Genomic DNA, 70838 nt, shown 5'->3' on the forward strand with positions numbered 1-70838 from the left:
ATTCGTTGGTACTGCCAGGAGAAGAAGCCAGCCCGGCTAAAATAAGCTATCACCATAGACAGGAGGTACTGGTGGAGAGAGAGGAAAAATAGAGAGAGGTCACATCCTGGATGAGTAGAAAGGAGGGGACGAGGACTGGGAGTCTGGGGTAGAGAGTGTCACTAAGAGAAGGTAGCCAACTAAGGAGACCTGCTGTTTGGGGGAAGGATATGAGGGATCATGGTCAATGGGAAGAGTCAAGGTGAGAGGAGACGTAGATGTGCATTGGAGGGCAAGGTCTGAGGGGACCTTTGGAGGGAGGGCATATATGTCAACTGGCTGAGGAGGGTCTTTGATAAACTGGAGAACAGTGGCTCAGGGAGAGCAGAGAGGAGAATATCCCGAAACCTCAACTGACAAGAAAAGTGTGTTTATCCATGTCAGAATGCATTCTTGGGTTTGGAGCTCAGAGCACCCAAGCAGAAGCAATGTCTACCTGTCCTCTCTGCAAGAAGCTGCTAGACCTGAGAGAGATGTTTACAAGTCACAAATGGGCCAAGACCTGGCACATATTTGTGGCTCTATGTGGAGGCAGAAAGAAGGACCATAGCATTAGAAAGCCCTCCCCATCCAGGCTGTGCTGGATCAGGACCCCTGCCCAGTGGAGAGTAACCTCACCTTGTCAGACACCCTCAGGTTCTTGTCCCAGGCCAGGAATTCTTTGACAACAGGATCCTCTGTGAACAGAACACTGGTGTTAGTTTGGAAACAAGAAGGGGCTGCAATGGGAGAGAGAGAGCAGAGAAGAGAACAAGAACTCCCTTGGAGAAGGTGCAGGATTGGAGCCCAGCAGAGGTGGATAGGAAGAGGACAGTAACATACCTTGGAGAAGTTGTATGTACTGAGACTCCCCAGAAAAGCAACCAAGTGAGGGTTTGGGTAAGAGCTAGATACGTGTATGATCAAGAACTTTGTGTAAACTATGAGGGCCCATCATCACCCAGGAATGCCCCATGTCAGAATTAGTGGGTTCCTAGGTCATTTTCTCATTTGGCAGTCACATCAGCATGAACATGACCCCATTACCACCCCTCAGAATGTAGGACATCTATTAGAGCCAGAGAGTCTCCGATCAGAGAGGACTGTTGGAATCAAGCTCTGTGGTCCCAAGCAGGGACCTTTTTCTAGTGTAGGGTAAGCATCCATCATCTAAGAGTCTCTGAGGGGAGATGGGTCCTGAGTCTTCCAGGCATGGGGTACTCAGAGGTAACAAGGCACTCTAGAAAAGGGCAGTGGCTATAAGGTTCATCTTTGTATGGAGAGAGGATTGAGGGCACGTCGGGGAGTGTCTCCCTACCTAGTAGCTTCTTAAAAACTTCATGGTGTTCTGGTTGCACCAAGTTTATTCGCAGTCTTTTGAATTTCATTTTAAGGCCATACAGTGAATCAGCATCCCAGGCATGATTTGGCTCACTGTCCAGCTCCTGCAGCTCCTCGACAGCCTCAGAGGAGGATTCCCTCTTTCTCTTTTTGCCAGTGGTCTCAGTCATAAGGCCAGATTCTGCCCTGGGTACTGAATCAGTAACCCCTGGATGATTATCATCTGCATCATCCTGTGATTCGGAGGTCCGCTCTCTCTTCCTTGAGACCCGACATGGGTGGCAGTGTTCTACCCACGGGGCTGAGTAAAGAAAGCTGAGTAAAGCTCCTGTATTTGGTATTCAGCCTTTTATCATCTCATTCTAGTACCCCACTCACATGTGAGACCTTAAGCTCTTGCTGCCTTCTTAGCTATTGTACCATGTTTCCCCTTTGCTGATAACCATCTGCCCCTGATTCTCCTCAGCATTGTCCCATCTCCCTTTTCCTCAAAGCTCTAGTCCATTATGGACAACTTTCTCCCAGGGTCGAGTGACCCTTTTTCATACCTTCTAACCCCTTACTACCCTTGGATCTCGTCTTCTAGCTCAGTTCCTTTCCCTTCATATTTTCCATCCATGTGGACTTCTTGTCCCCTGACCTGTTCTCTCCTTCCAAATTGGGCTCCCTGCTCCACCGTTTCTGGCTTCTCTACCCCTTCCTCCTTACCACTCATCATGTCAACTCGGTTCTGTCTTTAGCTCCCTCACCTGATGGACCTGAGACCTCATCATCTACCACCACCTGCATGAGGTGGCATGAGTTGCTCGGCTGGGAAGGCGGTTGCTCAGACTGGGAGATTTTGCGATCCCACAACATAACTTCTGCAATTCTCTTCCTTCCTTTCTATGAAAACTAGTTTCTTTTTATGGCAAAGCCTGGTTGAGAATTTGGTTGAATAGGAGTCTGTTCTCTCTTCGCCAAGGAGGGAGAAATCAGGTGAAGAACAGCCCTGAGGACAAACTGTTGCCCACTGGACTGCCAGTGACCCACAGAGTCTGGCCCTTCCAATCAGGAAGGGTGGAAGCCTCTGATGTCATCGCCCATTCCAACCTGGCAACCAGTTTGAAGGAAAACACATGTAACTGCCACACTGGTCTGTGCATGTGTCCTAGGGTTCTAGAGGAGTTGGTCTCTCCTGCTTCTGATCCAAACTCCATCCACCATGCCAAACTATCAAAAGGCCTCTGACTCCATCTTTCACTTCTCTCCAAAACATGAATTTGTGTCTCCATTCTCTACACAAAACATGTTAGATACCCTATCTCAGAGCAGTCCCATTTCAGAGTTTAGTATATTAATAGAGGAAGGAGAGGAAGAAGAGGGAGAGCAGAATTGGCCTGATGTCCCTAGGGGGAGCAACATATGTACAAAAGAACCCAAATACACTGAGTTATCAGTTCAACAACTTATATGAAAACACTCAATATAGCAAATCGTTTCTCCTCTATGCCCCTGTGTTCAGAAATCTATCTAGAGGACACACAGTCTGCAGTTAGGCATCCTTGACATAAAATCATAGAAAATTCTGTACTTGCTCACACTCTTCACAGAGTGTCTGTCTATACTTTCTGGGAGTCTATGGATCACTTGAGATAGCCTCTCAATTCCAATCACTCTCTCTATTTTACATAGCATATTTGGGAGCACAGATATTGCTCTTGACCTGGATATTTTATTGTGACCCATGTACCAGATGGAAAATCTCACATGTAGAAAAAGAAGCATATGGAAACATTTCCCATTCAAGCCAGAATATAGTGTTTGCTGAGAAGATGGGAGTGCATGGGATGTGACACAGCACCCAGTGGAACTGGGGAGCTGCTTCCAAACCTCCTAACTCAGCCTTCTGCTTTCCAGCTGGACTTTCAATCCATTATTTTTCTCTCTGTCCACAGAATATGGTGCAATATATAGAAAGCTTACCATTGAGCCATTGTAATGTGTAGAGGTGAGTGGTGTCAGTTATATTCATATATCAGTTAATAGTGGAGGTAATCTCCTGTAAATGTGTTACAGGTGATTCATCATAGGAGGACCATCCTAGAGTGCTCTTACACCAACTGAGATGGCTCCAGTCTCACTATGCTAGGTCATATTGTGGATAAATTCATGTGTGTGGGGCTTTGTTCCATCACTGGCCCTAATGCCACCATGTGGGGCATAACTGTAAATTTGTGCTACCACCTCCATCATCCATCTCCAGCACTTTTTCTTCACCATAAACAGTTGCTCTTCTCCCATGAAACACTAACTCCCACTTCTCCTACAGGTCCTACTGACCACCATTCTACTTTCTGTCTCAAAGAAATTGACAAACTCAATACCTCATCTGTGTTGCAGACTATGACCTTATGCAGCATTTGTCCCTGTGTGTCTGCCTTGTTCCACTTTGTGAACTTTTCTGGAGATCCTATATTGTTGGAGGATGGGTCAAAATTTCCCTCTATCTAATGAAATGGACGAGAGTATCTTATGTTCATCTTTTATCCTTTGTTGGGCATTGTGTTGATTCCACATGTAAGGTCCAGGCCTTTCTATTTTCCACAATTGGAGCTTATTGACAAGATGCACACTTGTTATTCATGCTGTGCTTGAGGTTTTATTTTGCATTTTAATGTCTTACAGGAATCCAGTGATCAGATGCCAATGAGATGTAAACACATGTGGATTCAGGTTCTCTGCTGAGAGTGAGTGTCCACCTTGTTTGGCAGCCATGGATGTTCAGATTGGAATGAGGATCCAGAAACCTTCCATTTCTTGGCATTTCCCTCACAGCCTTGACTGACCTCCAAGTGTCTCCCTGATGGGAAAGTCCCTTCCTGTCAGGAATCAGGTACTGATGCTGTGGAAGACTAATTTCCTGAATTCTCTGCTTCTCCTCTGTTGCCTGTAAGCATCAGAGCTGCTTGGGTCCTCCCATGGCAAAGCAGATGTTCACCCTCTCCCTTGTAGTGGACAGCTTATTAGTACACTCACATGCCACATGATAGTGTGTCAGTCAATAATGATTCCTATGTATGATGGTGGTCCTACAGGATAGTATTGCCTAGTGATGAACCATCTTAGGTTCTGTAAGTACACTCTGTGAGTAGAGTCATCACCTGGAATGAGTCTACTTCCAGATGGATACACGAAGAGAGGGACGTGGTTGAGTGAGTGGGACAACTAAAGAGGGAAAAGTTCCATGAATGGAGAAGCCACCGAAATTCAGCACAGTTGCAGGGTGCAGATTGCATGCCTGTAATGCCAGCAGCCTGGGAGGTGAGGCAGGAGGATGTGAGTTCAAAGCCATGCTCAGCAAAAGTGAGGTGCTAAGCAGTTCAGTGAGACTCTGTCTCTAAATAAAATTAATGAAATAGGGCTGGGGTGTGGCTCATTGGCCAAGTACCACTGAGTTCAAACTCTGATACCAATAGAAATAATAATAAAAAAAACTTTTTAAAATACCAGATGAAAATATTTTTTAAAAACGGGGTACTGTTGTTGGGCATGGTGGCTTATACCTGTTATCACAGTGGCTTGGGAGGCTGAGGCAGGAGGATCATAATTTCAAGCACAGCCTCAGCAACTTAGTGAGACTGTGTCTAAAAAATATAAAGAAGTGGGTATGGTCAGTGATTGAGCACCCCTGGGTTCAATATGCAGTATCAACAAACAACAACAACTACCAAAAAAGAGGGAGGGAGGGAGGGAGAGAGGGAGGGAGAGAGAGAGAGAGAGAGAGATAGGAGGGGGGGAGGCACTGTATAAAGGCAATTATAATGCTGATCACCTTCATTGAGATGAAATGCTACCATTTGAGGGCACAGGCCTCATTACACTGCCCACCCTTCAGACACCAGGTGCCACCTCTGGGTTTCCCAGGCCACTCACACCAGTCTCAGAACAATCCTCACGTCTAGAAACATATGTTCCAGATCTTAACCTCCACGTGCCTGAGCCAGCACACGCAGTGCCACACCCCATGCACCTGTCAGTCAATTTGGCTGTGGAGTCCAGAGGTCTCTGAGTTTCCAGACATGCAGCGAGGTCTGAGACTTACAAGGTTGGTTGTCTTGGCCAGCCAGAGCCCGCTATGACCTGGTCTTCCCTGCTTTCTTCAAGCTGTTCCTGAGAGTGCTGTCCTCCAACGGGACAAGGAACAGAGAGGCGAGCTGTCACCTGAGATCCTGACAAGAGTCGCCAATCTGCCAGGTGCTGATGCCATCACGGCACTGGCCTTGCATTTTCTTACCTCGTCCTCCCCACCACAAGCAGGTAGGTGCTGTGGCTGTCCCCATTTTACAGACATAAGCGAGGCCAGGAGAGGGGAGGTGGTGTCCAGGGTCACATCTGAGGCCCAGACATTGGCACTGCAGGGCAGGCACACCACCCATCTCTGTTCAGTTCCTTTGCTCTTGGTTCAGATTCAGTGAGTGTTGATCTTATTAATCCACATTGTACAAATTCTCTTATTAGTAACTTAGCAGACATGTAGTTTATTTTACTGGTTGCATATTTCTGAGTCACAATGGTTTGCATTATATTTGCTTATGGCTTGAAATGCTTTTAAGTGGAATATAGAGGCATAGAATAAGAACAATGGTAGAAGCATAAAAAGTGACATGAAAGAAAGGCATTCTCTTTCACTGACTTAGTAAATCTTTAGTGATTAAAATTATATTCCAGGGTCAACCTCACTTGTTTGGGAAAATATTAACTCCCTTTACTTCTTTGTATCATGTTTTACAAAGCAGCTCCTTGGTTTCTATTTCTGACCGTCCCTGTTCCTGGACAGGTGGATTGGCATTTGATTTTGAATGTCATGCACAGAGGGAAGTTAGGCTGGGCTGTGCAGGTGGAGTCTGGCTCAGCAGTTACTTGAGCATCTTCAGGGTCCTCCTGGCAGTTGTTTATAGGGCCTGTGTCAGTCATGGTGTGTGTCAGCATGAAAGGTAAAGAGAAGTCTTTTCTATCTGGCACCTATTCCTTTTTACTTTAATAGCCTTATTGAGAAGTAATTTGCATGCCCTGCAATCCACCCATTTCAAGTGCACAATTCAGGGGTTTGTTGTCATATGTCATAGTTCTGCAACTAACTACAATTGACTTCAGAACAGTTCATCACCTCCAAAAGAAATCCTGTCTGTTCCCATTAGCAGTCACTCCTCACTCCTCCCATTCACCCAGCCCTAAGCATCCCCTCATCTGCACTCTGCCTCCCTAGATTTGCCTAATCTGGGCATCACAGAAGTGTTCTTATGCACTATGTGGCCTTTTGGTCTGGCTTCTTAGCATGTTTCAAGGTTCATCCATGTTACTCAGTACTTCATCCCTTCTTTTTTTTTTTTTGGGTGATGAGGATCAAACCCAGGGCCTTATGCTTACAAGGCAAGACTCTACTGACTGAGCTATCTCCCCAGCCCCTTCATCCCTTCTTATGACTGATTAAGGTTACATTGAAAGAACAGACCACATTTACTTACTCACCAATTGGTGAACATAGAGTTTTTCCTTTGAACTATTACCAATAATGCTGCTATGAACATTTTCACACAGTGTTTGTATAGATGTAGTTTTCATTTTTCTCAGGTATGCATCTGGGAGTGGAGTTGCTGGGTCATGTGGTAACTGTACATTTAACCTCCTAAGTAACAACCAGACTTCTGAGCAGCTGCACCTTTTACTTTCCTACCAGCCGTGTAGAAGTGTTCTGATTTCCATTGTCACCAACACATTATTCTCAGTCTTTGTGATTATAGGTATCCTAGTGAGCAGGAAGTGGTATCTCATGGTTTTGATTTGTATTTCTTTGATGACTAATGGTGTTGACCATCCTTTCTTGTGCTAATAGGCTATTTTTATGTCAGTTTCAGAGAATTAGAAGTATAAACAAGTTTATTTGTCCTTTTATTAATGAGTTAGAGGTATACCAGTTGTGTGCTACCCCCTTTATTTTCCCTTTTGGTTCTGGAGATTCAACTTTTTTTTCAGTGCCAGGGATGGAAACCAGGTTGCCAGGAAAGTATCTGCCATGAGCACGTTCCCAGCCCTCAAGTAGCTCATTTTGTTGGTAAGAAAGTAAATTAATTGAGTCCTTCGAATTATATGTACCCTTTTTTCCCTGTACATCTAACTTCTGCAAAGGAGCAGTTGTAGGGATCTTTGTGATGGTGCTGTTCCTAGACATGAAACCTCAGAAAACTCTATGTGTGTCCAGAGGTCACTGATGAGGTGAACTGTACTTCATTTCATGCCTACTGTTCATCTTTACATGAAAGAGTGATTCCTGGAGTTGATTTGTGGCAGGTTCATCCCCCTGGGCCTCTGATAGTGCCCAGGCCAGAGAAAACTGGCCCAGACCCCTTCCTTACCTCTGCCCTTAGACTGCTGCCTTAGATTGCGCAGTGGTGGGAAAAAAGAGAGAGAGGGAAAATAAGTTGTGAACAGTAAAGGGTGGTTTCCTGTGTGCTAAGGTGCAGGACATTGTATGGCATTTGCTGATCTTTTCCCCAGAATATAATGTGTTGTTTATGTACAGACTCTCCCTAGAAGGAGACTCGGCTACTGGTTTACTTCTAGCAAAGGCATGGCAGACTAGAGGGAGGCTGCGTTCCTTGTTGCTCCATAACTCCGGTTTCAAGGAGAGGATATCTATTTCTTGGTGAGGCAGTTTTTGCTGCTTATCAATCCCCTGCTGATTACCCCATTTGTCTGCTGTGATCACCTGCAGTCTGCCAGCATATTGATGTCTTTATTGAGTGCAGATTGCTCACTGTCAGGCACCTATCATCTGCCATTTGCCTGCCTCTCACCTGTCCATTGCCTGCCTTACACCTATCCATCACCCAACGCATGAGGTTCACCTCCCGATCATCCGACAACAGTCGGCAAACTGATCGCCGACTGCCAGTGGAGCACCAGCTGCCTGCTGTTGCCTGGAACTTCACTGTTACAGTACCTGCAGGTTTGATTACACGTGGCTGCTTTGAGACAACAGCCACGCCCCGTAGGACCCCTGGCCAGACTGACTGAGCCCCATCTCCAGGATTCCTCAGCCCGACCGATCACTCCCTGCCTCTGGGGCCCTCACATTGACTGACTGCTCCCTGCTGCCAGGACACCCAGACCAACTAACTGCGCCCTATAACCGGGACCCCAGACCGACTGCTTGCACCCAGCCTCCAGGATCCAGCAACCACACCAAACACACCGGACTTCCAGGACCCCAGCCTGACCAACCACATCCCGCCTCCAGGACCTCCAGCTGACCACAGCCACACCCTGAGCTGCAGTTCCCCATTTGCCAACACATTTGGAAGCCAGAGCGGCCATCTTGGATAATCCTGGGAGCCTTAGCTCCAATTTTTAGGTGGGGCAAATCCCATCCTGAGACGCCTGCTGGAGGCTTGAAGCTCATTTTCAGGTACCTCTCATGCATCAGGCTACTGAACACTGGGAGATTTCATTACTATATAACTGTTATACTGTAGATTTTCTTTTTTCTCCTTATTGAAAAACTTTAAGTTTTTATTTCTTTACTTTTCTTGCTCTCTTTTCCTTTTGTTTATCTGTTCCCTCAAAGTCTTTTTCTTCCTTTTTTGCATGCTAACGTCCAATTTCTTTTGATTACACTCTCACCCTTTCTGTTATCTAGAACTTCTGTATATTCTTTTCTTATCCCATTAACAGCCACGTTCTAGATTCCTCTGCATCCTCTTTGTCCTCCATTAGAAACTGCAGACCTTATTGCAAATCTGTTTGTTTTACTGAAGATAATATTTGAACTCATTCTGTTTATTATGACAATTTTGTTATTGTCCTCATAGGGGCTGTTTGGTCTAGGATTGTATAGTGTCTGAATTGGGCACTGCTAATATTGATCTCCCCTTAAAGAAAGGGTTTTGGAAACCTATAGGGCCACTATAAACCTATAGGGGGAAATCTGTAATACCCCAGATCTGCACTGCTAGAGGGGAAGATACATGAACAACATGAAAAAACAAGGGAAGAAAATGATCCAAACTAATCTAGATTCTATATTAATAGAATCCAATGACACTATGTTAGAAGAAATGTCAGAAAAGGACTTCAGATTATACATGATTAAGATGATTCACGAAGCAAAGGATGAGATAAGAGAGCAAATGCAGGCAATGAATGATAATACCAATAAGCTGAAAGAGCACCTGCAGGAAGCAAAAAATCAATTCAACAAAGAGATAAGAGATTCTCAAAAAAAAAACAAACGGAAATCCTTGAAATGAAGGAAACAACAAACCAAATAAAAAACTCAATGGAAAGCATCACCAAAAGACTAGACCACTTGGAAGATAGAACCGCAGACAATGAAGACAAAATATTTAATCTTGAAAATAAAGTTGCCCAAACAGAGAAGATGGTGAGAAATCATGAAAAGAACTTCCAAGAACTATGGGACATCATGAAAAGACCAAATTTAAGAATAATTGGGATTGAGGAAGGCACAGAGATTCTTCTAGCAAAGGTAACTGGGGACTAGGGGTTCAGGGGAGGGAGGAAGTCCTAAAATTTAATATATTCTTATCATTACCCTCAGCATTGTTGTGTGGTACTTTAGATGGACCCCAGGGCATTTTTCATGCTAGGCAATTGTTCTACCACTGAGCTCCACCTCAGCCCTCAAAGTGGGTTTTTACCTACTTGACCTATTTGCATTTTTTCACTTTGATTTGCATTACCTGCACTGAATCAGTGATGGTTTTTCCACAGCTTTAATTTCACACCTACTTTTTAAATAATTAACACATTGGTCAATCTTATTCTTGGACCATGTACAACTTCCATTGCCCATTTGTTTCATTGGACACATCTCAATAATTCATCCTTTATTTGAGATTAAAGACAATGTAATTAACTTTGTATTGATATTCCTCTATAAATAAAGTGTCACAAATTGTAGAGGATGTATTTGGAACAAATATAAATCTGTCAACTGTATTCAAAAGAGTGATACTCTTTTTATTGGTTATAAGTATATATGAGCAAGTGTTTGTTGGGAACACCTTTGATAGTATTATAGTCACTTTTTTTATTATTTTGAGTGCTTGTGTGTGTGCCTATGCATTAAGCTTCCAGGAAGGAACCCAGGGGTGCTCTATCACTGAGTCATATGCCCGATGCTTTTATTTTTATTTTGAGATAGGTCTCTCTTAAGATACTGAGACTGGCCTTGAACCTGCACTAACAGGCAAGTGCCACTTTGCCTGGCTCTTTGTAATTTGAGAACCTCCCAAATGAAATCCTGTAGTTGTCACTGTGTGAGAGGTTTAACTGGGGACAGTCCACTCTCATTACTACCATGTTTTGACAGAGAAGGCCCTTGAGAGCTGAGGTCTGCCACTGGCCATGTTTGGCTTTGGTGATGAGATGACTCCTTCTTCTCCTCTGCCTTTGCGCCTCAGGAGCTCTTGCTTTTCTCCAGCCACAGATGATGGCTGCAATAAAGAGAAGCATCCCTAACTCTGTGACACAGGTCTCTTTGTTGCTGTCCTCTTTGTGGTTATGCCTGATGCAGGGCCATAGGTCACTGGAGGAAGACAGTGAGGACGTTGCACCACAGCTGTGCTCCCTGGGAGTGGGGTCATTGTGTCAGGGCACCTACTGCAGGGCCAGGTCCACTCCAGCTTCTTTATCTCCAGAGGAAGGGGAATGTGTCAATGAAGATGCCTTTCCAGGCACGCAGATCTGGGGAAGGAGACTTTCTTCAGTATCTCCCTTCTTTTCTGGAACCTTGATCTGAAGCAGGCCACTTTTATTTTTTGTCTATGTGTGTATTTTATTTTATTTTATTTTTATTTTTATTTTTTTATTATTGTAAACAAATGGGATACATGTTGTTTCTCTGTTTGTACATGGCGTAAAGGCATACCATTTGTGTAATCATAAATTTACATAGGGTAATGTTGTTTGATTCATTCTGTTATTTTTTCCCTTCCCCCCCACCCCTCCCAACCCTCTTTTCTCTCTATACAGTCCTTCCTTCCTCCATTCTTGCCCCCCTCCCTAACCCTAACTCTAACCCTAACACTAACCCCTCCCACCCCCCATTATGTGTCGTCATCCACTTATTAGCTATATCATTCGTCCTTTGGTTTTTTGAGATTGGCTTATCTCACTTAGCATGATATTCTCCAGTTTCATCCATTTGCCTGCAAATGCCATAATTTTGTCATTCTTTATGGCTGAGTAATATTCCATTGTATATATATACCACTGTTTCTTTGTCCATTCATCAATTGAAGGACATCTAGGTTGGTTCCACAATCTGGCTATTGTGAACTGAGCAGCTATGAACATTGATGTGGCTGTATCTCTGTAATATGCTGATTTTAAGTCCTTTGGGTATAGACCAAGGAGTGGGATAGCTGGGTCAAATGGTGGTTCCATTCCAAGTTTTCTAAGGAGTCTCCACACTGCTTTCCAGAGTGGCTGCACTAGTTTGCAGCCCATCAGCAATGTATGAGTGTACCTTTCTCCCCACATCCTCGCCAACACCTGTTGTTGCTTGTATTCTTGATAATCGCCATTCTAATTGGGGTGAGATGGAATCTTAGGGTGGTTTTGATTTGCATTTCTCTTATTCCTAGAGATGTTGAACATTTTTCCATATGTTTGTTGATTGCTTGTAGATCTTCTTCTGTGAAGTGTCTATTCATTTCCTTAGACCATTTGTCGATTGGATTACTTGCATTCTTGGTGTAGAGTTTTTTGAGTTCTTTATAGATTCTGGAGATTAGTGCTCTATCTGAAGTATGATTGGCAAAGATTTTCTCCCACTCTGTAGGCTCTTTCTTCGCATTGCTGATAGTTTCCTTTGCTGAGAGAAAGCTTTTTAGTTTGAATCTATCCCAGTTATTAATTCTTGCTTTTATTTCTTGTGCTATAGGAGTCCTGTTGAGAAAGTCTGGTCCTAAGCCGACATGTTGAAGCTCTGGACCTACTTTTTCTTCTATAAGATGCAAGGTCTCTGGTCTGATTCCGAGATCCTTAATCCATTTTGAGTTTAGTTTCGTGCATGGTGAGATATATGGGTTTAGTTTCATTCTGTTGCATATGGATTTCCAATTCTCCCAGCACCATTTGTTGAAGAGGTTATCTTTTCTCCATTGCATATTTTTGGCCCCTTTGTCTAGTATGAGAAAATTGTATTTATTTGGGTTTGTGTCCGTGTCCTCTATTCTGTACCATTGATCCACCTTTCTATTTTGGTACCAATACCGTGCCGTTTTTGTTACTATTGCTTTGTAGTAGAGTTGAAGATCTGGTATTGCGATACCCCCTGCTTCACTCTTTCTGCCAAGGATTGCTTTAGCTATTCTGGGTTTTTTATTCTTCCAGATGAATTTCATAATTTCTTGCTCTATTTCTGCAAGGTACATCATTGGGATTTTAATTGGAATTGCACTGAATCTGTATAGAACTTTTAGTAGTATGGCCATTTTGACAATATTAATTCTGCCTATCCAAGAACATGGGAGATCTTTCCATCTTCTAAGGTTTTCTTTAATTTCTTTCTTTAGTGTTCTGTAGTTCTCATTGTAGAGGTCTTTAACCTCTTTTGTGAGATTGATTCCCAAGTATTTTATTTTTTTTCGCGCTATCGTGAATGGGGTAGTTTTCCTGATTTCTCTTTCTGAAGATTCATCGCTTATGTATAAAAATGCCTTAGATTTATGTTCATTGATCTTATATCCCGCTATTTTACTGAATTCACTTATGAGATCTAAAAGTTTTCTGGTGGAATTTCCTGGTTCCTCTAAGTATACCATCATATCATCAGCAAATAGGGATAGTTTGAGTTCTTCTTTTCCTATTCGTATCCCTTTAATTTCTTTGGTCTGTCTAATTGTTCTGGCTAGAGTTTCAAGGACAATATTGAAAAGAAGTGGTGAAAGAGGGCATCCCTGCCTTGTTCCAGTTTTTAGGGGGAATGCTTTCAGTTTTTCACCATTTAGAATGATATTAGCCATGGGCTTAGCATATATGGCCTTTACAATGTTAAGGAATGTTCCCACTATCCCTATTTTTTCTAGTGTTTTGAGCATGAAGGGATGCTGTATTTTATCAAATGCTTTCTCTGCATCTATCGAAGTAATCATGTGATTCTTGACTTTAAGTCTGTTGATATGGTGAATGACATTTATTGATTTCCTGATGTTGAACCAACCTTGCATCCCTGGGATGAAGCCCACTTGATCATGGTGCACTATCTTTTTAATATGTTTTTGTATGCGATTTGCTAAAATTTTGTTGAGAATTTTTGCGTCGATGTTCATTAAGGATATTGGTCTGAAATTTCCTTTCCTCGATGTGTCTCTGTCTGGTTTAGGTATCAGGGTAATATTGGCTTCATAGAATGAGTTTGGGAGGGTTCCCTCCTCTTCTATTTTCTGGAATACTTTGAGAAGTATTGGAATGAGCTCTTCTTTAAAGGTTTTGTAGAACTCGGCTGAGAACCCATCTGGTCCTGGACTTTTCTTTGTTGGTAGGCTTTTGATGACTTCTTCTATTTCATTACTTGAAATTGGTCTATTTAAATTGTGTATGTCCTCCTGGTTCAGTTTAGGCAATTCATATGTCTCTAGAAACCTGTTGATGTCTTCGAAATTTTCTATTTTGTTGGAGTATAGCTTTTCAAAATAGCTTCTAATTATGTTTTGTATTTCAGTCGTGTCTGTTGTGATATATCCTTGTTCATTCCGAATTTTAGTGATTTGGGTTTTCTCTCGTCTTCTCTTTGTTAGTGTGGCTAATGGTTTATCAATTTTGTTTATTTTTTCGAAGAACCAACTATTTATTTTGTCAATTTTTTGTATTGTTTCTTTTGTTTCAATTTCATTGATTTCAGCTCTGAGTTTCACTATTTCCTGTCTTCTACTACTTTTGGTGTTGGTCTGTTCTTCTTTTTCTAGGGCTTTGAGCTGTAGTGTTAGGTTGTTTATTTGTTGAGTTTTACTTCTTTTATTAAATGCGCTCCATGAAATAAATTTTCCTCTAAGTACTGCTTCATAGTGTCCCAGAGATTTTGATATGATGTTTCTTTGTTCTCATTGACCTCTAAGAATTTTTTAATTTCCTTCCTAATATCTTCTGTTATCCATTCATCATATAATAGCATATTGTTTAATCTCCAGGTGTTGGAGTAGTTTCTGTTTTTTACTCTTTCATTTATTTCTAACTTCAATCCATTATGATCTGATAGAATACAAGGTAGTGTCTCTATCTTCTTGTATTTGCTGACATTAGCTTTGTGGCATAATATATGGTCGATTTTAGAGAAGGATCCATGTACTGCTGTGAAGAAAGTGTATTCGCTCTTGGTTGGATGGTATATTCTATAAATGTCTGTTAAGTCTAAATTATTGATTGTGTTATTGAGATCTATGGTTTCTTTGTTCAATTTTTCTTTGGAAGATCTGTCCAGTGGTGAGAGAGGCGTGTTAAAATCACCTAGTATTATTGTGTTATGGTCTATTTGGTTTCTAAAATTGAGAAGGATTTGTTTAACATACATGGATGAGCCACTGTTTGGGGCATTGATGTTTATGATTGTTATATCTTGCTGGTTTATACTTCCCTTAAGCAGTATGAAATGTCCTTCTTTATCCCTTCTGACTAACATTGGCTTGAAGTCCACATTATCTGAAATGAGGATGGATACTCCAGCTTTTTTGCTGAGTCCATGTGCATGGTATGTTTTTCCCCATCCTTTCACCTTTAGTCTATGGGTATCTCTTTCTATGAGGTGAGTCTCTTGCAGGCAACATATTGTTGGATCTTTCTTTTTAATCCAATCTGCCAGTCTATGTCTTTTGATTGATGAATTCAGGCCATTAACATTCAGGGTTATTATTGAGATATAATTTGTAATCCCGGTCATTTGGTTCATAGTTAAAATTTTATTTATTTATTTATTTATTTATTGACACATCTTGGTTCCTCCTTTATTTGACAGTTCCTTTATGATAATTCCTCCCTTTGCTGATTTGCTTCTTTGTTTTTTATCTCTTCCTCATGAAATATTTTGCTGAGAATGTTCTGTAATGCTGGCTTTCTTTTTGTAAATTCTTTTAGCTTTTGTTTATCATGGAGTGATTTTATTTCATCGTCAAATTTGAAGGTAAGTTTTGCTGGGTATAAGATTCTTGGTTGGCATCCATTTTCTTTCAGAGCTTGAAAAATGTTGTTCCAGGCCCTTCTAGCTTTTAGGGTCTGGATTGAAAAATCTGCTGATATCCGTATTGGTTTCCCCCTGAATGTAATTTGGTTCTTTTCTCTCACAGCCTTTAAAATTCTGTCTTTATTTTGTATGTTAGGTATTTTCATTATAATGTGCCTTGGTGTGGGTCTGTTGTAATTTTGTGTATTTGGAGTCCTATAAGCCTCTTGGACTTGATTTTCCATTTCATTCTTCAGATTTGGGAAATTTTCTGATATTATTTCATTGAATAGATTGTTCATTCCTTTGGTTTGTTTCTCTAAGCCTTCCTCAATCCCAATAATTCTCAAATTTGGCCTTTTCATGATATCCCATAGTTCTTGCAGATTCTGTTCATGATTTCTTACCATCTTCTCTGTTTGTTCAACTTTGTTTTCGAGGTTAAATATTTTGTCTTCAATATCTGAAGTTCTGTCTTCCAGGTGTTCTATCCTATTGATTATGCTTTCAATGGAGTTCTTAATTTGGTTTATTGTTTCCTTCATTTCAAGGATTTCTGTTTGGTTTTTTTTCAATATCTCTAACTCTTTATTGAAATGATCTTTTGCTTCCTGAATTTGCTGTGTTAACTGTCGATTGGTGTGATCATTCAATGCCTGCATTTGCTCTTTCATCTCATCGTTTGCTTCCCTAATCATTTTAATTATGTACATCCTGAACTCCCTTTCTGTCATTTCTTCTGCCATGCTGTCATTGGATTTTATTGATGTAACATCTAGATTTGTTTGGGGCATTTTCTTCCCTTGTTTTCTCATATTGTTCAGGAATCAGTGGGTCTTTAAGATATTGCGATTTCCTCTATCGACTTATAATGTCCCTGAAGATTGCTAGTATATCTCCTCTTATCCTTCAGTAGCCTGAAGTCTTGGAGGAAGTTGATAATGCGGAGCTCCACGAAGAAGCTGCCTCTTTAGGGGTGGTGACCCTCAGGTGGGGTATATTCCCTGCTAGTGGGCAGAGGTGCCTCCACTTGTTGACCAATGTTCATCCAACGGGGAACTAGGTTGCGAGCTGAGGCAAGTCCTGTTTGTGCCTGTGTCTCTGGTTTTACCATCCCTGTGGGAAAACCTCACCCGGCAGGGAAGACTCACTTGGTGGGGACGTCTCGCTGGTCAGTTCCCCTCCTAGAGGTTCCCCTCAATCTACAACTACCGCCTGGGCTGGGCTGTCTTCCTCTGCAACGTTCCCAGGGGCCCGAACCTACCTCCTGGGCCTGGGAGCCTCACCCTTCGCAGGCGAGTCTCCTTAGGTTGCCTCTCCCAGAGAATCTGCCCGCAGTCCTGGAAACTTTGCTCCGCCTCTAGGCATGTCTCTGTGGGGCTCTTCCAGCAAGAAGCCACCTAGCTCCTGGGACCCTGCTCTGCACCTAATCGCCTGGCTATGCAGCCCCTCCTCTGAGCCGCCACCTGGAGCCCCGTACAATAGCTCCGATACCCAGAGACCCGCCACACACCTCGTCCTCCGGACAGTGGCCTGGTTTCCGATGCAGTCACTAGGAGTCCAAGCAACTCACTTTGCGTCTCCTCCTCCCGCCAACCGCCCGTAGCCCTAGGCAGTCACTCCAAGTCCAAGTGACCCGCCCTGTTCCTCCTCCTCCTCCTCGGGGTAGCCCCCCCGGTGTTCAGGAGCGGTGGCTCCGAGACCAAGTGACCCACCACGCTCCTCCTCCAGGCAGGCCACCGGTGTTCAGGAGCGGTTGCTTTTAGTCCAATCAACTCACCACTCGCCTCCTCCTCTGGCAACCACCTGTGGCTCTGATGCAGTCACTCCTAGACCAAGCGACCCGCCACACTTCTCCTCTTCCTCTGGGCAACCCCCCGGTGTTCAGAAGCGGTCGTTCTGAGTCCAAACAGCTTGGCATGCAGCTCCTCCTCAGGCAGCCGCCTGGAGCCCCAGTGGTTGCTCTGAGTCCAAGCGCTGTGCTGAGCCGCCGCCTCTACGATGATCCCAGTTGTCCGTGTTTACCGCTCCAGCGGGGGGAGGGGCGTCTCGCCGGCAACTCTACTTCACAAAGTTCCCTGCGTTCTGGGGCTACCGCCCCATCTGGGATGCCTCCCCAATAGGAGAGACTCACCCGGCGGCTTTGAGTTCGTCCCAAGTATCTCACTATCTCCTCTTTTGAATCTTGCGTCCTGGAGCAACGTGAAATGCAGCCGCCCTCTAGTTTGCCATCTTGAAAAAAAACCTGTGTATTTTATTAATGCAGCATCTGTAGCAGTCGTCACTGTGGGTGTTTCAAGCCCAGGTGCTTCAGATGGTGTTAGGATGGACGGTGTTAGTACATGTTCTTGTTGAGGGTCCCGGCTTTCCAGGAGGCAGTGTGGGGGTACTGGTTTCTGTTTCTCTTGGAGGACAGGCTATGTCGGATATTTTTACAGATCTGCACCATTTCTCTGTCCCAGAGAGAGAGAGAGAGAGAGAGAGAGAATTACTACAATTAATTCCTTTTTAATACTCATATTTGAGCCAAAAATAAGGCTACAGATTGCCTAATATTTTACAACGAGACACTAGGGAACTATTTCTAACAGAGGATAATGCTTGGAATTTAAAGACTCTCATTCTTTACCATGTCATTCTTTATATCATAGATTTTTTTCTCTGCTTTTGATTTTGTTTTAATCATATAGCATTTTTATTTAACTTATATTAGTAAGTAAAAGGAAGTTTTTTTCCAAATGGAGAGTTGTGTTATCCATCATATTTAAGCACCCAGACCTCACCAGTCTGACTGTGTCTTGGGAGGAACCAGGGAAGGTGAATCTGTGGGTGTCGAGGGGACACTGGTGAGGCAGCATGAGGCCCAGCACACACAGTGTGTCACCCAACTTGTTATTGAAGAAGGACAGGATGCCATCTGGGGAGATAGGGCTGAGGATCAGGTGTGGCTGAGACCCATCTGCAGCACCAGCTCAGGGCATGTGAACTCAGCCCTCTCCTGCCAGGAACCAGCACACCCCAAAGCCAGTTGTGAGCTAGCAACATCTGGTGTGAGGCTGAGAACTCAAAACAGCCACATGACATGGTCTGAGGGCTGTGACTGAGCCTATGAGTCAGGGTAGTGTGCACCCCTGGGACAATAACTTCTCAGTTTTCTGTTTCTTCTAGGGTCATCAGAGCTGATATGGTCAGCAGAACTGAGACCTGTCCATAGCTAAGCAGGGACACTGACAAGGCTGCTGGGCTAAAAAAATGGGTGTTGGGAAAGTGCCATCATAGCCTCTGGAAGGTAGGCAACTGAAACAGCTCCAAAATGTTCCAAGGTCCTGTGAACATAGCACCTCATGTAGGGAAGAGACTCTGCATGGGCAATTGCAGAAGTTGAGATGAGGAGATTATTCTGCATTATCCAGAGGGTAGAGTGAAAGATTTGAGCTGATTGCCATCTTGGAGAAGAGAGGAAGGATCCACAAGCCAGTGAGTGCAGGGTCCCTCAAAAGATGGAGAAGGCAGGAGAGATATTCTCTGCAGAAGCTGCAGGAAGAACACAGCCAACCCACATCTCATCCCCTCAGCCCAGGGAGATTCCTGTCCCACAGAACTATAGGACCAGATGTCTGGTCACCCATTACAGCTGGGATAACATTGAAACTTCCCCAGAGTGTGGGCATGGACAAAGCTGAGGAAACCAGGACACAGCCAGTGTGGAGCCCAAGTGAGAGAGAAAGAGTGGCCAGGAAAGCCAGGAGGGGTCTCACTGTGACCGATGGATGGGATGGTGCTCAGAGTGACCAAACAGGAAGGCGGAAACATGGAAGGCGTCTGCCACCAGGGGACAGCACCCTGCTCCTGACCTAGGGAGTTAAGCCAACCCTCCCCTCAGCAGATACAAAGAAGCTGAGTGAGATGAAAGTGACTATGGGAGACATCCAGAGGGGGAGCTGCCTGCAGTGCAACAAGCAGGGGCCCCGCTGATCCTGCTGTGACCACTGATGACTGTGCCAGACACACTCCTGCAGACTCAGATGATACACTAATGAGGAAGGACGCCCTGTCTCAACTGTACCCCAGTAAACTTTACATTCATGAGACCTACTGAGCAAACAGGCACAGGGGAGGACTAGGGACCCTGAATGTCACCCTAAAGTGCCACACTCGGAGGGATGAAGGCTGCACCTCTGAGGGTCCTAGAACTGCCCAGAGAAATGTCACATCTGTCACAGAAGGGTTTGGCGAAGGGAAAAGAAATTCCAGTCTGCAGAAAACTATCATCCAAGGGCATAGATACTGTAAAGACTGAGCTAAGCTGGTGTGGTGGCACACTCCTGTAGTCCCACCTGCTTGGGAAGCTGAGGAAGGAGGATCAGAAGTTCTAGCCCAGCCAGGGCAATTTATCAGACCCTGTCTCAATATTAAAAATGAAAATGCTGAGGATGTAGCTCAGTAGTAGAGCAACTCTGGATACAATTCCCAAAACACACACACAAAAAAGGACAGAAATCGCTGTCACATGTGAAACTCAGAAGAGAATTCTGCAGAAAATTCTCCACTGGCAAGGGTGAAGAGCATGTTTCTCTGCTGCAAAAAGTCAGCCTGACTGAGCCAGGGTGTAGGCTCATGCTGTGGAGAGGGGCTTGGTAGGGCAGGGAGGGATCCTGGAGGATGGGAGATGACCAGATGGCATCCTAGGAGGACTGATGGACACAGAATAAGAATGGAGGCTGTGGGGTTGGTCGCAAGATAGCCAGACCAACTGCCTCGGCCTTACCAGGGAGTGTGACGAACGCAGGTCCCAGGCCCACCTAGACGTCCTGTCCAGCAAGATGCTGTGTGTCCACAGGTCAGGGAGGGGCACTCCTGAAGCTATCACAGGATAAATGAAGAGGGGCTGACCCCAGAGGATTCGAGTCAGAGCCTCAGGTGTGAGGTGATGTGGAGCAGGATCCGTGATGCCTGCAGTACTTTGGTCCTGAGCAGCAAGGAGGGGCTGTGGGACTGCAGGGGTGCTAACCAGCCTGCTGGTGGGTGGGCCTTGAAATGCTGAAAGCACACTGGCCAGCTCACTGCTGATCCTCCTCATTACCTGGCTAAGTCATTTTTGTGTTCCTCGCATGGCCACGTGTCCCTGAATGTCTGGCAAATGAAGAGCCCTGGAGGACAGCAGCCATGCTGGAGGTCCCCACATCCTGCCCACCCCCATATCCAATCCAGTGTCTTGCAGTAGAGCATCAGGGTAGGTGACCCTGCACTCAATTTCTGCCTCTACCAGTGCCCAGCTCTGACACCTGGGCAGGCCAAGTGACTTCTCCCAGCCTCCATTCCTCATCTGTGAATGGATTGATACTAACCTCACCATTCCACAGAGAAAGTGATCTTTGAGAAGCTCACTGCCCAGGAGGACATCATTAGCCTTCCTTTCTAGGATCAGTTCACAGATGACTGACCAGACAGTGACTCCTCTAAGAATGCTGTGTGTCCACATTCATCTTCCTGTGTCATTAGGGGACGCCTCTTAGCCCACCCTCAGCCTCCACCTAAGTCCTTCTATCCTGCCAGATCATTTCTGCACAAGACTCACTTCTTACATAGAGCCCAGAGCTGAAGGTGAAGCTGTGCCCTAGCAGCCAGGGGTGCCAATGAGGAGGGTGCTGTCCACTTCTCTCTGCCACCTACAAACCCATCATCTTGGCCATGGTCATAGCTCAGAAAGAAAATACTTCAAAACAGAACCTAGCTATGATCTGGGTTCTCCCCTGTTAATTATTTTAGCAACAGCAGCTGTTCTGTACCAAGGTCTACCACTCCCTGCTGCTCTGCCTGTGTCACTCAAGCCACATGATCTAGCAGAGGTACAGGTGCCACTGCATACTAGTCCCAGAACAAAAGAGCAGTGTCCAGGGTGGGCTTGAGTGCACCAGGGCCCAGCCACATTGCCAACCATCTAGTGCTGCCCCTAGCCAAGTGCAGGCAGATGTCCCAGAGACTGTGCACCCACACAGACCACAGGTCTCCACGACCTCCCATGTCAGCATGGGCCTGAGGCAGAGAGAGGCAACACTGAGGCAAGCCAGAACATGCCATCCTGTCACCCACTGCAGCCTGTCCCTGGCCCAGTACAGGTACCCTCTCACACAGTGCTGCAGCTCTGAACACCTGAGCATGCAGGATCTGCTAACTTCAACCTCCTGGGAAGCTGGGATTGAAGTCAGCATGAGAAAATAGAAGTAGGGCAGACTGAATGGAAGTTCGGCCTCAAGGTTTAACTGATAGCCTTAGTACGTTACCAAAACTGATTTGCATAAATTTGACCCCGTGGTGTTGACCAAGTGCTGCTGAAGCCCCTAGACTAGCACACTCAAGCAGCAACCCTACCGGATCTCTTCTTGGCCTGTGAGAATTCTGGTGGGGAGTGCTGCTGAGCCCCTTCCCTTCTGAAACTTGCCTCTCTAGTTCTCTGCACTGTGACATCTATTTGCCATGTCTCCTTAGATACTCTGTTTTTCTGCTCAGGACACTGCTGACGCCATGTCCCCCCTTGCTGTATAAATTGGACACTCCCTATCTGGCCAGGGAACTGGGTTCTCTCTGGGTTCCTGGCTTCTGTCTCAGGTATCTTAATTCCTAATGACTGACATTCCATATATTTGGCTCTTCTTTTAAATTTGTTGCAGCTGGGACAGTCAATTGGACTCTTGAATCCATGTTGGACAAAGTCCACCACTGACACTCATTCACTCATTCTGGGTTTCCTAAGCATTTCACTAGTTGCATAGGTGACAGAGGGGAAAAACTCTTAGAGGTCCAGAGACCTTGACTCACCATAAGACAAAGGAAGTTGAGAAGAGCAGACTCAGCAAGGTGTGGAGATCCTGACAGGGAAGAGGTGGGTGGGCTTTCCTTGGAAGCACCCTATTCACGTGGACACCAAGGTTAGGACACAAATTGGGAGCGGCTCAAAAAAGAGACACATGGCATGAGGTCTGGGAGGGACTCAATGAAAGCATTTGTGTCCTCAGGATGCTTCATCTTTCCAGGACTTGATGTGCATCAGAACCTCACCAACCAGGGAATCTCACCTTGGCTTCAGTGTCCTGAAATTGTATTGGAATTCATTAGGGAGGCATGATTGTTTCAGTTGTCTTGCTGTGGATCCCATCTCTAGCCTTCCTCTACATCCTGGAGCACTGGCTGATATGTAGCTCAAAGTTTCACACACACACACACCCCCGCAATGGGTGGTGACATTTCCAATGTGGCTGGCTGTCCCCAGCTCTACCTTGTAATGCAGATAGCAAAACCATCAAAGCCAAGGAGTCACAGGGAGCAGAACAGTCATGTTAGACAACTGGTTGAGGCTGAATATGTGCCTCCCAAGGCTTCAAGTACCCAAAGCTTGGTTAGCAGTGTGGCAGCATTGAGGCGGTAGAACCTTTAATATGTGGGACCAAATTGAAGGTAAAATAGATCATGGGGACATTTTCCTCAGAGGTATTATTGTTGGTCTCACACACTGAGTTATGAGAACAGGTTGTTATTTAGGGTATCTGCCCCATGTGTTTGGCCCCTTTTGCACTTGTCCTATTCCCTTAATACCTCTGCACCACAGTGGGATGAATCTGCAGAGTGGGGGGCCTGCCACTGTTCCAGCTCTGTGCTCTTGCACTTCAGGACTATGAGCTCAGTGTTCTTCTTTATGGAGACTAGGGTACACCTCAGTAGTACAAAACTTGCTAGCAGTCATGTAACCCTGATTCAAACCCTGGCCCTTCAACAGTAAGTAAATAATACTGAATAAAATATCAAACCTCATGTATTTCATTATTACACAACATAATGAACTAAGACAGAGCTCCAGGAAATGGACAGCCATCAGAAGCAGGATGAAGGTGATCACTGAAAAACAGCATGAAGTATAGGCTCTGTAGACACTGAAATATCTAGAAAATGAAGAGGATAAATGGTCTAATGAGGACAGCTTGGAAGCAGATCTTCTTTCTGAGACACATAGGAGTCAAGGTACTGAAGGAGCTCTGACTATTCACAGAATGGCAGACATAGGCCGAAGAGGGTATGAGCACCTGAAAGAATAGCCTAGTGAAAAAGTGTAACCCAGGAAACCAATAGTGTATGTGAAGCATCTGTGAGTCACAGAACAGGCAAGAACGTCAGGTGGCCAGCCTACACAAGTCAGGTGGGAAATCCCGGAGCAGAAGCCTGTGGTTATTTATATGCCCAGAGGTAGAGAGAAGCCTGCAGTGAATCCAGCTGAAGATATGGGAGGGTCACTGAGAAGGGGAAGCCCACACGACTCCCAGGATGAGGAGAGTGGACCAGCTGAGAAGGTGAGAGGGGCTGGAGGCCACGGAAAGCTGAGAAGGGACAAATCAAGGGAGTCGCTTAGGAAATGCATTGTGATGACAGAAGCACTGTCACTCTCAAGAGGGGACGTCAGGCGCAATCAGGACAAGAATATGGCAGAGTGGGAGCATCCAGGCTTCTGGAACCAAAGAACATGCAGAGCTGCATGTGGCGGCTGAGCAGAGCTGAGGGGTGACAGCAGCGAAGCTGTAATTGCAGGTCAGAGGAGCAGCTGGCTTGCTTAGGGAAGAAGGGGGAGAATCCAAAAGTGTTCAGAGTGATTACAGCAGAACAGCAGGAGGGCAGAGGAATCAGGGTTTGATGTGATGATAACTTACACAGAGTGGATCAGATGAGAACATTGAAATGACAGCATAGAATAATAGGCAACCACAAGTTGGAGGAAAAAATGACGCTACAGGACATCAGAAGACAACTATGTACACAGTTGTGACTTTAACCAACGAGCCTTTACTGAGGGAAGCAGGAAGGAGGAAAGGGAGTCTGGGATCATTTAAGAGGAAGGATGAAAACAAGTAGAAGCAGCTTTATCACGACAAAATGTTTAGAGATCCAGAAAGATGCAATGGGAGTGACACAAGAGAGTCCAGCAGGCCACCCAACGACACCTGTCACCTCAGCTAATCCCATACCCTCAGTATCTCTCCTATGATTACTCACATTCTTTCCTTTCATGTAACTTTTGCCTAAACTAGTCATATGGCACCTGAACTACAAAGCTGAAAAAATAAAATAGTGTGGTAGAACCAAAAGGGAGAAGAGGGAATGAATAAGAGAGAACTTACCAGCCACTGCTACCTGCCAAGCTCTGCATAAACATTCAGAATCGGGCTGGGGAGATAGCTCAGTTGGTAGAGTGCTTGCCATACAAGCATAAGGCTCTGGGTTTGATCCCCAGCACTGCAAAAAAAAAAAAAACTTCAAAATCAGGAAATGTAATATTTGTCTTGTTTTCAAATCAACTTGTCACCTTTGATCTTTATAATCATAGCATTCATTTTATGTGAATATTTTGATAATTCGGGGTAAATTTAATGGACCAACATATGCAATGGGAATTAATTATCACCAAAATAATGACAGATATTGCTGTTACTTTTTCCAAAAGGACAAATCTGGCCCCTACCTCTAGGAATCCAACATTCTGCTATAGATTAGACCAGTCTTTCCCAAAGTTTTATGAAATTAGAATTATACTATGCTCTCCAGGCTGTGGAATTTTCAGTCAATGTGAGTGCTTGGTAGGAATTTTTTGCTTTTATTTCCAAATACAGATTCAAAGAAACTTGTGAAGTTGGCACAAAACAAGTTCAATGTACCACTCATCCAATATCCACCTCTGCTGACACACCACAAGACTCTAGGATGATATTTACATTCGGGAAATGTCCTCTGTGCCAGGAGTCTACAGGTCTCTACCATTTTACCCCATGTGTAGATTTTTGTAACCTTCACTGAATCAAGAGGCAATCCGAGAAAAGACCAGGTGAAAGAAATGCATTCTGGACATTCCCTTAAAGACTCCCTTGAACTAAGGAGAAACTGCTCTGGAGGGTGGGAGGGCTGTGGGCAGCCAATGCTCACAGCCTGTCTCCTCTGAGCTGTCAGGGAAGGCAGGCATGTTTCACAGACTCTTGGGAAATTGAGTCCCAGTACTGGGTCCTGCATAGATTTCCAATGAGCTTTGCATGTGGACTTCCAGACTTCCTGTGTGGCCAGGAATTAGGTCTTGTAATGGGATAGGAAGGCTAACTTCGTAGGCCCAGAAAAACACATCTCCCGTGGGCCCAGCCATCAGAGATCGGTGTCTTTCTGCCCACCATTGCCCAGGGCAGGCCCTCCCTCAAGAGGGCTTTGCTGGTCAGGAAATTCTGAAGGGCACCTCTGGCACAGTGATCAGGAAGACAGAACCAGTCTGGAGACCTGACGAAGCCTGGTGCCACCCAACACTGTGTGGTCGACGTCATGATGTCCCAACCCTGTCCAAACCCCCTTTCTTTTTCTTCTTCCCTGGACACACAGCTGTCTCCTGCACTCTATGGTAAGGACCCAGAGGGCAGCACATGAGCCAGCTGTGTTGCTCTACTCATCCCACTCCTACAAATGCTTTGTGAAATTCCAGTAAAACTCAGGAGGCTGACACCAAGGTGGGCTTCCCTGGTTGGTCCTGTACATCCATGTCCTCTGAAGATGTTGCATCCTGACAGCTTTCATTGGGACATTCCTAGACCTTCAGCCATGTTCCTCCTCTTTTAGGCCGATTTTGACAAAACTTTCATTATAGGATTTATGGTCTCCTAACCTCAGTGACAAGTTATAAAGAATTATACAACATGATAATAGGAATCCCCAAATTTGAAGCCAGTGGTGAGAAGTGGGAGTGCCCTGGGAAACGTGGAGTTTACAGCCGATGTCTGAAAATAGGGCAGTGCAGAGGAGGCCTGTGGCCTCAACCTGTAGCCTGGGACCTCCATGCAGTTGATCAGCATCAGAATTGCATTGCACAGTGCCCAAATTAATGACTTCCCCTTAATGACTTCTGCCTTCATGAAACTTTGACCTCTTCAGTTGCTCCACTCACCCAACCACCATCCCTCTTCTAAGCCTTCCACCCAACCTTAAGCCCATTCCATGCTGGTCCTTTCTAGCACCTTCACCTCCTCTCCACTTGCCTCTCTAACCACATATCGCATCTCATCACTGGCTGTTCCACCTCTCTTAGCTTTGTCTTACATCTGACTAATAATTTGACTCAACTGTTCCATTCCACTAGTGCCCCCCTATTCGCTGCTGCTCCCTTGTCCCAAGATGCTTGTCTGCAGTCACTCAGTGCCCACACTATTAGCTCCTCCTCTCTGTGCCTGTCTGTTTACCAGCTTCAGCTCTTCCTCTCACCTAATCCTTCTCACAACCTGCTCTAGTACCTTCATGTCCCTTCATGATTTTCTGTTTCAATGAGACCCTTTGGATTTCCTTCTGTTATATAAAATTAGAAACAGAGTTGTGGAAAAGACTGCCATTGTGACTCAAGTAGCAAAGTCTGCCATTCCATGTGTGTCCCCATCCTTGGACCATCACCAGGAAGGCATCTCTTGTTGAGAAGCCTCTCCTGGATTTTGGATTTTCAATTGTTGTACACCTCCCCCAAATTTTCTTTCACTCTTCCTGTGTCGTGTCTCTCAATATCCTCCCTGTGTTTCCTACTTCCAGTCTCTAGTTTCAGTTCTACAAACTTCTCTGTTGTTTTCCTAAATGAAAAATAATTAATTGAAGAGTTTTCCCTCCACAGGTAAGAAATTTGGTCAGTTAACAACAGTCTGTTAAACTGCAGCATGATTTGACAGAATACAACCAAAAAGGACATGATCACATGCATCATTAAGGTAAGAAGATTTTCAACTTTATTCACTTTTCCCACAAATGTGCTGTGCTGTGCTCTTCAAAAGCACACAGCACCCATGCTATCTTACAATAAATACTTCAAAGTGACAGAAAATCAAGACAAGGCAAGTTAAATGACAGCTACTCCATATTCACAATAATGATTGAACATCAAATAAAAAACTAATAAGGAAGAGCAGTTTACAAAACAACATATATCTCGATTAAACTATTTAACATAAATATAATTCAATATAAATAACATTTATTTTTATCTACTAAAACTGACAATTCTATAAATAAATCATCTCCATGCTTGGTATCCTTAAGGGATGCCTGGCCCCAGATGAATTAACAGGAGAGGGTCAAAAGACAGTTTCCAGGGGGAGAGAGAGATGCGCGGCTCCAGGATATTCACTTTAGACAGACAGCAGCCTTTCATCACTGCTGACACTGGGCCCAGTTGCTCTGGGTGAAGGATTTCTAGCTCATCCTGTGTGACAAACTGTTCTCTCTCAGGTCTGGCTGAGCAGCCTTGGAGCACCAGCACATCTCTGGGAGGTCACCTGTGTGGTTGTGGTTTGGAGGCCGTGAGGCTGACTGGGGATGGCTGTCTCACCATTCACAGAGGGTGGCTGTGGGTGGGAGGCAGACAGGAGTGGGTCAAGTAGTTAGGTCCTTGGACATCCTAAACGGACAGTAGATGACCCTGCCGTCAGGCACGGGATACAGAATATGGTCCCTCCCCTCAGGCCTCCATGGTTCCAGGACTTCTAGGGAATGAGGGTGCGATCTCGGCCCCACACCCAGAGCTGCGGATCATAAGCTTGAATCTGGAAAGAGAAAGAGCCCCCACAAAAGCTGATGACTTGACAGGATATTGAGGTTTGGAACTTATGTTGAATTTATTTCCCCATTCCTTAAAATTACCTCACTTTGATGTGGACTTTCTAGTCATCATGATTCAACGGTCTACAAATACCTTACAAATAAAATGTTGAGAGGCTTGATTCTGTTAATTAAGTTCTTTTGACTACAAAGGAGATGACATATCAAGGTGCTCTTATGAGATTTATTTTACCTGGTAACAAATGAAGTAGCTATATGTGTGTATCACAACATTATTTCACCTATTACTGACATCCATGTTATATAAGGTGTAGTTTCAGCTTTCTTTTAAATAAAAATAGTGTGTATGTTCCTATTTTATATCAGATATATTATGTCAGCTGTGTGGAAAGTTTTGTAATGATGCTTTGACATATACAATCCTTTCGGTGTCCCATCTATTCAAATTTGAGGAGTTGATTTTATCAAGAGTCAAACTTTATCCTTGTCTCTTATTTGAGTAGAATGATGGAGTAGTGTTAGTGATGTTTGTGCTTGGGTACATCAAAAAAACTTGTTTTACATGGTTAAGGGCATCTTTAATATTTGAAACCCTATAATAATTTCTACATAATTATACCCCTGTCAGAGTTTGGTATGATTTTTGTTTAAAATTAATGAGTACATGTCAGTGCTGTAGACAAACAATTTAACTGTAATTCTAGTTAGATCTAATGTAGAAATTCATTGTGCAAATATGCTCTGGTTGAAAACTAGTTTGCCATAACATGTTCTGCATTGGGAATAATTTTAGTACACTATAAAGATTCATTTAATCCTATTTATCTACTTCCTTTCAAATAAACATAGTTTACAATTGGTAGATGTACACATAAATACAAAACACCAAAGATATATATCTGAAAAAAATCACTTAAATCTACTCTTTAATGTAGTTCCATTATTGCATAGAAACTGGACTTGGCTTTATATTTCTAATGTACTTTTCCTAAATATAGGAACTAAAACTTCATTTTCTTGAAATGGAACTTTCTTTTATTACTTGAATCACTTATGTGTACCTGGTAAATTTCCAACAAATTTTTATTAGATTGCATAGAGTACTTTGAGATACACATTTGGTTCACTAACCAAAAAACCAAAAATAACCAAAAAATCCAAACCTGAAGACTGCCAAGGAAGTCCTTCCCTCCATGCAGCCTCCAGGGCTTTCTCCTCCCCACATCCCACCTGCAACCACCCACCTCCCTGAGTCTCCAATCAGCCCCTCCCTCTCCCTCCACAAGACACACAGCACCACCCACCTCCTCACACTCCTCCAAGGAAACCCAAGTGTTCCAGCCCATGGAGCAGATGAATTGATAGCGCAGTTTGTGGAACAAGGGACGCAGGGCATAGCTCTGCCCATAGAGGAAATAAAAGATGTCTTGTTTAGGAACCTGGTTGTCCTCCTCCATGTCATTGGCCAGGTATCTGGGGAAAGAAATCAGGTTGCTTCTCAGGGACAGAACCTGGAAGGACCTCCCCTTGGGGTCAGCTTCCCAGAAAACAAGCCAGGTGGACAATCATCAGACAGGACTGCACTAGCCCTTTTCAGCATTATGGGGGACCATCCATTGGCCTTCCCAGACCGTCTTCAGAAGTACCCCAGCCTTTGTCAATAAAGCAAAGAGAAAACATTTGAGATGGAGGCATAAGGGAAGTTTGTACCCATGTTGGAAGGATTTTCAGTGACTGTGTAGAAAGCCACAGATGAGAGAAGACATCTGTATGAAGGAGCAGAAGGGAGCACCTTACACTGGCCCTATGTGGATGGGAATGGGCATCTGTCCTAGAAATCCAGAGGCAGAAGTGAAAACAATGTTGGATAAATACAGGAAGAAATAGAGCAGTTAGATGTGGATGCATATGCAGTCCCTCTGCCAGGGACAGCAAGTGCCCATGCTTTCCTGCACTCCTCTCAGGTGGGCTTTATGTTTCCTTTGGTGTTCCTTGATTTTTTAAAACTAATCTTAAGGGATATTTTGTGCTTGCTTTGACTAGGGACGTGTGAATAAAAAACCTATATATTAATGCTTTAATACCTTCAACCCAGAGCAAACAGGACAAAGAGGTTAAAGGTAGAGGACAGATTAGTGCCCTCTGCTCCCCTCCTGGCCTCCCAGGTAGTGAATTCTGATTGATGAAGGAGGCCAAATACTCACAGGGCCAGGAAGAAGTGGATTCGTTGGTACTGCCAGGAGAAGAGGCCAGCCCGGCTAAAATAAGCTATCACCATAGACAGGAGGTACTGGTGGAGAGAGAGGAAAAATAGAGAGAGGTCACATCCTAGAAGAGGGGAAAAGAGGGGAAAGAGAGCTCAGAGTCTGGGGTAGAGAGTGAACTAAGAGAAGGTAGCCATGGAGGAGACCTGACTTTTGGGGGAAGTATATGAGGGATCAAGGTCAATGAGAACAGTCAGAGAGGAGACGTAGATGTGCACTGGGGGCCAGCTCTGAGGGGACCTTTGGAGGGAGGGCATATAGGTGTGCTGGGTGAGGAGGGTCTTTTATAAGCTGGAGAGGAGGGGTTCCCAGGGAGAGTAGAGAGGAGAATATCCCAAAACATCAAGGGACAGCAAGAAGAGAGTGTGTATATCCATGCCAGAATGCGTTCGTGGGCTTGGAGCTCAGAGCACCCAAAGCAGAAGCAAGGTCCATCTGTCCTTCTGCAAGAAGCTACTCGACCTAGAGAGATGTTTACAAGTCACAAATGGGCCAAGACCTGGCACATATTTGTGGCTCTATGTGGAGGCAGAAAGAAGGACCATGGCATTAGAAAGCCCTCCCCATCCAGGCTGTGCTGGAGCAGGACCCCTGCCCAGTGGAGAGCAACCTCACCTTGTCAGACACCCTCAGGTTCTTGTCCCAGGCCAGGAATCCTTTGACAACAGGATCCTCTGTGAACAGAACACTGGTGTTAGTTTGGGAACCAGAGGGGCTTCAATGGGACAGAGAGAGCAGAGAGGAGAAGAACTCCCTTGGAGAAGGTGCGGGTTTGGAGCCCAGCAGAGGTGGATAGGAAGAGGACAGTAACATACCTTGGACAAGTTGCTTTGTCCTGAGACTCCCCAGAAAAGCAACCAAGTGAGGGTTTGGGTAAGAGCTAGATACGTGTATGATCAAGAACTTTGTGTAAACTCTGAGGGCCCATCATCATCCAGGAATGCCCCATGTCAGAATTAGAGAGTTCCTAGGTCATTTTCTCATTTGACAGTCACATCAGCATGAACATGGCCCCATTACCCACCCCTCAGAATGTAGGACATCTATTAGAGCCAGAGTGTCTGCAGTCAGAGAGGACTTTTGGAATCAAGCTCTGTGACCCCAAGCAGGGATCCTGTTGAAGTGTACTGAAGCATCCAGAATCTAAGAGTCATGAGGGGAGATGAGTCCTGAGTCCTCCCCGCATGGGGAGCTCAGAGGTAGCCTGGCACTTTGGAAAAGGTCAGTGGCTATAAGGTTCATCTCTGTGTGGAGAGAGAATTAGAGGGCGCTACCTGGGGTGTCTCCCTACCTAGTAGCCTCTTAAAAACTTCATGGTGTTCTGGTAGCACCAAGTCCATTCGCCGTTTTTTGAGCTTCATTTTGAGGCCACACAGTGAATCGACATCCCAGGGGTGATTTAGCTCACTATCCAGCTCCTCCAGCTCCTCGTCAGACTCAGTGGAGGATTCCCTCTTTCTCTTTTGGTCAGCGGTCTCAGTCATGAGGCCAGATGATGTCCTGGGCACTGAATCAAAAGCCCCTGGAAGATCACCATCCACATCCTCCTCTGATTCGGAGGTCCACTCCCTCTTCTTCAAGACCCGACATAGGAGGCAGGGTTCTAACCACGGGGCTGAGTAAAGAAAGCTGAGTAAAGCCACTGTATTTGGAATTCAGCCTTTTATCTCCTGATCCCAAGTCCCTAACCCACACCCTAGACCTTCAGCTCTTGCTGCCTTCTCAGGCCTTGCTCCACTTTTCCTCTTTGCTAATAACCATCTGCCCCTAATTCTCCTTACCATTGTCCTATCTCCCATTTTCTCCAAGCTCTTGCCCTTTATGGACACTTTCTCCCATGGGTAGTGTGACCCATTTTCATCCTTTCTACCCCCTTTCAACGTTTGGATCTCACCTTCTACCACAGTTCCTTTCTCTGCAGATTTTCCATCCATGTGGAACTTCCTTGTCCCATGACCTATTCTCTCCTTCCAAATTGGGCTCCCTGCTCCACCGTTTCTGACTTCTCTACCCCTTCCTCCTTACCACTCATCATGTCAACTCAGTTCTGTCTCTAGCTCCCTCACCTGATGGGCCTGCGACCTCATCATCTACCACCACCTGCAGGTGGCCTGAGGTGCTGGGCTGGGGAGGTGGTTGCTCAGACTGGGAGATTTCCTGATCCGACATCACTTCTCCAGTGCTTTCTTCCCTTCTACAGTGCCTAGATTCTTATTATGGCAAATCCTTCTTCCAGAATTTGGTTGAATAGAAGTGTGTTTGCTCTTCTCCAGCAAGGGAGAAATCAGATGAAGAACAATCCTGAGGACAAACTGTTGCCCACTGGACTGCCAGTGACCCAGAGTCTGGCCCTTCCAATCAGGAAGGGTGGAAGCCTCTGATGTCATCGCCCATTCCAACCTGGCAACCAGTTTGAAGGAAAACACATGTAACTGCCACACTGGTCTGTGCATGTGTCCTAGGGTTCTAGAGGAGTTGGTCTCTCCTGCTACTGACCCAAACTCTGTCCACCATGCCAAACTATCCAACAGGTCTCTGACTCCCTCTTTCACTTCTCTCCAAAACATAGTTTCTTGTTTCCATTCTCTACACAAAAGATTTTAGATCCCTATCTCTGGGCATTCCCAGTTCAGAGTTCAGTGTGGTAGGAGAAGGAGAATAGGAAGGAAGAACAGGGAGAGCAGCAATGACATAACCTCCCAAGGGGGAGAGACATATGTCCAAAAGAACCCACATACACTGAATTATCAGTTGAAAAAAGTATATGGAAACAATGTAACAAATCTATCCTGCTAGGTGCCACTGACCTTCACTGTTTTCAGAAATCTGTCCAGAGGACACACAGTTTGCAGTTAGGCATCCTTGACATAAAATCATAGAAAATTCTGTACATGCTCACACTCTTCACAGAGTGTGTCTACACTTTCTGGGAGCCTATGGATCTCTTGAGTTAGCCTCTCAATTCCAATCACTCTGTCTCCAGTTTACATAGCATATTTTTTTTATTTAACCCTATTGGTTAAATAAAAAATAATAGACAAGATGCACACTTGATATTCATGCTGTGCTTGAGGTTGTATTTTGCATTTTAGTGTCTTACATGAATCTGATGATTGCATGCCAATCACAAGTAAACACATGTGGATTCATGTTATCTGCTGAGAGTGAGTGTTCACCTTGTTTGGCAGCCATGGATGTTCAGATTGGAATGGGGACCCAGCAACCTTCCATTCCTTGGCATTTCCCTCCCAGCCTGGGCTGCCCTCTGAGTGTCTCCAGATAGGAAAGTTCCTTCCTGTCAGGATTCAGATACCAACGCTTTGGAGACTAATTGCCTTGAAGCTCTGCTTATCCTGTGTCCATTCATGATGCCTTTAAGCATCAGAGCTGCCTGGATCCTCCCACAGCAAAGCAGAAGTTCACCCTCTCCTTTATAATAGAGAGCTTTTTAGTACACTGCCATGCCACATGGTAATGTTTCAGTCAGTGATGGTTCACATATATACTGGTTTTCCTACACGATAGTATTGCCTATTGTTGTAGGAGCCATCTTAGCTTCTGTAAGTGCACTCTGTGACTAGAGTCGTCATCTGGAATGAGCCTACTACTAGATGGATATGTTAAGAGAGGGGCAGTGGTTGAGTGAGCAGAACAACTGAAGAGGGAAAAGTTCCATGAATGGAGAAGCCACCGAAATCAGGCATGGTTGCAGGGTGCAGATTGCACGCCTGTAATGCCAGCAGCCTGGGAGGTGAGTGAGGAGGATGTGAGTTCAAAGTCAACCTCAGTAAAAGTGAGGTGCTAAGCAACTCAGTGAGGCCCTATCTCTAAATAAAATACAAAAAAAAAAATAGGGCTGGGGATGTGGCTCAGTGGTCAAGTATCCCTGAGTTTAATCCCTGTACAAATAGTAATAATAATAATAAATTTGGATGCTGGCACAGGGGAGCTGGGCCATCATTGCTCACAGAAAAGCATGACCTGAACCCTTTCTTGGGCCAGGTGCACTTGTGTGGTTCCCACTCTGTGCAGGACAGCAAACCTCCTGCCCTACAAGATGAAAGTTGGAAAATAGTGTCCTCGTTACCATTCTTGAGCAAGGGTGGCAGATTTCTCAAGAAGTGGGAAGGCTCCGCCTGTATGTGTTGCCTTTATGAGTGCAACGAGTGGAAAGCGGCGTTGGTGCATGAAGTCCATTGGCAAAGGGTGTGGGCAAGGAGTAATAGCATGGTCCTGAAGAAGTAGATTCTCAGGGAAAGGGATTTGAAAACTGGAAGCATTCATAGCTGCTTTCCAGGAACTTTCTAGTTTTCGGGACCAGGTTTTTCAGAGATCAGTTTCCTCTTATTTTGTGTAGACATGGAGACCTGATATCACAAAACTGATGAAAAACACAAGCCCTCAGCCACTGCACTAAATTCAAAGTCCCCCAGTTCCACTGCTTACAGGTTCTGGGCTTGAATCTTTAATAGGGCAATCCTGCCAAGTGGTGCACTGCCTTCTGTAAAATACCTCTAGGGATGGGTCAGGGTCATTATCACTTCCTGTTGTTCAGTGCTGTCTTTCATTGTTCTGCAGTAGGTTACAGAATCTTAGTTAGAAGGCCATAGGACTTCTCCTTTTGATTTTTTTCAGTGCTCACCATGAACATCCTTGCATCTCTGTTCAGTTCCTTTACTCTTGTTTCAGATTGTGTGTGTTGATCTTGTTAATCCACATTGTAGAAATTATCTTATTAGTAACTCAGCAGACATGTAGTTTGTTGTTTTACTGGTTGCATATTTCTGAGTCATGATGGTTCACATTATATTTGCTTATGGCTTGAAATGCATTAAACTGCAATATAGCAGGCATAGAATAAGAACAATGGTAGAAGCATAAAAAGTGACTAAAAAGAAAGGCATTCTCTTTCACTGACTTAGTAGATCTTTTTGTGATTAAAATTGTATCTCACCGTCAGTCTTACTTGTTTGGGAAAATATTAACTCCCTTTACTTCTTTGTATCATGTTATACAAAGCAACTCCTTGGATTCCATTTCTGACCCTCCCTATTCCTGGACAGGTGGATTTGCAGTCTGATTTGAATGTCATGCACAGAGGGAAGTTAGGCTGTGCAGGTGGAGTCTGGTTCACAGTTACTTGAGTGTCCTCAGGGTCCTTCTGGCAATTGTTTATAGGTCCTGTGTCAGTCATGGTGTGTGTCAGCATGAAAGGTAAAGAGCAGCCTTTTCTATTTGGCACCTCTTCCTCTTTAGTTTAATAACCTTATTAAGATGTAATTAGCATGCCATGAAATCCACCCTTTTCAAGTGCACAATTCAGGGGTTTGTTGTCATATGTCATAGTTCTGCAACTAACTACAATCGACTTCACAACAGTTCATCACCTCCAAAAGAAGTCCTGTCTATTTTCCTTAGCAGTCACTCCTCACTCCTCCCAGGCACCCAGCCCTAGCCATCCCCTCATCTGCACTCTGCCTTCATAGATTTGTCTATTCTGGGCCTCACAGAAGTGTTCTTATGCACTATGTGGCCTGTTGTTCTGGCTTCTTAGCATAATGTTTCAAGGTCCATCCATGTTATTCAGTACTTCATCCCTTCTTATGACTGAATAAGGTTACATTGAAGGAACAGACCCCATTTATTTTCTCACCTATTGGTGAACATGTGAATTTTTCTGTTGAACTATTACTAATAATGCTGCCTTGAACATTTGCACACAGTGTTTGTATAGATGTGTGTTTTCATTTCTCCCAGGTATGCATCTGGGAGTGGAGTTGCTGGGTCATGTGGTAACTGTACATTTAACCTTTTAAGGAACCACCAGACTTCTGAGCAGCTGCTCCTTGTGCTTTTTTATCAGCACTGTAGATGGGTTCTAATTTCTCATCACCAACACATTATTCTCAGATTTTGTGATTATAGGCATCCTAGTGAGCAGGAAGTGGTATCTCATGGTTTTGATTTGTATTTCTTTGATGACTAATGGTGTTGACCATCCTTTCATGTGCTAATTGCTTTTTAAATTTTTTTTATTCTTTTTTTTTTTTGCAGTGCCCGAGATTGAATCCAAGATCTTGTGCTTGCAAGGCAAGAACTCTACCAACTGAGCTATACCACCAGCCCCATCATTGGACATTTTCATATCAGTTTCAGAGATCTGTCTACTTCTTTCAAAGTATAAACATGTTTAGTTGTTCTTTTATTAATGAGTTATAGTTATACCAGTTGTGTGTTACCCCCTTTATTTTGTTGAACTTGTTTTTCAGTGCCAGGGACAGAACCCAGGGCCTCAGGGTGCCAGGAAAGCCCTCTGCCATGAGCATGCCCCAACCCTCAAGCAGCTCATTTTGTTGGTGAGAAAGTAAATTAATTGAACCCTTGGGACTGCACGTACCTTTTTTTCCCCCTATATATTTACCTTGTGCAAAGGAGCAGTTGTAGAGGTCTTCATCATTGTTTTGTTCTTAGAAATAAAGCATTAGGAAACTATGTGTGTCTAAAGGTCACTCATTAGGTGAACTGCACCTCATCCATGTCATGGCCTACTGTGCACCTTCACATGAGAAAGTGATTCCTGGATATGGATTGGTGACAGGCTCATCCCCCTGGGCCTCTGATAGTGCCCAGGACAGAGAAAACTGGCCCAGAATCCATGGAGACCTCTGCCCTTAGGTTGCTGACCATGAAGCAGGTTGCACAGTGGTGGGGGAAAAGAGAGAGAGAGAAAATAAGTAGTGAACAGTAAAGGGTGGTTTCCTGTGATCTAAGGTACCAACATTGTATGTCATTTGCTGCTCTTCACCCAGAATATAATATGTATTCTTTGTGTACAGACTCTCCCTGGAAGGAGACCCAGCAAATGGTTTACTTCTAGAAAGGTAACTGAGGACTAGGAGTTCAAGGGAGGGAGGAGGTCCTATAATTTAATTTATTTTTATCATTATCATCACCATTTTTGTATAGTACTTTAGATGGAACCCAGGGCATTTTTCATGCTAGGCAAGTGTTCTACCACTGAGCTACCCCTCAGTCCTCAAATAGGTTTTTACCTACTTGACCGATTTGCACTGTTTAACTTTGACTTGCATTACCTGCACTGAATCAGTGCATGTTTTTTCCACAAATTTTAATCTGAGGTCTACTTTTTAAATAATTAACACATTGGTAAATCTTATTCTTGGACTATGTACAACTTCCATTGCCCATGTGTTTCATTAGTCACGTCTCAATAATTAATTCATTATTTGAGCATAAAGACAATGTAATTAGCTTTGCATTGATATTCCTCTATAAACGAAGTATCAACAATTTGTAGAGGAAGCGTGTGGAACAAATATAAATCTGTCAGCTGTATTCAAAAGACTGATGCTCTTGGATTCTAATTTCTCTACATCCCTGGCAGAAAAGAACAGGTTTTTTGAGTTTCTGGGGTTTTTTTTGTTTTGTTTTGTTTTGTTTTGTTTTGTTTTGGTGTATGTGAAGGACAGGGGGTATGGTCTTGTACCGCTGAGCTACACTCCCAGACCTTTTTAATTTTCAGACAAGGTCTTCTTATCTTGCTGAGGCTATCTTCAAACTTGTGATCCTCCTGCCTCACCTCCAGAGTAGCTGGAATTACAAGTGTGTGTCACTGTGCACTGTAACATATTGTTTTAATTTGCTTGTTTGTCCCTAAAAATTAATGATGTTGAACATCTTGTGTTCTCCTTGGTCATTTGCATATCTTCTTTGAAGAAATGTCTGAAGTCCATTGCCTATGTTATAATTGGATCATTTATTTTTTGTCGATGTTGAGTTATAAAAATTCTTTCTATACTCTGCAAAAAAAAAAAAAAAGACTGATGCTCTTTTTACTGGTTATAAGTATATATGAGCAAGTGTTTGTTGGGAACACTCTTGATATTGTAGTCATTTCTAATTTATTATTTGAAGTGCTTCTGTGTGCGCCTGTGCATGAGGCTCTCAGGATTGAACCCAGGGTTGCTCTACCACTGAGTCATATGTCCGATCCTTTTATTTTTATTTTGAGATAGGTCTCTCTTAAGATGCTGAGGATGGTCTTCAACCTGCAATTCTTCTGCATCAACTCCCAAGTCACCATGATTACAGGCTTGTGCCACTCTGCCTGTCTCTTTTTTTGATTTGAGAACCTCCCAGATGAAATCCTGTAGTTGTCGCTGTTGAACTGGGGACAGTTCACTCTCATTGCTACCATGTTTTGACAGAGAAGGCCCTTGAGTGCTGAGGGCTGCCATTCACTATGTTTGGCCTTGGTGATGGGATATCTTCTTCTCCTCTGTCTTTGAGCTTCAGGAGCTCTTGCTTATCTCCAGTCACAGAAGATGGCTGCAGTCAGCAGAAGCCTCCATGATTCTGTGACAGAGGTCTCTTCGTTGCTCTGGTCTCAGTGGCTGTGCCTAATGCAGGGCCATAGGTCACTGGAGGAAGACAATGAGGACGTTGCACCACAGCTGTGCTCCTTGGGAGTGGGGTCGTTGTGTCAGGGCACCTACTGCAGGGCCAGGTCCACTCCAGCTTCTTTATCTCCAGAGGAAGGGGAATGTGTCAATGAAGATGCCTTTCCAGGCATGCAGAACTGGGGAAGGAGACTTTTTCAGTATCTCACGTCTTTTCTGGAACCTTGATCTGAAGCAGGCCACTTTTATTTTTTGTCTCTGTGTGTATTTTATTAATGCAGCATCCGTAGCAGTCGTCACTGTGGGTGTTTCAAGCCCAGGTGCTTCAGATGGTGTTAGGATGGACGGTGTTAGTACATGTTCTTGTTGAGGGTCCCGGCTTTCCAGGAGGCAGTGTGGGGGTACTGATTCCTGTTTCTCTCACAGGACAAGCTATGTGGGATGTTTTTACAGATCTGCACCATTTCTCTATCCCTAAGAGAGAGAGAGAACTATTATAATTAATTACTTGATAAAACTCATCTTTGAGCCAAAAATGAGGCCACAGATTGCCTAATATTTTTGCAGTGAGACTCTAAGGAACTAATTCAAACAGATGATAATGTTTGGAATTTAAAGGCCCTCATTCTTTACAGTGTCACTTTTTAGATCTTAGATTTTTTTCTCTGTTTTTGATTTTGCCTTAATCATGTGGTATTTTTATTTAACTTACATTAGTAAGTAAAAAGAAGTTTTTTCCAAATAAAGAGAGTTGATATTATCCATCATATTTAAGCAGCCAAACCTCTACTGCCTCACTGTGCCCTGGGAGGGTGAATCTCTGGGTCTCTGGGGGCACAGGTGAGACAGCACGAGGCCCAGCACACACAGTGTGTCTCCCAGCTTGTTGTTCAAGAAGGACAGGATATCTGGGAAGATAGGGCTGAGGATCAAGATCTGGCTGAGACCCATCTGCAGCTCCAGCTCAGGACAGGCAAACACTGTCCGCTCCTTCCTGGGACCAGCCCCTTCCCAAAGCCAGTTGTGAGCTAGCAACATCTGGTGTGAGGCTGAGAACTCAAAACAGCCACAGGACATGGTCAGAGGGCTGTGACTGAGCCTATGAGTCTGGGTAGTGTGCACCCCTGGGACAGTAACTTCTCAGTTTTCTGTTTCTTCTAGGGTCATCAGAGCTGATATGGTCAGCAGAACTGAGACCTGTCCATAGCTAAGCAGGGACACTGAAAAGGCTGCTGGGCTACTAAAATGGGTGTTGGGAAAGTGCCATGATAGCCTCAGGAAGGTAGGCAACTGAAAAAGGTCCAAAATTTTCCAGGGTCCTATGAACATAGCACCTCATGTGGGAAAGAGATTCTGCATGAGCAATTGCAGATGTTGAGATGAGGAGATTATTCTGCATTATCCAGGAGTCAGATTGAAAGACTTGAGCTGATAGATGTCTTGGAGGACAGAGGAAGGGTCCAAAAGCAGTGAATGCAGGGTCCCCCAAAAGCTGAAGAAGGCAGGAGAGAATTGTCTGCAGAAGCTACAGGAAGAATGTAGCCCACCCACAGCTCAACCTCAGCCCAGGGACACTCAGGTCCCACAGAACTGTCGGATCAGTTGTATGGTCACCCATTACAATTGCAATGACACTGACACTCCCCAAGAGTAGGCAGGGACTGAGCTGAGGAAACCAGGACACAGCCAGTGTGGAGCCCAAGTGAGAGAGAAAGAGTGGCCAGGAAAGCCAGGAGGGGTCTCACTGTGAGTGATGAATGGGATGGTGCTCAGAGTGACCAAACAGGAAGACTAGGACATGGAAGGCGTCTGCCACCAGGGGACAGCACCCTGCTCCTGACCTAGGGAGTTAAGCCAACCCTCCCCTCAGCAGATACAAAGAAGCTGAGTGAGATGAAAGTGACTATGGGAGACATCCAGAGGGGAGCTGCCTGCAGGGCCACTGAGCAAACCGGGCTGGGCTGCTCCTGCTGTGACCACTGATGACTGTGCCAGACACACTCCTGCAGACTCAGATGATACACTAATGAGGAAGGACTCCCTGTCTCAACTGTACCCCAGTAAACTTTACATCCATCAGAGACCTACTGAGGAATCAGCCACAGGGGAGGACTGGAGCTTGATGGAACAGAGCTGGGCTGCTCCTAAGACGGGGAGCCAGCGTGATCTAGTGACCCTGGATGCCACCTTGAAGTGCCTCACTGTCGGTGGGATGAAGACTGCACCTTCTGAGGGTCCTAGAACTTCCAGAGAAGTGTCAGATCCCTGTCACAGATGGGACTGGCAGAGGGAAAAGAAATTCCTGTCTGCAGAAACCTATCATCCAAAGGCACAGATAATTGTAAAGACTGATCTAAGCTGGTGTGGTGGCACACTCCTGTAATCCCACCTACGTTGGAAGATGAGGAAGGAGGATCTGAAGTTCTAGCCCAGCCTGGGCAACTTACCAGACCCTGTCTCAAAATTAAAAATAAAAATACTGGGGATGTAGCTCAGTGGAAGAGCACCTCTGAGTACAATCCCCAAAACAAAACAACAAAAAAGGAAAGGAAAGAAAAAGAAAAGAAATAAAAACAAAGGACAGGAATCGCTGTCACATGTGAAACACAGAAAGCAGAGAATTCTGCAGTGACCTGTCATGGCCCACTGGCATGGGTGGCAGAAACAAGCATGTTTCTCAGCTGCAAAAAGTCAGCCTAGCTGAACCAGGGGTTTAGGCTCATGCTGTGGAGAGGGGCTTGGCAGGGCACAGAGGGGTCCTGGAGGATGGGAGATGACCAGGTGGCATCCTAGGAGGACAGATGGACACAGACCAAGGATGGAGGCTGTGGGAGTGGTTGCTAGTTCCCCAGACCAACAGACTCAGCATTACCTTGGAGTGTGAGAAACGCAGGTCCCAGCCCACCCCAGATGTCCTACCCATCTTAGCAAGATGCTGTGTGTCCACATGTCAGGGAGGAGTGCTCCTGAAGCTATGTGCAGGACAAATGAAGAGGGGCTGACCCCACAGGATTTGAAGCAGAGCCTCAGGTGTGAGGTGATGTGGAGCAGGACCCGTGATGCCTGCAGTACTTTGGTCCTGAGCAGCAGGGATGGACTGTGGGACCCCAGGAGTGCTAACCAGACTGCTTGGGACAAGGCCAGTCAAAGCCCAAACTTCCTCTGGCTTGCTGCCAAGATGCCAGCCTCAAGAAAGGGCAGGGCGCCCAGTGTCTCAGACAGAAGCCTGGCATTCCTCTCCAAAGCCCAGCACACTTATGCCAGGCTGGGCACCTGCCGTGGAATGCTGAAAGCACACTGGCCAGCCCACTGCTGATCCTCCTCATTACCTGGCTGGGTCATTCTTCTGTCCCTCATATGGCCTTATGTCCCTGAATCTCTGACAAATGAAGTGCCCTGGAGGACAGCAGCCATGCTGGAGGTCCCCACATCCTGTCCCCCCCCATATCCAATCCAGTGTCTTGCAGTAGAGCATCAGGGTAGGTGACCCTGCTCTCAATTTCTGCCTCTACCAGTGCCCAGCTCTGACACCTGGGCAGGCCAAGTGACTTCTCCCAGCCTGTTTCTCTCATATGTGAAGTGGACTGATCCTAACCTCACCACCCCACAAAGTGATCTTGGAGAAGCTCACTGCCCAGGAGGATCCTTCATTAGCCTTCCTTTCTAGGATCAGTTCACAGATGACTGACCAGACAGTGACTCCTCTCAAGAAGCCTATGTGTCCACATTCATATTCCTGTTTCATTAGGGGAAGCCTCTTACCCCACCCTCAGCCTCCACCTAAGTCCTATCCTGCTAGATCATTTCTGCACAAGACCCACTTTTTACATAGAGCCCAGAGTTGAAAGTGAAACTGTGCCCTAGCAGCCAGGGGTGCCAATGAGGAGGGTGCTGTCCACCTCTCTCTGCCACCTACAAACCCATCATCTTGGCCATGCTGATGGCTCAGAAAGAAAATACTTCAAAACAGAACCTAGCTATGATCTGGGTTCTCCCCTGTTAATTATCTTAGCAACAGCAGCCGCTCTGTACCAAGGTCTACCACTCCCTGCTGCTCTGCCTGTGTCACTCAAGCCACATGACTTAGCAGAGGTGCAGGTGCCACAGCATACTTGTCCCAGAACAAAAGAGCAGTGTCCAGGGTGGGCTTGAGTGCACCAGGACCCAGGCACATTGCCAACCACCTAGTGCTGCCCCTAGCCAAGTGCAGGCAGATGTCCCAGAGACTGTGCACCCACACAGACCACAGGTCTCCACGACCTCCCATGTCAGCACAGCCTGAGGCATAGAGAGGCAACACTGAGGCAAGCCAGAACATGCCATCCTGTCACCCACTGCAGCCTGTCCCTGGCCCAGTACAGGTACCCACTCACACAGTGCTGCAGCTCTGAACACCTGAACATCCAGGACCTGCTAACTTCAACCTCCTGGGAAGCTGGGATTGCAGGCCAGCAGTGAGATAATAGAAGCAGGGCAGACCTGAATGGAAGTTCAGTCTCAAGGCTGAACCAATAGCATTAGTACTTTTCCAAACCTGATTTGCATAAATTTGGCCCAGTGGTGTTGACCCAAGTGCTATTTAGGCCCCTAGACTAGCACGCTCGGGCAGCAACCCTACCAGGTCTCTTCTTGCCTGTAGAGTTCTGTTTCTATTCACACCTGCATAATGTCTGCTTTGCACTTACTCATCTGTAGATTTCTTTCTTTAAATTCATGAGAAAAGAATACAGAAAGAAGAAATTCTCAGTGAGCTGTGGCATCTGCTGCAACACTGAGGGCATTACCATCCATTAAGAGCTGCCAGTCTTCATATCACTCAGTGGACGCTGAGAAGAAATGGGACTTTTTGGCTTCAGAGGCCTTCATCTCACCAAGAACCCCCCTATCAGTAGAAGCACAGAAACTCTTGTTTCATCACCATATTTCAGCCAGGGAAACTGAGGCACAGAGACATGAAGTGACTTAGCTACCATAGCCCAACTCTCAGGCATAAGGGCCTGATTACAGCATCATGCCCCGTAATGGAACCACGAATCCTAGCATATTTATGGAGTTCTTAACAGAGATCCTCTAATGACAAGCAGAAGATGGGATGTGTCCCCTCTGTGTCCCCTCTGCAGAGCAAAGACTTTTCTGCCCTGCTGATATTGGTACTGGGGAAGGGTATGTGCTTTTCTTAGCTTTTCCTCCCCAGGGAGGATGTGCCACTCTGAGCCAGGGCAGCTTAATTGGCCAGGTAACAAGGTCAGGTGGCTCACGCTGTGCATTCTTGGGCGCTTGTTCTCCCTCATCTGACTAGACAGATGCCCAACATTTAGGCAAGAAATCAGAGTCAGATCCTTGTCATTCTGAATACGCTTTGCAGAACACCCAGCAGCTGTGTCGCACTGTTCATTAGCCAACACCTTCAAGACACTTGGCACAGCCCCACGCAGAATGAGATGCACAGAGTGGGGGCTTTGCACTGCTCTGGTTTCCATGGGTTGGGAGGGAACCTCAGGGCCTAGACCCTAGGACCAAAGGACTCTGTGCAAGCCCCGTTTTAATCCTTTGAATCTCTGTTCACCTGTGAGTCCCCAATTCCACTCTGACAGTTTCCTTCTCCATCAGGGAAGAGTTCACATGGCTGGGCCTGGTTATGAATGTTGGTGAAATTTGGCATCTGTAGATCCCCCACCCACCTGCTATTTTCTGATTGATAGGCTGCCCTCCCTTCTCTGAGGTGTAACATCTAGTTGCTTCTCCATCACCTACCTAGAGTCTCTGAAGTCCCATTTGTGACACAGAGCCTGGCAGGGCATGGGGGAAACCCAATCCTAAGAGATTCTCTGCTGCCCTCCAGGGAAAATGTCACTCCACCTGACTCATCACAGCCAGGAAATGCCTTTTATTGGGCCCCTGCTCTAGACTCTCCCACTGCCTATGTGCTCTGGGTGGAAGTCATTAGCACAGAGTCACCCCAGCCTATGACCATGCTGGCAGGGAGGGCTGCCGTGTCCCTTCCCTTCTGAAACTTTCCTCTCTAGTTCTCTGCACTGTGACATCTAGTCGCCATGTCTCCTTAGATACTCTGTCCTTTCTGCTCAGGGACACTGCTAATCCCATGACCCTCATGCTCTGTGGATAGGACAATCCCTATTTGTTCAGGGAGTTGGACTCTCTCGTGTTGGCCTGTGTCAGGAATTTTGCTGTCCTTTTAAAATTGTTGCAGCTGGACAGTCAATTGGAATATTGAATCTACGTCCGGCAAAGCCACCATGGACACCCATTCTGTTTTTCCTAAGCATTCCCTAGTTCTATAGATCACACAGGGAGAAACTCTTTGAGGTCCAGAGATCTTCACTCGCATAGGACAGAGGAAGTTGAGAAGAATAAACTCAGCAAGGGGTGAAGAACCTGAAAGGAAAGTTGTGGGTGGGGTTTCCTTGGAGGTCGCCTGTTCACATGGTCTCAAAGGTTAGGACATAAATTGGACCAACCCAAAAAGAGACCAATGGCATGAGGTCTGGGAGGGTCCCAATGAAAGCATTTGTGTCCTCAGGATGCTTCATCTTTCCAGGACTTGATGTGCATCAGAACCTCACCAACCAGGGAATCTCACCTTGGCTTCAGTGTCCTGAAATTTTAATGGAATTCATTAGGGAGGCATGATTTTTTCAATTGTCTTGCTGTGGATTCCATCTCTAGCCTTCCTCTACATCCTGGAGCACTGGCTGATACGTAGCTCAAAAATTCACCACCCCCCAGCAGGTGGTGATATTGCCAGTGTGGCTGGCTGTCCACAGCGGCATCTTGGTAGCATAAACTCAATGTTCGCCCCACATCCCACTGTGAGTAATAGACTCACCTGTAACACAGAAGATTTCAGACACTAGGTAATGCAGATAGCAAAGCCACCAAGAAGTCACAGGGAGCAGAGCAGTCATGTGAAGACAGCTGGCTGTGACTGGATATGTGCCTCCCAAGGGTTCAGGTGCTGGAAGCTTGGTTCCCAGTGTGGCAGCCCTGAGGTGTCTTGGTTCCCAGTGTGGCACTATATGGAAGGTAATTAGATCATGGGGACATGTTCCTAGGAGGTATTAGTGCTGGTCTCACACACTGAGTTATGAGAACAGGTTGTTATTTAGGGGGTCTGCCCCACGTGTTTGGCCCCTTTTACACTTGGCCTGCTCCCTTTCTTCCTCTGCACCAGAATGTGATGACTCTGTGGAGTGGGGGACCTGCCATTATTCCAGCCCCATGCTCTTGGACCTCCAGAACTATGAGCTCAGTGTTCTTCTTTATGGAGACTAGGCGTATAGCTCAGTAGTACAAGACTTGCTAGCAGTCATGCAGCCCTGGTTCAATCCCTGGCACTTCAACAGTAAGTAAATAAATGGCTTTTCTAAATAAAATTTCAAACCTCATGTAATAACTTTATCTCAATACATAATGTTGTAAGACCGAGCTCCAGGAGATGGGCAGCCATCAGAAGCAGGAGGAAGGTGATCACTGAAGAGCAGTATGGAGGGCAGGCTCTGCAGACACTGAAATAGCTAGAAATCGAAGAGGATAAATGGTCTGATGAGGGCAGCTTGGAAGCAGATCTTGTTTGTGAGACACGTAGGAATCAAGGTACTGATGGAGCTCTAGGTCCACACAGGGTGGCAGAGGTGGGCAGAAGATGGACATATGAGCACCTGAGAGCAGAGCTGAATGAATAAAGAGTAACCCAGGAAGGAAACCTGGTGTATGTGAACCACCTATGAGTCACAGATCAGGCAAGAACGTCAGGTGGCCAGTCTACACAGGTCAGGTGGGAAATTCCGGAGCAGAAGCCTGTGGTTATTTATACGCCCAGAGGTAGAGAGAAGCCTGCAGTGAATCCAGCTGAAGATACGGGAAGGTCACTGAGAAGGGGAAGCCCACACGACTCCCAGGATGAGGAGAGTGGACCAGCTGAGAAGGTGAGAGGGGCTGGAGGCCACGGAAAGCTGAGAAGGGACAAATCAAGGGAGTCGCTTAGGAAATGCATTGCGATGACAGAAGCACTGTCACTCTCAAGAGGGGATGTCAGGAGCAATCAGGACAAGAATATGGCTGAGTGGGAGCATCCAGGCTTCTGGAACCAAAGAACATGCAGAGCTGCATGTGGCAGCTGAGCAGAGCTGAGGGGTGACAGTAGCGAAGCTGTAGTTGCAGGTCAGAGGAGCAGCTGGCTTGCTTAGGGAAGAAGGGGGAGAATCCAAAAGTGTTCAGAGTGATTACAGCAGAACAGCAGGAGGGCAAAGGAATCAGGGTTTGATGTGACGATAACTTACACAGAGTGGATCAGATGGGATAAAGGAAACAGCAGCACAGAATTAAGCAACCACAATTTATATGAGGAAAAAGTGATGCTACAGGGCATGGGAAGACCAGTAGGATCCCAGCTCTGTACAGTTGTGGCTTTAACCAACGGGCCTTTACTGAGGGAAGCAGGAAGGAGGAAAGGGGGTCTGGGATCATTTAAGAGGAAGGATGAAAACAAGTAGAAGCAGCTTTATCACGACAAAATGTTTAGAGATCCAGAAAGATGCAATGGGAGTGACACAAGAGAGTCCAGCAGGCCACCCAAGGACACCTGTCACCTCAGCTAATCCCATACCCTCAGTATCTCTCCTATGATTACTCACATTCTTTTACTCTCATTTATCATTTGCCTAAACTAATCATATGGCACCTGAACTACAAAGCTGAAAAAATAAAATAGTGTGGTAGAACCAAAAGGGAGAAGAGGGAATGAATGAGAGTTTACCAGCCACTGCTACCTGCCAAGCTCTGTATAAACGTTCAAACAAGGAAATATCGTATTTGTCTTGTTTTCAAAATCAACTTGTCACCTTTAATATTTATAATCACTGCATTCATTTTATGTGAATATTTTGATAATTTGGGGTAAATTTAATGGACCAACGTGTGCAATGGGAGTTAATTATCAAAAAATAATGACAGAGATATTGATGTGACTTTTTCCGAAAGGACAAATCTGGCCCCGACCTCTAGCAATCCAACCTTCTGCTATAGATTAGACCAGTCTTTCCCAAAGTTTTATGAAATTGGAATTATACAATGCTCTCCAGGCTGTGGAATATTCAGTCAAAGTGAATGCTTGGTAGGAATTTTTTGCTTTTTATTTCAAAATACATATTCAAAGAAACTTGTAAAGATGGCACACACAAGTTCAATGTACCACCCATGCAATGTCCACCTGCGCTGACATAACACAAGACTCTAGGATAGTATTTACATTAGGGAAATGTCTCTGTGCCAGGAGTCTACAGGTCTTTACCATTTTACCACATGTATAGATTTTTGTAACCATCACTGAACCAAGGGACAATCAAGAAAAAGGCCACGTGAAAGAAATGCATTCTGGACATTCCCTTAAAGACTCCCTTGAACTAAGGAGAACCCTCGCTGGAGGGTGGGAGGCCTGTGGGCAGCCAATACTCACGGCATGTCTCCTCTGTGCTGTCAGACGAGGCAGACACGTTTCAGACGGTCCCTAACGGGGGCGCACAGACTTTGGGGAAATAGTGTCCAAGCACTGGGGCCTGCTGTGGGCCCTGGATCGTGGATTTCCAGTGAGCTCTGCATGTAGACTTCTGGACTTCTGGTATGGCCAGGAAATAAGTCTTGTAGTGGGATAGGAAGGCTAATTTTGTAGGCCCAGAAAAACACATCTCCCGTGTGCCCAGCCATCAGAGATTGATGTCTTCCTGCCAAACATTTTCCAGGACAGGCCCTTCCTCAAGAGGGATTTGCTGGTCAGGGAATTCTGAAGGGCGCCTCCCGCACAGTGATCAGGAAGACAGAACCAGTCTGGAGACCTGACGAAGCCTGCTGCCACCCCTACACTGTGTTGTCGACGTCATGATGTCCCAACCCTGTCTACACCCCCTTTTTTTTCTTCTTCCCTAGACACACAGCTGTCTCCTGCACTCTGTGGTAAGGACCCAGAGGGCAGCACATGAGCCAGCTGTGTTGCTCTACTCATCCCACTCCTACCAAATGCTTAGTGAAATCCCAGCAAAACTCAGGAGGCTGACACCAAGGTGAGCTTCCCTGGTTGGTCCTGTACATCCATGTCCTCTGAAGATGTTGCATCCTGAGGACATGACAGTGTTCATTGGGAACTCATAGATGTTCAACCATGTTCCTCCTCTTTTAGGCCAAATTTGTATCCTTTTAGACATGACAAAACTTTCATTATAGGATTTATGCTCTCCTAACCTCAGTGAGAAGTTACAGATAATTATATAACAGGATAATGGGAATCCCCAAATTTGAAGCCAGTGGTGAGAAGTGGGAGTGCCCTGGGAAACATGGAGCTTACAGCTAATGTCTGAAAATAGGACAGTGCAGAGGGGGCCTGTGGCCTCAACCTGTAGCCTGGGACCTCCATGCAGTTGATCAGTATCGGAATTGCATTGCACAGAACCCGAATTAATGACTTCTCCTTAGTGACTTCTGCCTTCATGAAACTTTGATCTCTTCAGTTGCTCCACTCACCCAACCACCATCCCTCTTCTAAGCCTTCCACCCAACCTTAAGCTCATTCCATGCTGGTCCTTTCCAGCCCCTTCACCTCCTCTCCACTTGCCTCTCTAACCACATATCGCATGTCATCACTGGCTCTGTTCCACCTCTCTTAGCTTTGTTTTACCTCTGGCTGATAATTTGATTCAACTACTCCATTTCACTAGTGCCTCCTTATTCTAAGCTGATGGCTGAAAACAGGGCAGTACAGAGGGGGCCTGTGGCCTCCCTCCACACCTCTTCCTTTAGCTGGTCCCAATTTGTGTCCTTCTTGACATGACAAAACAGTCATAATAGGATTTATGCTCTCCTAATCTCAGTGAGGTGTTATGGAGAATTATACAGTAGAATCATGGGAATCCCAAAATTTGCAGCCACTGGTGAGAAGTGGGAGTAGCATCAGAAACACGGAGCTTAGAGCTGGTTTCTGAAAATAAGGCAGTGCAGAGGGGGCCTGTGGCCTCAACCTGTAGCATGTGACCTCCATGCAGTTGAGAAGCATCAGAATTGCTTAGCACAGTGACTGTCTGTAATGACTTCTCCCTTCATGGAGCTTTTACCTCTTCAGTTGCTCCACTCACCCAACCACCATCCCTTTTCTAACACATGCACCCAACTTTAAGCTCATTCTATGTTGGACCTTTCCAGCTCCTTAGCATCATCTCCACTTGCCTTTCTAACTGCATATCGCACCTCATCCCTGGCTCTGTTGCCACCTCTCTTAGCTTTGTTTTACCTCTGACTGATACTTTGATTCCCCTGCTCCTTTTCCACAGCTGCTCCATATTCTCTGCTGCTCCCTTGTCCCAAGATGCTTGTCTGCAGTCACTCAGTGCCCACACTATTAGCTGTTCCTCACTGTGCCTGTTTACCAGCTTCAGCTCTTCCTCTCATCTCATCCTCCTGTCAACCTGCTCTAGTACCTTCATGTCCCTCCACAAGTTTCTGTTTCAGGAAGACCCATTGGATTTTCCTTCTGTTTTGTCAAAGTAGAAAAAGAGGCTGTGGAAAAGACTGCCATTGTCACTCAAGTAGCAAAGTCTGCCATTCCATCTGTGTCCCCACCCTTGGACCATTACCAGGAAGGCATCTCCTGTTGACAAGCCTCTCCTGGATTTTGGATTTATGGTTTTTACACAGCTGCCCTGAGTTTTCTTTCACTCTTCCTGTGCCATGTCTCTCAATATCTTCCCTGTGTTTCCTGTTTCTAGTCTCTAACTTCAGTTCTGCAACTTTCTCTGTTATTTCCTACATAAAAAATAATTGAAGTATTTCCCTTCACAGGTAAGAAATTTGGTGAAGTAACAATAATCTGTTAAAGAACAGCATGATTTGACAGCAGACAACTCAAAAGGTCATAATATGCATCATTAAGGTAGATAGATTTTAAACTTTATTCACTTTCCATACAAATGTGCTATGCTGTGCTCCTCAAAAGCACATAGCACCTGAGTTCTCTTACAATACATACTTTACAATGACAGAAAAACATGGCAAGGCAAGTTAAATAAGAGCCACTGCATATTCACAATAATGATTGAACATCAAATGAAATTTTTGTATTTATAAGACTGTGGTACTACCACTGAGGTACAAAAGTAACAGAAAAATAGATAAAAAGTTTAAAACCTTAAGAGAAACGTTTATGTACCCAAACTTATTATAACCCTCATCAAAAAACTAACAAGAGCAATTTTCCAAATAAAATATATCACCAAACTATTTAACATAGACATAGTTCAATTAAATAACATTTATTTTTATCTACTAAAACTTACAATTCCATAAATAAATCACCTCCATGCTTGGTCTCCTTAAGGGATGCATGGCCCCAGATAAATTAAAAGGAGAGTGTCAAAAGACAATTTGCAAGTGAAGAGAAAGATTCGTGGCTAAAGGATATTCACTTTAGATAGACAGCAGCCTTTCATCATTGCTGACACTGGGCCCAGTTGCTCTGGGTTAAGGATTTCTAGCACATTCTCTGTGACAAACTGTTCTCTGTCATGTCTGGCTGAGGAGCCTTGGAACACCCAGCACATCTCTGGGAGGTCACCTGTGTGGTTGTGGTTTGGAGACTGTGAGGCTGACTGGCAGATTCAGGGTGTCTCACCATCCACAGAGGGTGGCTGTGGGTGGGAGGCAGACAGGAGTGGGTCAAGTAGTTAGGTCCTTGGACATCCTAAATAGACAGTAGATGACCCTGTCGTCAGGCCAGGGACACAGAACTTGGTTCCTTCCCTCAGGCCTCCGTGGTTCCAGGACTTCTAGGGAATGAGGGTGCGATCTCGGCCCCACACCCAGAGCTCTGGATCATAAGCTTGAATCTAGAAAGAGAAAGAGCCCCAACAAAAGCTGATGACTTGACAGGATATTGAGGTTTGGAAATAATGTTGAATTTATTTCCCCATTCCTTAAAATTACCTCACTTTGATATGGACTAGAAATACTAGTCACCATGATTCAAAAGACTACAAATACCTTACAAGTAAAATGTTGAGAGGCTTGATTCTGTTAACTAAGTTCTGTTGACTACAAAGGAGGTGACATATCAAGGTGTATTTATGAGATTTATTTCACCTGGTGACAAATGCAGTAACTGTATGTGGATATCACAACAATATTTCACCTATTACTGACATCCATGTTATATAAGATGTGGGACATCGTATTTTCATCTTTTAAATAAAAATGGAGTCTATTTTCCTATTTTATATCAGATAACTACATTATGCTAGCTGTGTAGAAAATTTTGTAAAGATGCTTTGACACATACAATCCTTTTGGTGTTCCATCTAATCAAATTTGAATAGTTGATTCTGTCAAGAGACAAGCTTTATCCCTGTCTCTGATTTGAGTAGAATACTGGTTTAGTCTTAGAGGTGCTTGTTCTGGGTACATTAAAAAACCTTTCTTGCGTGATTGAAGGCATCTTTAATCATTGAAACCCTATGATATTTTCTACATAATTATACCCCTGTCAGATGAATAGTTTTGGTGTGATTTTCATTTAAAACTAATGAGTACATCTCAGTGCTCTAGACAACAATTAACTATAATTCTAGTTAGGTCTAATGTAGAAATTAATTGTGCTCATATTCTCTGAATGAAAAACTATTTTCCCATACCATGTTCTGTGTTGGGAATAATTTTAGTACAGTATACAGATTCCTTTTATCTCATTTATCTACTTCCTTTAAAATAAACCATAGTTTGTAATTGGTAGATCAATACATAAATACAAAAGACCAAAGATATATATATCTGAAAAAATCACTGAAATCTGCTTTATTAAATGTAGTTCCCTTATTGCAAAGAATCTTTGCTTGGCTTTATATTTTTAATGTACTTTTCCTCAAGATAGGAACTTAAACATCATTTTTTTGAAATGGAACTTTCTTTTATTACTTATGTGTACTTGGTAAATTTCCAACAAACTATTGTTCAATTACATAGCGTATAGTGACATACACATTTGGTTCACTAACAAAAAAGCACCAAAAAAAAACAAACCTGAAGACTGCCCAGGAAGTCCTTCCCTCCATGCAGCCTCCAGGGCTTTCTCCTCCTCACATCCCACCTGCAACCACCCACCTTCCTGAGTCTCTCCAGTCAGCCCCTCCCTCTCCCTCCAAAAGACACACAGCACCACCCACCTCCTCACACTCCTCCAAGGAAACCCAAGTGTTCCAGCCCATGGAGCAGATGAATTGATAGCGCAGTTTGTGGAACAAGGGACGCAGGGCATAACTCTGCCCATAGAGGAAATAAAAGATGTCTTGTTTAGGAGCCTGGTTGTCCTCCTCCATGTCATTGGCCAGGTTTCTGGGGAAAGAAATCAGGTTGCTCCTCAGGGTCACAACCTGGAATGACCTCCCCTTGGGTCTACCCAGAAAAGAAGCCATGTGGACAATCTTTAGACAGGACTGCACTAGCCCTATACAGCATTATGGTGGACATCCCTTGGTCCAGAGGCCTTCCCAGACAGTCACCTTAAGAAGTACCCCAGCCTTTGTCAATAAAGCAAAGCAAAACACTGGAGTTGGAGGCATAAGGGGTGATTGTACCCATGTTAGAAGGATTTTCAGGAACTGTATAGAAAGCCACAGATGAGAGAAGACATCTATGAAGAAGCAGAAAGGGATCACCTTACACTGGACCTATGTGGATGGGAATGGGCCTCTGTCATGGAAATCCAGAGGCAGAAGTGAAAACAATGTTGAGTGGATACAGGAAGAAATAGAGCAGTTAGATGTGGATGCATATGCAGTCCCTCTGCCAGGGACAGCAAGTACCCATGCTTTCCTCCACTCCTCTCAGGTGGGCTTTATGTTTCCTTTGGTGTTCCTTAATTTTTTAAAACTGGCCTTAAGGGAGATTTTGTATTAGCTTTGACAAGGGAGGTGTGAAAAAAAAAAACCTATGCATTAATGTTTTAATATCTTTTACTGAGAGCAAACAGGACAAAGAAGTTAAAAGACAGAGTACAGGTTAGTGCCCTGTGCTCCCCTCCTGATCTCCCAGGTAGTGAATCCTGATTGATGAAGGAGGCCAATACTCACAGGGCCAGAAAGAAGTGGATTCCTTGGTACTGCCAGGAGAAGAGGCCAGCCCGGCTAAAATAAGCTAACACCATAGACAGGAGGTACTGGTGGAGAGAGAAGAAAAATAGAGAGAGGTCACATCCTGGAAGAGAAGAAAAGAGGGAAAGAGGGAGTCTGAGGTATAGAGACCCACAAGTGAAGGTAGCCAAGTTAGTTGACCAACTCTTTGGGGGAATGATATGAGGGATCAAGGTCAATGGGAGCAGTCAGGGGAGAGGAGACCTAAATGTGCACTGGAGGGTCAGCACTGAGGGGACCTTTGGAGGGAGGGCATACAGGTCAGCTGGGTGAGGAGGGTCTTTCATAAGCTGGAGAACAGTGGTTCCCAGGGAGAGCAGAGAGGAGAATATCCCAAAACATCAAGTGACAACAAGAAGAGCATATAGCCAGGCCAGATGGCATTCTTGGACTTGGAGCCCAGAGCACCCAAATCAGAAGCAAGGTACATCTGTTCTCTCTGCAATAAGATGCTAGACCTGAGAGAGATGATGACAAGTCATAAAGGGGCCGGACCTGGCACATCGTGGTGGCTCTATGTGGAGGCAGAAAGAAGGACCATGGCATTAGAAAGCCCTCCCCATCCAGGCTCTGCTGGAGCAGGACCCCTGCCCAGTGGAGAGTAACCTCACCTTGTCAGACACCCTCAGGTTCTTGTCCCAGGCCAGGAATCTTTTGACAACAGGATCCTCTGTGAACAGAACCCTGGTGTTAGTTTGGGAAACAGAAGGGGCTTCAATGGGAGAAATAGAGCAGAGAGGAGAACAATAACTCCCTTGGAGAAACTGTGGGACTGGAGCCCAGCAGAGGTGGATAGGAAGAGGACAGTAACATACCTTGGACAAGTTGCTTTGACCTGAGACTCCCCAGAAAAGCAACCGAGTGAGGGTTTGGGTAAGAGCTAGATATGTGTATGATCAAGATCTTTGTGTAAACTATGAGGGCCCATCATCACCCAGGAATGCCCCACCTCAGAATCAGAGAGTTCCTAGGTCATTTTCTCATTTAATAGTCACATCAGCATGAACATGACCCCATTACACACCCCCAGACAGTAGGATATGGTTGAGAACCAGAGTGCGTACAATCAGAAAGGACTGTTGGAATCAAGCTCTGTGATCCCAAGCAAGGACCTTTTTAAGTGGAATGCAAGCATCCATCATCTAAGAGTCTCTGAGGGGAGATGAGTCCTGAGTCTTAGAGGCATGGGGTACTCAGAAGTAGCCAGATATTTGGAAAAGGGCAGTGGCTATAAGGTTCATCTTTGTATGGAGAGAGGATTGGAGGGCACACCTGGACTGTCTACCTACCTAGTAGCTTCTTAAAAACTTCATGGTGTTCTGGTTGCACCAAGTTTATTCGCAGTCTTTTAAATTTCACTTTAAGGCCATACAGTGAATCAGCATCCCAGGCATGATTTGGCTCACTGTCCAGCTCCTGCAGCTCCTCGACAGATTCAGAGGAGGATTCCCTCTTTCTCTTTTTGCCAGTGGTCTCAGTCATAAGGCCAGATTCTGCCCTGGGTACTGAATCAAAAACCCCTGGAAGATGGTCATCCACATCATCCTGTGATTCAGAGGTCCACTCTCTCTTCCTCGAGCTCTGACATGGGAGACAGTGTTCTACCCACGGGCCTGAGTAAAGAAATCTGAGTAAAACTCCTGCATTGTAAGGCATCCCCCTGTGCTGATAACCATCTGCCTCTGATTCTCCTCAGCATCGTCCCGTCTCCCTTTTCCTCAAAGCTCTAGTCCATTATGGACAACTTTCTCCCAGGGTGGAGGGACCTTTATTCATCCCTTCTAACCCATTACTATGCCTGGATCTCATCTTCTAGCTCAGTTCCTTTCCCTCAAGATTTTCCATCCATGTGGACTTCTTCTCCCTTTACCTGTTCTCTCCTTCCAAATTGGGCTTCCTGGTCCACCTTTTCTGGCTTCTTTACCCTTCTTTTTTAGTCCTTGTCAGCATGTCAACTGGGTTCTGTCTCTAGCTCCCTCACCTGATGGGACTGAGACCTCATCCTCTACCACCACCTGCATGAGGTGGCATGAGTTGATCAGCTGGGAAGGTAGTTGCTCAGACTGGGAGATTTCATGATCCCACATAACTTCTCGAATACTCTTCCTTCCCTTCTACGAAAACTAGTTTCTTTTTATGGCAAAGCCTGGTTGAGAATTTGGTTGAATAGGAGTCTGTTCTCTCTTCGTCAAAGAGGGAGAAATCAGGTGAAGAACAGCCCTGAGGACAAACTGTTGCCCATTGGACTGCCAGTGACCCACAGAATCTGGCCCTTCCAATCAGGAAGGGTGGAAGCCTCTGATGTCATCGCCCATTCCAACCTGGCAACCAGTTTGAAGGAAAACACATGTAACTGCCACACTGGTCTGTGCATATGTCCTAGGGTTCTAGAGGAGTTGGTCTCTCCTGCTACTGATCCAAACTCTGTCCACCATGCCAAACTATCAAAAGGTCTCTGACCCCATCTTTCATTTCTCTCCAAAACATGAATTTCTGTCTCCATTCTCTACACAAAACATGTTAGATACCCTATTTCAGGGCAGTCCCATTTCAGAGTTCAGTATGGTAGTAGAGGAAGGAGAGGAAGATGAGGGAGAGCAGAATTGGCCTGATGTCCCTAGGGGGAGCAACATATGTACAAAAGAACCCAAATACACTGAGTTATCAGTTTAAAAACATATGAAAACACTCAATATAGCAAATCGTTTCTCCTCTATGCCCCTGTATTCAGAAATCTGTCAGAGGACACACAGTCTGCAGTTAGGCATCCTTGACATAAAATCATAGAAAATTCTGTACTTGCTCACACTCTTCACAGAGTGTCTGTCTATACTTTCTGGGAGTCTATGGATCACTTGAGATAGCCTCTCAATTCCAATCACTCTCTCTATTTTACATAGCATATTTGGGAGCACAGATATTGCTCTTGACCTGGATATTTTATTGTGACCCATGTACCAGATGGAAAATCTCACATGTAGAAAAAGAAGCATATGGAAACATTTCCCATTCAAGCCAGAATATAGTGTTTGCTGAGAAGATGGGAGTGCATGGGATGTGACACAGCACCCAGTGGAACTGGGGAGCTGCTTCCAAACCTCCCAACTCAGCCTTCTGCTTTCCAGCTGGACTTTCCATCCATGTTTTCTCTCTCTGTCCACAAAATGTGGTTAATATATAGAAAGCTTACCATTGAGCCATTGTAATGTGTAGAGGTGAGTGGTGTCAGTTACATTCATGTGTCACTTAAAAGTGGAGATTATAAGCAGTAAATGTGTTACAGGATGATTCATCATTGGACAGACGTCCTAGAGTGCTCTTACACCAACTGAGATGGCTCCAGTCTCACTATGCTAGTTCATTTTGTGGAACAAATTAATGTCTGTGGGGCATTGTTCCATCACTGGGCATAATGCCACCATGTGGGGCATGACTATAAATTTCTTTTGTGCAACCACCTCCATCATCCATTTCCAGCGCTTTTTCCTCACCATAAACAGATGTTCTTCCCCCAAGAAACACTAACTCCCACTTCTCTTTCTATAGCTCCTACTGACCACCATTCTAATTTCTGTCTCTATAACATTGACAACCTCAGTACTTCATCTTGTTGAAGACTATGAGCTCATACAGTATTTGACCCAGTGTCTGCCTTGTTCCTCTTTGTGCACTGTCCTCAAGATCCTGCAATGCTGGAGCATGGATCAGAATTTCCCTCTTTCTTAAGAGTGAATAACAGAAGGGAAGACTACATCTTCTGTCCATCTGTTTATCCCTTGGTGGGCATTGGGTTGATTCCACATTTAAGCTCCAGGTCTTTTTATTTTACACTATTGGACGTAATAGACAAGATGCACACTTGTCATTCATGCTGTGCTTGAGGTTTTATTTTGCATTTTAATGTCTTACATGAATCTGATGATTCCATGACAATCAGAATTAAACACAAGTGGATTCATGTTATCTGCTGAGAGTGAGTGTCTACCTTGTTTGGCAGCCATGGATGTTCAGATTGGAATGGGGACCCAGCAACCTTCCATTCCTTGGCATTTCCCTCCCAGTCTGGGCTGCCCTCTGAGTTTCTCCATGATGGGAAAGTCCCTTCCTGTCAGGAATCAGGTACTGATGCTGTGGAAACCAATTGCCTGGATTCTTTGCTTCTCCTGTGAACATTCATGATGCCTTTAAGCATCAGAGCTGCTTGGGTCCTCCAATAGCAAAGCAGAAGTTCACCCTCTGCCTTGTGGTGGACAGTTTATTAGTACACTCACATTCCACATGATAATGTGTCAGTCAATAATGATTCCCATATATGATGGTGGTCCTATATGATAGTATTGTCTAGTGATGTAGGAACCATCTTAGCTTCTGAAAGTATTCTCTGTGACTAGAGTCATCATCTGAAATAAACCTACTGCGAGATGAATACATCAAGAAAGGGATAGTGGTTGAGTGAGTGGAACAACTGAAGAGGGAAAAGTTCCATGAATGGAGAAGCCACCGAAATTTGGCACTTTTGCAGGGTGCAGATTGCATGCCTGTAATGCCAGCAGCCTGGGAGGTGAGGTAGGAGGATGATGAATTAAAAGTCATCCTCAGCAAAAGTGATGTGCTAAGCAAGTCAGTTAGAATCTGTCTCTAAATAAAATTAATGAAATAGGGCTGGGGTGTGGCTCAGTGGTCAAGTACACCTGAGTTCCATGTCTTGTAACAATAGAAATAATAATTTAAAAATACCATATCAAATAAAATACCATATCAAAAATTTTTTTGAAAAAGGACACTGCTTTGGGGCATGGTGGCTCACACTTGCTATCACAGTGGCTTGGGAGGCTGAGGCAGACAGATCATAAGTTCAAAGACAGCCTCAGTAACTTAGATACTGTCTTAAAATAAAAACATAAAGGACTGGGGATATGGTTCAGTGATAGAGCACCCCTTGATTCAATCTCTAGGATGAACAAACAACCACAAATAACAAAAAAGAGGGAGGTTGGGAGGGAGGAGGAGAGAGAGAGAGAGACAGAGAGAGGCACTGTGTAAAAGCAATTCTGATGCTGATCACCTTCATTGAGGTGAAATGCTACCATTTGAGGGCACAGGCCTCACTACACTGCCCACACTTCAGACACCAGGTGCCACCTCTGGGTTTCCCAGGCCACTCACACCAGTCCTAGAACGATCCTCATGTCCAGACACATACGTCCCAGATCTTAACCTCCACATGCCTGAGCCAGCACACGCAGTGCCCCACCCTGTGCACCTGTAAGGAGTGGCAGACCACTTGCCTGTGGAGTCCAGAGGTCTCCCGTTTCCAGACATGCAGCGAGGTCTGAGGCATTCCGGATTGGTACTCTCGGGAAAGCGTGAGCCCGCTATGACCTGCTCTTCCCTGGGTTCTTCCAGCTGTTCCTGTGCGAGCTGTCCTGCACTGAGACAAGGAACAGAGAGGCTAGCTGTCACCTGAGATCCTCACAGGAGTCACCAGTCTGCCAGGTGCTGATGCCATCACGGCACTGGCCTTGCATTTCTTCACTAGTCCTCCCAACCACAGAGCAGGTAGGTGCTGTTGCTGTCTCCACATTACAAACATAAAAGCAAGACTAGGAGAGGGGAAGTGGTGACCAGGGTCACATTTGAGGCCCAGACATCTGCACTGCGGGGCAGGAGTACCACCCATCTCTGTTCAGTTCCTTTGTTCTTGTTCAGATTCAGTGAGTGTTGATCTTATTAATCCACATTGTACAGATTCTCTTATTAGTAACTCAGAAGACACGTAGTTTGTTGTTTCTTTTACTGGTTGCACATTTTCTTTGTAATGATGGTTAACATTATATTTGCTTATGGCTTGAAATGCATTTAAATGGAATATAGCATAGAATATAGGCATAGAATAATAACAATGGTAGAAGCATAAAGAGTGAAAAAGAAGAAACCCATACTCTTTCACTGACTTAGTACATTTTTAGTGATTCAAATTATATTCCAGAGTCAGCCTTACTTGTTTGGGAAAATATTACCTCCCTTTATTTCTTTGTATCATGTTTTACAAAGCAGCTCCTTGGATTCCATTTCTGACCCTCCCTGTTCCTGGACAGGTGGATTGGCATTTGATTTTGAATGTCATGCACAGAGGGAAGTTAGGCTGTGCAGGTGGAGTCTGGTTCACAGTTACTTGAGTGTCCTCAGGGTCCCCCTGGCAGTTGTTTATTGGTCCTGTGTCAGTCATGGTGTGTGTCAGCACGAAAGGTAAAGAGCAGACTTTTCTTCTTGATTCTTCTTCCTTTTTAGTTTATTAACCTTATTAAGATGTAATTTGCATGGCATGCGCTCCACCAGTTTCAAGTGCACATACAGGGGTTTGTATTTATATGTCATCATTTTGCAACTAAATACAATCGACTTCAGAACAGTTCATCACCTCCAAAAGAAACCCTGTCTGTACCCCTTAGCACTCACTCCTCACTCCTCCCAGTCACCCAGCCCTAGACATCCCCTCCTCTGCACTCTGCCTCCCTAGATTTGCCTAATCTGGGCATCACAGAAGTGTTCTTATACACTATGTGGCCTTTTGTTCTGGCTTCTTAGCATAATGTTTTCAAGGTTCATCCATGTTATTCAGTACTTCATCTCTTCTTATGACTGAATAAGGTTACATGGAAGGGACAGACCCCATTTACTTATCAATTCGTGAACATTTGAGTTTTCCTATTGAACTATACCAATAATGCCGCTATGAACATTTGCACACAAGTGTTTTTATGGACATGTGTTTTCATTTCTCTCAGGTATGCATCTGGGAGTAGAGTTGCTGGGTCATGTGGTAACTCTACATTTAATTCTACATTTAACCTTTTAAGAAACCACCAGACTTCTGAGCAACTGCACATATTACTTTCCTAACAACAGTGTAGAAGGGTTCTAATTTCTCATCCTCACCATCACATTACTCTCAGACTTCGTGATCATAGGCATCCTAATGAGCAGGAAGTAGTATCTCATGGTTTTGATTTGCATTTCTTGGAAGGCTAATGGTGTTGACCATCCTTTCATGTGTTAATTGTTTTTTTTTTCTTTTTTTTTTTGGCAGTGCTTAGGATTGAACCCAGGGCAAAGCAAGCACTCTACCAACAGAGCTATACCTCCAGGCCCATCATTGGACATTTTTATATCAGTTTCAGAGAACTGTCTACTTCTTTGAAAGTATAAACATGTTTTTTTATCCTTTTATTAATGAGTTATAGTTATACCAGTTGTGTGCTACCCCCTTTATTTTCTTTTTGGTTCTGGGGATTGAACTTTTTTTTTCAGTGCCAGGGATGGAACCCAGGCCCTTAGGGTGCCAGGAAAGCCCTCACCATGAACACATCGCCAGCCCCAAGCAGCTCATTTTGTTGGTGAGAAAGTAAATTAATTGAACCCTTGGATTTCATGTACCCCTTTTTCTTATATATTTAACTTGTGCAAAGGAGCAGTTATAGGGATCTTCATGATGGTTCCTAGAAATAAAACCTCAGAAAACACTGCGTGTGTCCAAAGGTCACTGATTAGGTGAACTGTACTTCATTTCATAGCCAACTGTTCACTTTTACATGAGAGAGTGATTCCTGGAGTTGATTTATGGCAGCCTCATCCCCCTGGGTCTCTGATAGTGCCCAGGCCAGAGAAAACTGGCTCAGAACCCTTACTGACCTCTGCCCTTCGACTACTGGCCCTGAAACAGGTTGCACAGTGATGAGAAAAAAGAGAGAGAGAGAGAGAGAATAAGTTGTGAACAGTAAAGGGTGGCTTCCTGTGCGCTAAGGTGCAGGACGTTGTATGGCATTTGCTGATCTTTTCCCAGGAATATAAAGTGTTGTTTATGTATAGACTCTTCCTGGAAGGAGACACGGCTACTGGTTTACTGCTAGCAAAGGTAACTGAGGACTTAGGGTTCAGGGGAGGGAGGAAGTCCTAAAATTTAATTTATTCTTATAATTAGCCTCAGCATTGTTGTGTGGTACTTTAGATGGAACCCAGGGCATTTTTCATGCTAGGCAAGTGTTCTACCACTGAGCTCCACCTCAGCCCTCAGAGTGGGTTTTTACCTACTTGACCTATTTGCAGTTTTTAACTTTGATTTGCATTACCTGCACTGAATCAGTTATGGTTTTTCCACAACCGTAATCTCAGGCCTACTTTTTAAATAATTAACACATTGGTCAGTCTTATTCTCGGATCATGTACAACTTCCATTTCCCATTTGTTTCATTGGACACATCTCAATAATTCATCCATCATTTGAGATTAAAGACAATCAATTAGCTTTGCACTGATATTCCTCTATAAACAAAGTGTCATAAGTTGTAGACGATGCATTTGGAACAAATATATATCTGTCAACTATATTCAAAAGAGTGATGTTCTTTTTATTGCTTATAAGTCTATATGAGCAAGTGTTTGTTGGGAACACTCTTCATATTATCTTAATCATTTCTTCTTTATTATTTTGAGTGCTTGTGTTTGTGCTTGTGCATGAGGTTCTCAGGATTGACCCAGGGGCATCTATGACTGAGTCATATGCCCAACCCTTTTCTTCTTATTTTGAGATATGTCCCTCTAATGCTGAGGCTGACCTTGAACCTACACTTTCTCTGCCTCACCTCCCAAGTTGCTGGGATTACAGGCCTGTGCCACTCTGCCTGGTCGTTTTGTGATTTGAGAACCTTCCAGATGAAATCCTGTAGTTGTCACAGTGCATGAGGTTTAACTGGGGATAGTCCACTCTCATTGCTACCTTGTTTTGACAGAGAAGGCCCTTGAGAGCTGAGGGCTGCCATTCGCCATGTTTGGCCTTGGTGATGGGATATCTTCTTCTCCTCTGCCTTTGAGCCTCAGGAGCTCTTGCTTATCTTCAGCCACAGAAGATGTCTGCAGTCAACAGAAGCCTCCATGATTCTGTGACACAGGTCTCTTTGTTGCTGTGCTGTTGGTGGCTGTGCCTGATGCAGGACCATAGGTCACTGGAGGAGATAGTGAGGACATTGCACCACAGCTGTGCACCTTGGGAGTGGGGTCATTGTGTCAGGGCACGTACTGCACGGCCCCGTCCATTCCAGCTTCTTTATCTCCAGAGGAAGGGGAATGTATCAATGAAATTACCTTTCAGGCATGCAGAACTGGGGAAGGAGACTTTCTTCAGTATCTCACATCTTTCTGGACCCTTGATCTGAAGCAGGCCACTTTTATTTTTTGTCTATGTGTGTATTTTATTAATCCAGCATTTGTAGCAGTCCTCACTGTGGGTGTTTCAAGCCCAGGTGATTTGGATAGTGTTAGGATGAATGGTGTTAGGACATGTTCTTGTTGAAGGTCCTGGCTTTCCAGGAGGCTTTGTGGGGTTCTTATTTCTCTTGGAGAACCAGCTATGTGGGATATTTTCACAGATCTGCACCATTTATCTGTCCCTCAGAGAGAGAGAGAGAGAGAGAACTATTATAATTAATTACTGTATAAAACTCATCTTTGAGCCAAAAATGAGACCACAGATTGCCTAATATTTTTACAATGAGACTCTAGGGAACAAATTCTAACAGGGTATAATGCTTGGCATTTAAAGACTGTTTTTCTTTACCATGTCATTCTTTAGATCTTACATTTTTTTCTGTCTTTTAATTTTGTTTTAATCGTATGACATTTTTATTTAACTTACACTAGTAAGTAAAAAATGTTTTTTCCAAATGGACAGAGATGATATTATCTATTTTAATTAAGCAACCAGACCTCTACTGTCTCACTGTGCCCTGGGAGGAACCTGGGAAGGTGAATCTCTGGGTCTCTGGGGACACAGGTGAGACAGCATGAGGCCCAGCACACACAGTGAGTCACCCAGTTTGTTGTTTAACGAGGACAGGATGACTTCTGGGGAGATAGGACTGGGGATCAGGAAGTGACTGGGACCCATCTCCAGCCCCAACTCAGGACAGGCAAACACTGTCCTCTCCAGCCTGGGGCCAGCACTTCCCAAAGCCAGTTATGAGCTAGCAACATCTGGTGTGAGGCTGAGAACTCAAAACAGCCACTGACATGGTCAGAGGGCTGTGACTGAGCCTATGAGTCAGGGTAATGTGCACCCCTGGGCCAATAAATTCTCAGGTCTCTGTTTCTTCTAGGGTCATCAGAGCTGAGACCCTGCTGATATGGTCAGCAGAACTGAGACCTGTCCATAGCTAAGCAAGGGCACTGAAAATGTTGCTGGGCTAATAAAATGGGTATCAGAGAAGTGCCATCATAACCTCAGGAAGAGATAGCAAATGAAATAGCTCCAAATTGTTCCAGGGTCCTGTGAACATAGCACCTCAGTGGAAAGAGACTCTGCATGGGCTATTGCAGATGTTGAAATGGGGAGATTATTCTGCATTATCCCGAGGTCAGAGTGAAAGATTTGAGCTGGTAGCTGTCTTGGAGAAGAGAGGAAGGGTTCAAAGCCAGTGAATCAGGGTCCCCTATAAACGGAAGAAGGCAGGAGAGAAATCCCATGTGGAAACTGCAGGAAGAACATAGCCCACCCACACCTCAACCTCAGCCCAGGGAGACTCCTGTCCCACAGCACTATAGGACCTGATGTATGGTCACCCATTACAGCTGGGATAACATTGACACTCCCCCAGACTGTGTGGATGGACAGAGCTGAGGAAACCAGGACACAGCCAATGTGGAGCCCAAGTGAGAGAGTAAGAGTGGCCAGGAAAGCCAGGAGGGGTCTCACTGTGACTGATGGATGGGATGGTGCTCAGAGTGACCAAACAAGAAGACTGGGACATGGAAGGAGTCTGCCACCAAGGGACAGCACCCTGTTCGTGAACTAGGGAGTTAACTCAACCCTCCCCTTAGCAGATACAAAGAAGCTGAGTGAGATAAAAGTCACTATTCAAGACATTCAGAGGGTTAGCTGCCTGCAGGGCCACTGAGCAAGCAGGGACCGAGGTGTTCCTGCTGTGACCATTGATGGCTGTGCCAGACACACTCCTGCAGACTCAGGTGATACACTAATGTGGAAGGACTCCCTGTCTCAACTGTACCCCAGTAAACTTTACATCCATCAGAGACCTACTGAGGAATCAGGCGCAGAGGAGGACTGGAGCTCCATGCAGCAGAGCTGGGCTTCTCCTGAGAGAAGGAGCCAGTGAGATCTAGTGACCTGGCTGCCACCCTGAGGAGCCTCACTGTGGGATGGATGAAGACTGCATCTCTGAGGGTCCTAGAGCTGCCCAGAAGTGTCACGTCTCTGTCACAGATGGGACTGACAGAGGGAAAAGAAATTCCTGTCTGCAGAAAACTATCATCCAAGGGCATAGATACTTGTAAAGACTGATCTAAGCTGGTGTGGTGGCACACTCCTGTAATCCCACCTGCTTGGGAAGCTGAGGAAGGAGGATCAGAAGTTCTAGCCCAGCCTGGGCAACTTACCAGACCCTGTCACAAAATTGAAAATAAAATTGCTGGGGATGTAGTTCAGTGGAAGAGCACCTCTAGGTACAATCCACAGTACCAAAAAAAAAAAAAAGAAAGAAAGAAAGAAAGAAAGAAAGAAAGAAAGAAAGAAAGAAAGAAAGAAAGAAAGAAAGAAAGAACAGAAAGGGAACAAAAACAAAGGACAGGAATCCCTGTTACATTTGAAATTCAGAGAGCTGAGAATTCGGCCGTGACCAGTCATGGCCCACTGGCATGGGTGGCAGAAACAAGCATGTTTCTCAGCTGCAAAGTCCACCTGCCTGAACCAGGGGTTTAGGCTCATGCTGTGGAGAGGGGCTTGCAGGGCCCAGAGGGGTCCTGGAGGATGGAAGATGACCAGATGGCATCCTAGGAGGACAGATGGACACAGACCAAGGATGGAGGCTGTGAGGGTATTTGCAAGTTCCTCAAACAGCCTCCGCCTTACCCTGGAGTGTGAGAAAAACAGGTCCCAGGCCCACCCCAGACGTCTTACCTATCTAAGCAAGATGCTGTGTGTCCACATGTAAGTGCAGAGGGCTCCTGAAGCTATGAGCAGGGCAAAGGAAGAGGGCTGACCCCACAGGATTCGAAGCACAGCCTCAGGTGTGAGCCCCTGATGCCTGCAGTACTTTGGTCCTGAGAGGTGGGAGGGGCTGGGGGACCCCAGGGGTGCTAACCAGCCTGCTTGGGACAAGGCCAGTCAAAGCCCAAACCTCCTCTGGTTTGCTGCCCGGATTTCAGCCTCAGGAAAGGGCATGGCGCCCAGTGTCTGAGACGGAAGCCTGGCATTCCTCTCCAAAGCCCAGCACACTTATGCCAGGCCTGGCCACCAGGCCTTGGAATGCTGAAAGCACACTGGCTGGCCCACTGCTGATCCTCCTCATTACCTGGCTGGGTCATTCTTATGTTCTTCACATGGCCTTGTGTCCTCAAATGTCTGACAAATGAACAAACCTGGAGGACAGAAGCCATACTGGAGGTCCCCATGTCCTCCCCTCTGCCATATCCAATCCAGTATCTTGCAGTAGAGCATCAGGACAGGTAACCCTGTGCTCAGTTTCTGCCTCTACCAGTGCCCACCTCTGACACCTGGATAGGTGAGGTGGCTTCCCCCAGCCTCCGTTCCTCATCTGTGAAGGGTGCTGATCCTAACCTCACCACCCCACAGGGAAGTGGTCTTTGAAAATCTCACTGCCCAGGAGGATCATTAGCCTTCCCTTCTAGAATCAGTTCACAGATGTCTGACTAGACAGTGAGTCCTCTCAAGAATGCTGTGTGTCCACATTCATCTTCCTGTGTCATTAGGGGAAGCCTCTTACACTACCCTCAGCCTCCACCTAAGTCCTTCTGTCCTGCCAGATCAATTCTGCACAAGACCCACCTGCAAACCCATCATCTTGGCCATGCTGATGGCTCAGAAAGAAAATACTTCCAAAGGAGAATCTAGCTATGTTCTGGGTTCTCCCCTGTTAATTATCTTAACAACAGCAGCTGCTGTGTACCAAGGTCTACCACTCCCTGCTGCTCTGCCTGTGTCACTCAAGCCACATGACCTAGCAGAGTTGTAGGTGCCACTGCACACTTGTCCCAGAATGAAAGAGCAGTGTCCACGGTGGGCTTGAGTGCACATTGCCAACCACCTACCGCTGCCCCTAGCCAAGTGCAAACAGATGTCCCAGGGACTGTGCATCCACCCAGACCACAGGTCTCCAGAACCTGCCATATCAGCACAGGCAAACCTTACCTGGCAACAAACAGCCTCCACCTTATCCTGGAGTGTGAGAAAAACAGGTCCCAGGCCCACCCCAGACCTACCAGGTCTCTTCTTGCCTGTAGAGTTCTGTTTCTATTCACACCTTGCCCATCTAAGCAAGATGCTGTGTGTCCACGCGTCAGTGCAGAGGGCTCCTGAAGCTATGAGCAGGGCAAAGGAAGAGGGGATGACCCACAGGATTCGAAGCACAGCCTCAGGTGTGAGGTGATGTGGAGCAGGACCCGTGATGCCTGCAGTACTTTGGTCCTGAGCAGGGAGGAGGGGCTGGGGGACCCCAGGTGTGACACTTAGAGAGGTGTAACATTGAGGCAAGCCAGAACATGCCAACCTGTCACCCCACTGCAGCCTGTCCCTGGCCCAGTCAGGCACCCTCTCCACACAGTGCTGCAGCTCTGAACACCTGAACATCCAGGATCTGCTAACTTCAACCTCCTGGGAAACTGGGATTGCTGGCCAGCAGTGAGAAAATAGAAGTAGGGCAGACCTGAATGGAAGTTCAGTCTCAAGGTTGAACCAATAGCATTAGTACTTTTCCAAACCTGATTTGCATAAATTTGGCCCAGTGGTGTTGACCCAAGTGCTATTTAGGCCCCTAGACTAGCACACTCGGGCAGCAACCCTACCAGGTCTCTTCTTGCCTGTAGAGTTCTGTTTCTATTCACACCTGCATAATGTCTGCCCTTTGCACTCACTCATCTGTAGATTTCTTAATTCAAATTCATGAGAAAAGAATACAGAAAGAAGAAATTCTCAGTGAGCTGTGGCATCTGCTGCAACACTGAGGGCATTACCATCCATTAAGAGCTGCCAGTCTTCATATCACTCAGTGGACGCTGAGAAGAAATGGGACTTTTTGGCTTCATAGGCCTTCATCTCACCAAGAACCCTCCTGTCAGTAGAAGCACAGAAACTCTTGTTTCATCACCATATTTCAGCCAGGGAAACTGAGGCACAGAGACATGAAGTGACTTAACTACCATAGCCCAGCTCTCAGGCAAAAGGGCCTGATTGCAACATCATGCCCCATAATGGAACCACGAATCCTAGCATATTTATGGAGTTCTTAACAGAGATCCTCTAATGACAAGCAAAAGATGGGATGTGTCCCCTCTGTGTCCTCTCTGCAGAGCAAAGACTTTTCTGCCCTGCTGATATTGATACTGGGAAAGGATATGTGTTTTTCTAAGCTTTTCCTCCCCAGGGAGGATGTGCCACTCTGAGCCAGGGCAGCTTAATTGGCCAGGTAACAAGGTCAGGTGGCTCACGCTGTGCATTCTTGGGCGCTTGTTCTCCCTCATCTGACTAGACAGATGCCCAACTTTTAGGCAAGAAATCAGAGTCAGATCCTTGTCATTCTGAATACGCTTTGCAGAACACCCAGCAGCTGTGTCGCACTGTTCATTAGCCAACACCTTCAAGACACTTGGCACAGCCCCATGCAGAATGAGATGCACAGGGTGGGACTTTGCACTGCTCTGGTTTCCATGGGTTGGGAGGGAACCTCAGGGCCTAGACCCCAGGACCAAAGGACTCTGTGCAAGCCCCGTTTTAATCCTTTGAATCTCTGTTCACCTGTGAGTCCCCAATTCCACTCTGACAGTTTCCTTCTCCATCAGGGAAGAATTCACATGGCTGGGCCTCAGATTATGAATGCTGGTGAAATGTGACATATGTAGACATCCTTACCCCCAGTTTTCTGATTGAGAGGCTGCCCTCCCTTTCCTGAGGTGTAACATCTAATTGCTTCTCCATCGCTACCTAGAGTCTCTGAAGTCCCTGTGAGACACAGAGTCTGGCAGGGCATGGCAGGGAACCCAATGCAAAGAGATCCTCTGCTGGCCTCCAGGGAAAATGTCACACCACCTGACTCATCACAGCCAGGAAATGCCTTTACTGGGCCCCTGCTCTAGACTATCCCACTCATATGTGCTCTGGGTGGAAGTCAATAGCACAGAGTCACCCTGACCTATGACGGAGCTAGTGGGGAGTACTGCTGTGCCCCTTCCCTAATGAAACGTTCCTCTCTAGTTCTCCGCACTGTGACATCTACTTGTCATGTCTCCTTAGAGACTCTGTCTTTTCTGCTCAGGGACAGTGACCCCGTATCCCCTCCTGCTCTGTGGATTGTACTCTCCCTATCAGGCCAGAAGTTGGACTCTGTCTGGGTTGGCCTCTGTCTCAGGAATCTAAATTCCTAATGGCTGACATGCCATATAGTTTACCCAGCATTACCCAGGACAAGCCTTCCCTCAAGAGGGCTTCCCTTATCAGGGAGTTCTGAAGGGCACCTCCTGCACAGAGGACCCCCACACCTCTTCCTTTAGCTGGTCCCAATTTGTGTCCTTCTTGACATGACAAAACAGTCATTATAGGATTTATGCTCTCCTAATCTCAGTGAGGTGTTATGGAGAATTATACAGTAGAATCATGGGAATCCCAAAATTTGCAGCCACTGGTGAGAAGTGGGAGTAGCATTGGGAACACAGAGTTTAGAGCTGGTTTCTGAAAGTAGGGCAGTGCAGAGGGGGCCTGTGGCCTCAACCTGTAGCATGTGACCTCCATGCAGTTGAGAAGCATCAGAATTGCTTAGCACAGTAACTGTCTCTAATGACTTCTCCCTTCATGGAACTTTTACCTCTTCAGTTGCTCCACTCACCCAACCACCATCCCTTTTCTAACACATCCACCCAGCCTTAAGCTCATTCCCTGTTGGACCTTTCCAGCTCCTTAGCATCATCTCCATCTGCCTCTCTAACTGCATATCGCACCTCATCCCTGGCTCTGCTGCCACCTCTCTTAGCTTTGTTTTACCTCTGACTGATACTTTGATTCACCTGCTCCTTTCCACTGTTGCTCCATATTCTCTGCTGCTCCCTTGTCCCAACATGCTTGTCTGCAGTCACTCAGTGCCCACACTAGTAGCTCTTCCTCTCTGTGCCTGTTTACCAGCTTCAGCTCTTCCTCTCATCTCATCCTCCTCTCAGCCTGCTCGAGTACCTCCACATCCCTCCATGAGTTTCTATGTCAAGAAAACCCTGTGCATTTTCCTTCTGTTTTGTAAAGGTAGAAAGAGAGGTTGTGGAAAAGACTCCCGTGGAGATTCAAGTAACAAAGTCTGCCAATCCATGTGTGTGCCCATTTTGGGACCATTACCAGAAAGGTATCTCCTGCTAATTGCCTCTCCTTGATTTTGGATTTATGATTGTTATACAGCTGCCCTGAATTTTCTTCCTGTGTTGTGTCTCTCGATATCCTCCCTGTTTCCTGTTTCTAGTCTCTAGTTTCAGTTCTGCAACCTTCTCTGTGGTTTTCCTACATGAAAAATCATTGAGGTGTTTTTCCTTCACAGGCACAAATTGTGGTCAATTAACAGCAGCCCTCTTAAACTACAACGTGATTTGACAGCATACAAACAATCCAGAATGACATGATCATATGCATCATGAAGGTAAGAAGATTTTCAACTTTATTCACTTTCCCCACAAATGTGCTGTGCTGTGCTCCTCAAAAGCACACAGCACCTGTGCTCTCTTA

General features: G+C 45.3%; 3 protein-coding genes, 1 long non-coding RNA gene and 1 other non-coding gene across 5 annotated transcripts in view; 2 read left to right on the plus strand and 3 right to left on the minus strand.

The window, feature by feature from the left end:
• LOC124970664 (speedy protein E4-like) overlaps positions 1–2148 on the minus strand; it is a 4500-nt gene extending 2352 nt beyond the window's left edge. The window contains exons 1-5 of the mRNA XM_047534162.1: positions 2109–2148; positions 1629–1660; positions 1337–1520; positions 658–716; positions 1–68 (exon numbers count right to left, since the gene is read on the minus strand). The exon at positions 1–68 is cut by the window's left edge and continues 18 nt beyond it. Coding sequence (XP_047390118.1) covers positions 1–68; positions 658–716; positions 1337–1520; positions 1629–1660; positions 2109–2148 — 383 coding nt within the window. The remainder of the gene's footprint in view (positions 69–657; positions 717–1336; positions 1521–1628; positions 1661–2108) is intronic.
• Positions 2149–4042: 1894 nt separating this feature from the next.
• LOC124970501 (uncharacterized) lies at positions 4043–27343 on the plus strand. Its single transcript, XR_007106139.1, has 3 exons — positions 4043–4234; positions 5506–5658; positions 27249–27343. It is a non-coding gene; the product is annotated as an uncharacterized LOC124970501 (long non-coding RNA).
• A 734-nt stretch (positions 27344–28077) lies between these two features.
• Positions 28078–32622, minus strand: LOC124970666 (speedy protein E4-like). The gene is made up of 7 exons (XM_047534163.1): positions 32520–32622; positions 31995–32068; positions 31745–31889; positions 31069–31127; positions 30394–30479; positions 29494–29662; positions 28078–28173 (listed from the first exon to the last, which is right to left on the minus strand). The coding sequence occupies exons 1-7, from the start codon at positions 32620–32622 to the stop codon at positions 28114–28116; spliced, it is 696 nt and encodes a 231-aa protein (XP_047390119.1). The 3' UTR covers positions 28078–28113.
• Positions 32623–37028: 4406 nt separating this feature from the next.
• Positions 37029–37158, plus strand: LOC124970843 (small nucleolar RNA SNORA42/SNORA80 family). The gene has a single exon (XR_007106215.1). It is a non-coding gene; the product is annotated as a small nucleolar RNA SNORA42/SNORA80 family (small nucleolar RNA).
• Positions 37159–51700: 14542 nt separating this feature from the next.
• On the minus strand, positions 51701–55537 carry LOC124970667 (speedy protein E4A-like). Its single transcript, XM_047534164.1, has 5 exons — positions 55345–55537; positions 54667–54725; positions 53996–54081; positions 53090–53258; positions 51701–51760 (listed from the first exon to the last, which is right to left on the minus strand). The coding sequence occupies exons 1-5, from the start codon at positions 55535–55537 to the stop codon at positions 51701–51703; spliced, it is 567 nt and encodes a 188-aa protein (XP_047390120.1).
• Between the last annotated feature and the right edge of the window lie 15301 nt (positions 55538–70838).

This window comes from Sciurus carolinensis, chromosome 18, assembly GCF_902686445.1.
Source record: "Sciurus carolinensis chromosome 18, mSciCar1.2, whole genome shotgun sequence".
Classification (NCBI taxonomy): Eukaryota; Metazoa; Chordata; class Mammalia; order Rodentia; family Sciuridae; genus Sciurus; species Sciurus carolinensis.

Coding starts and splice junctions, on each gene's coding strand:
- LOC124970666 (XM_047534163.1), bottom strand. CDS start 32,622: ATGTCGGATCAGGAAATCTCCCAGTCTGAGCAACCACCTCCCCAGCCC. Junction 31,890..31,994: donor CCTCCGAATCAGAGGAGGAT/GTGGATGGTGAT, acceptor TCCTCCACTGAG/TCTGACGAGGAGCTGGAGGA. Junction 31,128..31,744: donor AGTTTTTAAGAGGCTACTAG/GTAGGGAGACAC, acceptor TTCTGTTCACAG/AGGATCCTGTTGTCAAAGGA.
- LOC124970667 (XM_047534164.1), bottom strand. CDS start 55,537: ATGACTGAGACCACTGGCAAAAAGAGAAAGAGGGAATCCTCCTCTGAA. Junction 54,726..55,344: donor AGTTTTTAAGAAGCTACTAG/GTAGGTAGACAG, acceptor TTCTGTTCACAG/AGGATCCTGTTGTCAAAAGA. Junction 53,259..53,995: donor ATCCACTTCTTTCTGGCCCT/GTGAGTATTGGC, acceptor TTCTTTCCCCAG/AAACCTGGCCAATGACATGG.